Source organism: Stomoxys calcitrans, chromosome 3, assembly GCF_963082655.1.
Source record: "Stomoxys calcitrans chromosome 3, idStoCalc2.1, whole genome shotgun sequence".
In the NCBI taxonomy this organism is placed as follows: Eukaryota; Metazoa; Arthropoda; class Insecta; order Diptera; family Muscidae; genus Stomoxys; species Stomoxys calcitrans.
Window position 1 is genome coordinate 125,234,874 of NC_081554.1, and position 71,592 is coordinate 125,306,465.

Consider the following 71,592-nt stretch of genomic DNA (forward strand, 5'->3'; position numbering starts at 1 on the left):
TTTTGGAACAGAACACGAAACCTGCGTGAGCTGTTTAAACCAGTGTCGCCACAGAGATAATAGCTGAAAATTCACCCTTTACATTTGTGACTCCGTATAACACAAGTGATATAAGGACCATGATTTGTGAATCTGCACCTGGAATATCCGGGCTTTGAATCGAGAAGATGAAGTATACTTATTGGTGGGTGTACAGGAAAAGTACAGGTCTGATATTACCGCGAAGGGAAAGGTGTCACAACGAGGGAAAGGACGAACAGGCCAAAGATATTTTCGACTTGAGAGAGAAAATAACCGCTGCCAACTACATGATATGAAAATCGTTGTGTGATATACTAATACGAAAATAGGGAAGCAAAATATCTGTGGCCCAAAAGACGGAAAATTAAGCCCACACGAGGAAACTTCGTGGTACGACCAGTGTCAAAAAGCTCCTGAAGCTAAGAATGCGGCATATAAGATAACCATATAGTGACTTACAACAACGCTTGGCTAAGGAGAGGTATCAGGGGAAAAGGAGAGATGACAAAGGTCTATTCCGCAAGAAAAATAAAAAAATGGAATGACGTGAGTATGGACGAATCGAGATGTTCAGGAGCCAGAATGAATTTCGGTACAGGCACATCATTCTGCAGAGAAAAGGAAATAAATCTGTTGACAGATATCGATAGTGGGCTAAGAAAATTGAAAGAACACATTTCCCAGCTGATGGTTTACGATAATGGCGGCGATGAGGATGGCACAGAGCCAATCACTGATGATGGTATATTCATTGTACCAGCTTGTCATAGCCACCTAGCACCGGCAAAACTATATAATACCGAAGGCGCGACTTGTTGTTAGGCCGTTTGCATCAGCTCGTCTTCCCGATCTAGCTAGAATAACGTTTACCCGATGATTGTAACCTCAGCATACCATGTCATGTACACGAAGAGGACAAGATAGTGAGTGCCAACTACAGAGGAATTAGTCTCCTTCACATCACATAAAAGATACTTTCGAGCGTAACTCGTGAAACTTTAGAATTTAAAGTCAATGAAATAATTAGGCCTTATCAATGCGACTTCAGACCTGGAAAATCCAACATAGACTTGATATTTACACTGCGCAAAATCCTGGAAACGACTCGAGAAAGACAGATCAACACCATCCATCTATCCGTCGACTACAAGGCCGCCTTTGACAGCCGAATACGTGCAAAGGTATTCCATACAATGTCTGGTATTGGTATCCCTGCAGAATTGATATGACTTTGCAGGATGACGTTTGCTGATACACGATCCTAAATTAAAATAGGAATGAACCTTTCCGAACCCTTCAATACCAAGTGGAGTTTCAGGCAGGGAGGCAGTTTATCATGTGATCTCTTTAATATTCTGCTGGAGAAGATTATACGAGATGCAGGTGTATATAATCATGGCTCACTATTCACATGCTGTTAACCTACGCTGACGTCTTGATATCGTGGGTCGATAACCGGAAGTAGTAACTGCAGTTTTTGAAAGTATAGAAGGGGAATCAGTGAAAGTTTTTCTGGCAGTAAATGGAGATGAGACAAAATGGATGGTATCAACTTTCACAACGACTTGCATACAGATAAAAAAAATGGAGGAAGTTGATAACCACAACTTTGAAAAAATTAACAACTTTATCTACATTGGCACCGCTGTAAATGAATCAAATGAACATTTAATTAAGTTCAATGATAAGGAGCTCCCTTTTAATAGCTGAGTCCGAACGGCGAGCCGCAATGCGACTCCTCTTTGGGGTGAAGTTTTTTCATGGTAGTATGTAGTACCTTACAATGTCGCAAGCATTAGGAGGGCGTAACCACCTCTACACATTTTTTCTGATGTTCTCTGTTTCGAATACAGATGTTCAGCGTCATTGGCGGACATGCTGTGCGCTACAGGTTCAAATAATACGAAGAAAATATTGAATTGATGAAGGCAACCGTGGGGGTTATTACCAAGTGTTGTCGCTTACGGCACGCTGTTCGGACACGGCATGAAAAAAGAGGCCCCTTATCATTGAGCTTAAACTTACATCGGACTGCATGCATTGATATAAGAGAAGTATTACCTGTTCCTTAGTGGAATGTTCATGGGAAATTCATTAGTAGTTTGAATTGATATAGAATATCGGCATCGCTTGAGCTACGAACTGGATGAGCTGCATTACGACGTAAGCAAGGTAAGCGTATCAAAATGCAACGGTTATGTTGGCTAGGTCATGTTGTCAAAATGAAAGATAACAGCCCCATCGAAGAAGCCTATTGAAGGCAAGCATTGTCGTATATGTAAACAAGTACGACCAAAACTCCAATGGAAAGATCACTAGTGAAGACAAACTATGTGTCAGAGATTGGAGAAGAAGCGCAGCTGATAGAGGCATCGTACATTTTGTTTTACTGGGTATACTGTAAAGGGTCGAATGTTTGTTTTATAGTAAGTAGTCATTGATATAAGATGAAATACTTTATGTAATGTTTTTTTATATATATTTTTGTTATATTTATCGGTATATAAATATAAATGCTATATTCTGTATTAATTACTAGCCTAGGATACCATTTAGAGGATATAGTATTATATAGTATATGTAAAGTACTTATATGTAACCAAAACATCCTATGAAATATGCGTGTGTCAATAAAAACAATTTGGAATGTTTGGAAAAAACAACATAGTAATAAGTTAATATGTATCTTAACATAATTAATCGATGATATTGAGTGCAGGTAAATATAATACAAAATACGTAGTATGTGGGTTGAAGTGTGATTGTGTTGTTAGCGTACAAATTGTCTCAAAAAAAAAAATATTACAATAAATAGAAAATGAACAACCGATGCTGCTCAAATATAATATCCATATTGTTATTGAAAAGACAGGTTTTAAATTTCCACCAAACAATAGAGAGACCTTGATTTTGTCATGTTATTTTTATTTTTATTAGATCTTTTCTGTCATTCGGTAAGAAATGTCTATCGAAATAGCGATAGCAACTTTTTATCGAGATCGATTTGTTAAACGAGAATATGCACGATGTAATAACAAAACTTAAACAAGAAGCGAAGGGTAGGGAATAAATAAGTAGATAGTTAGTAACATTTACAAGAGCATTGTGTTTGCCTCGTCAATCACGTGATAAGTACAATTTCCAATTCAATCACAATTTACAAGGAAAATAACAAAAATAAAACTACCATGATAAATTAATAATAACAATTAAAAATATAACATTGACAAAAATAATGATGCATCGATTCAATGCAGTGCCAATTTGCATTTGCATTTCTAGTCAATTGAAGGGAAGAGCCTTTTCAAAACTATCTTGTGTTGTTTGTTGTTTTCTGTGGGGGGGTTGATGGTATGACCGATTTTTGTGTGGTATTGAAACAAAACTATGACAAATTTTATTATTTTGAGGTAGTTATTATTGTTGAAAATTTACGAAAAAAAGTCACGAAAACTAATTGAATAAAAAAATGTCAAATTTACTTTAACTCTTTGTTTGTTATAGTTTGAGTTTTGATTTGTTTCTGATGTTCCTATTTGCGGTCTTTAAGCATATATCGTAAAAAATTGTTTTTATAATAGCTGTGTATCTATCAAAATTCTTAATTGTTTCTACACATAAAAATATATATGCGTTTAGCACTGTATTTCTCTTTTTAGCCTATGAGAACATTCCATAAGGCTCAGAGCTCCTTTAGGCAGTTGTTGACGTTCCATTTGCATCGGCATTGCAGAATTTGTCAGCCATTAGAGCTAAAACCTTCTCGAGTTTCGAATGACGATCATCGGCCGAGGCGGTAGCTCCTTTACTACCCCATAAAAATTTAATATGAAATTCAGTCCTGTAAAAAAAATATTTATAAGTTAATTACAATACAAAAGATGAAACAATACAAGTTTTGGGTTTGAATTCTCTGATTTTTTTCAATATAATTCTGATTTGGCTGAAATCTTGCGCAATGGATTCCACTTTGGTCTCCAACAGCCAAAACATGTATTGCCCCAATCGGTGAAGCTATATAAGGTTATGAATCGATTTGAACCATACTTATCAGTGTTGTTGGAAATCATAACAAAACACCTCATGCAAAATTTCAGCCGTATTGGAGATGAATTGCGCCCTCTAAACGGTTTAAATGGCTGCTAATTCCGGTTCAGGTCAGGTTAGTTTTAAGAAGTCATAACCAAACACGTAATGCGAAATTTCAGCCAAATCGGATAAGAATTGCGCCCTCTAGTGGCTCAAGAAGTCAAGATTCAAGATCAGTTTATATGGCAGCTATATTAGTTTATGAGCTGATTTAAATCATACTTAGCACAGTTGTTGGAAACATTTCAGCCAAATCGAATAGGAATTTAGACGCTCAAGAAGTAAAGAACCCAAATAGGATTATATGACAGCTATATCTGGTTATGGACCGATTTGAACCATACTTAGCCCAATTGTTGGAAGTCGCCATAACCACCACCACATGGACCGATATAGCTTATTTACAATATCAACCGACCTTCACTAATAAGAAGTATTTGTGCAAAATTTCAAGCGGCTAACTTTACTCCCTCGAATATTAGCGTGCTTTCGACAGACAGACGGACTTACATGGCTAGATTAACTTCAAATCTCATAACGATATAAAATATATATATACTTTATGGGATTTTAGACTAATATTTCGAGGAGTTCCAAACAAAATGACGAAATTAGTATACCCCATCCTATGGTGGAGGGTATAATAATATCTATGCTATTGGAGCTATATCAAGTTATGGTCCGATTCAGACCATAATTGAATTGAATGTTGGAGACCATGGTGGTAGTCGTTGTGTAAAATTTCACCTAAATCCATTAAGAATTGCGCCATTTAGGGGCTCAAGAAATAAAAATTGGAGATTGGTTTATAGGGAAGCTGTATCAGTATATATATCGATTTAGACTATATTTGACACGTTCGTTGAAGGTCATGGGAGAAGCCGTTGTACAAAATTTCAGTCAAATCGGATAATAATTGCGTCCTCTAGATGCTCTAGACGCTTAAGAACTTAAGATCCCAGATCGGTTTATATGGATGCTATATAGCTCAAGAAATCATGATCTAAGATTAGTTTATATGGCAACTATATCAAAACATGGACTGATATGGTCCATTTACAATCCTAACCGACCTACACTAATAAGAAGTATTTGTGCAAAATTTTAAGCGGCTTGCTTTACTCCTTCGAAAGTTTGCATGCTTTCGGCAGATAGACGGACGGAAATGGCTAGATCGACTTAAAATTTCATGACGATCAAGAATATATAAACTTTATAAGCTCTTAGACGAATATTTCGAGGCGTTACAAACAGAACGACCAAATTAGTATAGCCCATCCTATGGAGGAGGGTATAAAAATAACGTACTATTGTATTACAATATAATGTAGATATTAAAGAGTGCATAAGAGAAATTTAACATTAAGCGTGTAAAAATAGGGAGCGCCGCAGGTGAAAAATTTTTGTTCAATTTGTTCAATTTGTTCAATTTCAATTTTGTTCAAGTCGCAGGTGCGCATTTACTTGCCTGCGTCGCTCCCTAATTCTACACGCTTTATTCTATGTACTCTTTAATTTCCATATACAAAATATAATTAAAATATAATAAGCGTCAGGAACAATCTCCACCAAAGTTGCAGTCGGACTCATTAGCTCACCGTGCCACCAAATTCATTGCTCGTTTTGTCAAGTAGTTAATGATACATTGCAAGTATATTTAAAATTTTTTTTCTGATTATAATTAGAAAATTTGATGTTTTAATGCAGTTTCTTTCGATATCTGACACGGTCAAATACCTAATACACGGTCAAATACCTAATACACGGTCAAATACCGAGCGTCAGGAGCGTACGGAGAAGGCTTTCAGATGTTGGGCACTATGTAGACGGGGCGTAGACCCGAAATGAGGCCTGAATCCGAGGATAGTCCACTGGCTCTACAGAAGCGGAATTAGACCAATACTTTCTTACGCTTCAGTAGTTTGGTGGACTGCTATGGAAAAAAAGTGCATCGTAAGAATCATACAACAGGTTCAGAGGACATGTTGTCTTGGCATAGGCGAAGCAATGGGGACCACGCCTGCTAGGACACTGGAGATTATTCTAGATAACCCACCCATTGACATACAGATTAAGTGTGAGGCAAACACTGCGGATATGAGACTTAAGGCTCCATTCGATTGAGGATGGCAGCAGCTCATACCATCGCGGTATAATCGAGGCGACGATGGGGAACCTGGATGGAATAAAAGTGGTTGCCTATCGAATACCTGAGACGACACTCGAGATTGAGTGCTAGGCACTGCTGCCAGCGTCACAGTCATGGATTGACGGAACCCTAGTATTGCCATCTACAATCCTATGACTGAGATCTATTTTAGACTGCCTGCCCACGAACAGTCTTGCAGTGTAAGAAGAAGATTAACGCCTTCTCTGAGGATGGCACAATCCACATCGTTTGGGTGCCTGGTCATAACGGAGTAAGGGGGATTGGAAAGACAGACGACTTGGCGGTGAAGGCCAGAGGACTGCCGTCAATAAACTTTGTTAACCCGAAGCCTTTCGGGTCGACCCAGTCTGAGTCAGGGGGGCGTGGGCGAAGAATGCGCATGCAATCCTGTGGAACAGCGAACGGTTGGTAGGACGGCGAAAATCCTATGGGGGATCCAGATCGTGAGAACACGAGGCTATTACTGAAAGGAAGCAAGGAGGAGGTCAGTATAGCTATTGGGATCAAAACGGGACACATAGGACTACAAGCTCACTTATGTAAAATCGGTGCGGCAAGTGATAGCAAGTGTAGGGAATGCGGGGAAGATGATGAGACGTTGGGGCATTTCCTTTGTGATAACAGATACCGGCACTTAGATGGGGACACAATACCAGACATGAACCAACTTAGGAGCGTGGCTCGGAATTCCTAAATTAGATTTTCTTTTTCGAGGTAACTTTTTTTTAGTACTTAGATCGCAAAACAAGCCGATTACTGGCTTTGGTGTATGTCCATAGTGGCATGGGGCGGATTAACACCCACACCCTCTTTTCAACCTAACCTAAAGAAAACTCTGTTTTTAATTTACTTGAGTGACCTCATCGCAACTCCCTCTTCACAAAACTCACCTAAAAGCATCACTCAACAGTTCATCCAATCTTGATACTGATTCTTCTAAAATAATTTTTGCATTTTTACGATACAATTTCAGACTGTTGAGGAAATGACGGGATGAGTCCAAATGCGCATAGTTAATATACATTCCAAAGTCATCAGCCTTGCTCTCCCATGAAGTTATGCACATATTGTACAGAGACGACTTCTCACTGGAGTTATTAAAATTCAGGATATCAATTACCGAACGATCCTTAAGCAAAGCATAGAGGAGTACATAAGGAACTGTTGTATTCGGCGCCTGGGGATTTGAGCATTCATTCATACTGATCAAGGTAGGACGAAGTTTTGCCTCGAACATGAATGCATCATCCGTATACTTCTGGCGCAATAAATGCCAAGCTGAATCGAGTTTTTGGATCTAAAATGAAATGGTCTTTATTATGTGTCAATATTGATAAACCGTCTGTACTAACCTGAGGCATACATAAACCCAACATTATGGACGAAAAGCCAAACAGATTTCCCAAAGCCGTCTTTGTTTCAACAGCCACCTGTATCCATTTGCTTAGTAATTCCGCACGGTCCATATCCGTTTGGCAAGTGAGTATTGTAACGGCCACCATGAGCTTCATGCATTGGGTGCGCTCAATCAAATCCTGGCGAAATATTTTACCCTGAGGTAATGTCAGTAGCTCCAGACCACAACAATCCAAGAGACTGCAATCGTTCTCATTCTTCTCTTCCTCTTCCGCTTCACCAAGAGACGTAGGTGGAGCCTCAATCAATAGGCCTATGTCGATGCGCGTTATGTGTTCTGCCAACATTTTGGGCCCAGTTTCCAGCAACATCATTTTGAAAGTATTCAAAGCATCGCCATCCAAAGGTCTGTTTTCCACAGAAGGCAGTAAAAGTGTGCTGAAGTTGTCCACATCAAATTTGGAAAGCTGTAGAGAAAAAACCACATAAATATTTAAATTTAACAGAGAAGTTATCTCTGTCATGCTTACCAGTTTGACTTCGGGCAATGGCAATGTGAACAATTGCTCCTCGGCTGCTTGCACATCAAACTCGCACAAACTTTTGAGAGTTACCGAAGATGCGGACGTGCTCATAAATCGGGGATTTTTTATGACTACGCCACGATGTACTATAAATTCATTCATATCTCCAGGCATAGAGTCACCAGATCCATTGCCCGAGTCGGAACCACTCAGTTGGTAGATTCCAGCCATGCCGCCTTGACGCTGCAAAGGGTATTGATGCTCCAAGCCGCCCATCTCCTTGGGAGGGCGAGCCAAGCTGCTGACATTGCTGCGATTTGGTTTGGGTGGGGGACTGGGAGGCTTTTCAGGTAATTCTGGAATCTTACTAATTTCCAAACTCGAAAACATATTCGAAGAAGCATCCACATTGAAATCTCTTGCCAAACTTGAAGTCCTATTTAAGTTGCCTCGGAAACTATTCGTGGCTGGCCGTGGCAACGAGTGAGTTGTAAATTTGGCATGGTCGACCACATCGCCCACGGTGCAACGAGCAATAGTCTGGAACCCATTGGTGGGCAATTTTCCATGTATATTCAAATTATCCAAGTGGTTATGTAGCTGTGCATCGCTGGGAGCGCCACAAACACTGTTGCTTTTCTCCAATTGATTGAAACGTCTGGCCGAGTCAGGTCGGAAAGTATGACCATTGGAATGATTGAGATGGGTCAAGGAACCACTACCACCACCGTTCGAAACCGCTGTATCCGAAACTCCTGCGATGCCATTTCCTTGCAGTATACCATCAGCACTATTGGCACTCTCGGCGTTTTTGATGTTTGACACTACAATGGCTTGAGCCGGTGTTAGACTTTGAGATCGTTGCTTTTTTGAAGGCAATCTCGGTGCCGGATATATTTTATTACGTGGCGGCGAAGACATAGGACTTTGTTGCTGTTGTCCGCCTGCTTGACCAATGCTAGTTGGCAGTGATTGCTGATGTTGCAGCATCCCATGAGACTGCTGCTGATTCATGGGGGTACCGCCAAAGCGAAAACCGGCATTGGCTGCCAGCGGCGAATTCAATGGGCTGACACCTCTTAAACCGGCTAACATTTGGGAATGCAATTGATTGCCAACAATTTTATGACCGTAAAAAGAGAGGGGATAGTTTCGATTACAGGGAAATTGGATGCGTGCTCCCGATGCCAAAGAAATTGATTTTCCTGTATTGTAGTAAAATGAAAAAAATTTTAAATAGGATAATCCGACAAATTGTAATTAAAGAAACTCACCAGAACCAACGTAAAATGTTATTAAGTCGGGGATAGCATCAAAGGCATCCTCTTCGAATTGATATTGTACCCGTTCATACACAGTATCGGGTTGCACCAAAATCTTTAATAATAGAGAAAATGGAATAGTTAATCAAACTAGGAATTGTAAAACAGGGTTTTTCGGAATATTGCAAAAGTCAAATAGTTTCAAATGATTATCTCTGCCTATCTGATAAGGAACAAGTAAAAATGTGCTATGTTCGGCGAGCAGAATCTTGTTTACCCACCATCATGGATTGTACTAAAAACTTATAGTACAAAAAATTTATAGTTCGCACTTCTTGGGACCAAATCGGTATGTATAAGAACTATATCAGGTTATAAAACGATATGGACCCAACTTAACACGAATGTTAGAAGTCAAAACAGAACACTACTTTCAGTCTAGTTGGACAACAATTGCGACTTCCAGGGGCTTAAGATCTAAAATCGGTGGGAGCTATATCCAAATCTGAACCGATATGGCCCATTTGCAAATCCCCAACGATCTATATCAATAAGAAGTATACGTACAAAATTTCAAACGGATATATTCATTCGTCCGACAGCAATCGTGATTTCGACAGACGGACGGACGGACAAGCGCTATTTGTGTTGTTTACAGTAACATAAATGATTCATCTTGCCCAAAAAATGGAATTAAATCGTGAACATTTTCGTGCGATTATTTTTTACAACTTTCGGCGTGGATTAACTCAACAATAGTGCATCGATGAATTTATCGTTGGTATGGTGAATTCAACCGAGGTCGTAGTTCACTCCCAGACGAATAACGTGAAGGTCAACCAAAATCAGTTGATGTTCCAAAAACCATTGGTGCTGTGCGCCAACTGATATTGCAAGATCGTTAAGTGACCTATCGTGAGATTGAGACATCCTTAGGCATTAGTGGGCCCGGCATACATTCAATGTTCATTGCATTAACATTTGAGCGTAAAAAAAAATTTATTAGCGTTGGATCCCACACGATTTGTCAATCGCTCAAAATAGGCTTGTGTAGATTAGTCTAAAGAAATGCTCCAAAAATACGATCGCGGTGCTTCGAAACACGTCTATGACATCGTGACTGGTGATGAATCGTGGATTTTCTCGTATGAGCCCGAAAGTAAACAGTAGTCGACTGTATGGGTATTCCAAGATGAAACGCAAGCAAAAGTGTATAGATCTTAATGGGGAATATTTTGAAAACCCGTTGGAAGCAAACGAGTGCTCCTTTTATAGCCGAGTCCGAACGGCATGCAGCAGTGCGGTACCTTTTTGGAGAGAAGTTAGATTCTGACAGATGTCGCCAGCAATAGGGTGTGAACAGAGTGCGCGCTGATGCCAGGCGAAGCCGAGCCGAGTTTATTGGCTCCTATTTTCATAAGAGAAAAAATTTGTCTAACACACAGTAAATGCCAGAATCAGTGCAATTAATAACACAAAATAATTTGGAAAAAATCGAATTACACTAAAAAGGAATGAATTTGGTGAATTATATAATGATTTAAGAAAATATCCAGCTACATTTCAAGAATATACAACAACGAAAATTTAAACCATTGATTACATCCTGAACAAGAAACTAAACAAAAACTGGTCAAGTTTTATTAAGACTGATAGTGACTCCGAGTTAAAATAATTCTTTAATACTTTGTTTGATTCTTTTTGTCCCGCAAAGCAGGCCGAGAAAAAATTTCACTTATTATTTGATCGATATACATTTTTATACCCTGTGCCATAGGATGGGGGTATACTAATTTCGCCATTCTGTTTGTAACACCTCGAAATATTCGTCTAAGACCCCATAAAGTGTATATTTTCTTGATAGTCATGACATTTTAAGTCGATCTAGCCATGTTCGTCAGTCTGTCCTACCGTCCGTCTGTCTGTCGACAGCACGCAAACTTTCGAAGGAGTAAAGCGAGCCGCTTGAAATTCCTTATTAGTGTAGGTCGGTTGGGTTTGTAAATGGGCCATATCGGTCCATGTTTTGATATAGGTGCCATATAAACCGATCTTGGATCTTGATTTCTTGAGCCTCTATAGGGTGCAATTCCTATCGGATTTGTTTCAAATCGGTTCGTAAGCTGATATAGATGCCAAATAAACCGATCTGGAATCTTGACTTCTTGAGCATCTAGAGGGCGCAATTTTATCCGATTTAACTGAAATTTTGTACAACGGCTTCTCGCATGACCTTCAAATTTTGGTATAAACCAATCTCCCTTTTTTACTTCTTGAGCCCCAAAAGGGCGCAATTCTTATTCGATTTGGCGGAAATTTTACACAACGACTTCTATTATGGTTTTGAACATTCAATCGGACCATAACTTGATATAGCTGCAATAGCATAAATATTAATTTTTGTTTAACCTTTGGTTGCCCTGCAAGTGATGCCAGAAAAGAAACTCGACAGATGCGATCCATGGTGGAGGGTATATAAGATTCCGCCCGGGCGAACTTAGCACGTTATCATTTATTTGTCTTAAAAGAGATACCACGAAAAGAATTCAACAAATGCGATCTATGGTGGAGGGTATATAAGATTCGGTCCGGACGAATTTAGCACGCTTTTACTTGTTTATATCCACCACCATACGATGGTGGTATACTAATCTAGTCATTTCGTTTGTAACACCTTAAAATATTCGTCTAAGACTCCATAATGTATATATATTCTTGATCGTCTCGACGTTCTGAGTCGATCTAGCCATGCCCGTCGGTCAATCAGTCGAAATCACGATAGCCTATTTCGTATTTAATTACATTGGCAATTAATTGAAGCAACATTTTTATTGGCGCAGCGACATGTCGCTAATTTTGGTCATTGAACTTAGTATCATTTCTACGGAATGTGTTCGCATTTTCTTCATCACCATTTTTTTACAATGTGATTTGACAGTTTTTCGGCCGAAAAGTGGAAGTCAGTATTAGACTTAAGGCCCAATTATCTCGTTGACTAAAAAATTTAATCTCTTACACAGTAAGCCTGAAAGTATTTGACATTTGAGGGAAATAAGATTTATTTATTTGATGATTGCATTTACCGAACTTATCATCCTGAAGTTTCAATCATGCTCAGATTAGCTGATGTATATGCCTCATAAGCGTATCGTCTCTGGTCTTAAATAGGGAAGATGGCATACCATCGGATCTTTCTACCTTGTTGTTCTTCACCCCCCAGTACTGCCACGCTGTTCTCATTTGGACTAGGCGGTATATATACTTGAAACCGTCATCATGGATCGTTCTGTGGTATTCTCATTGTGGACACAATCGGATGACAATAGTTGAGAAAAATGTTCTTTCTACATCCTTAGCAAACTAGCTGTTATCATATTTCCATTTGAACCAAAGCCATCTTTGGTAGAGATTTCAGACTTCATGGATACCCCAGTCCATCTCGATTTGCCCACTTCTTGCTCTCTCTTTTTCCTGCTGAATAGATTTATCTTTTAATGCATTTTCCATGGAGTGGTGGATTGTATGCCATTCAGGCCCTACATCGTCGAGGCATCATATCGTTCTTGAAATGGGACCTTGTGAGTTTCACAATGTTGAAATCTAGTGCTGAGTTTTGGCCAAGGGGAAATTTATTAGCCCCAATTCATTATCGGGCATTCCATCGTGGAAGCTAAATTTATTGTATGGGTTCTTTGGGGAATACTTTCAGTAACCAAGAACGAATTTCGCTATGTCCTGGGTATAGGTTTGCCGTTTCATCCCTATATTATCGGGACTACAAGAAAAACTTTTTTATTAAATGGGTCCAGTCGAGAGGAATATGCCGTAGCCATCTGATGCGTTTGTAATTTTTCGACGCACAGCTTACATGCAGTGTCAAAACGTATATTTCCCTCGGCTACAACAAGAAATGATCCGACTCAAAGTTCGCTGCCCAAGTCGATCGTATGTCTAGCATCTCGAATAAATGAGTGGGTGATCTATAAGGTTTCTCACTTTTTGATCGGGGGGAATCTACGTGGATTTATGAAAATTACGATATTGCCACCTAGAGCCACTAGCTACCATAGTTAAGCTGTGGTTTTTAGTTTCAATTTATTACCAGACTCTCCATCGCAGAGGCTAAATTTTACGATCGTTGGTCGAAAGATATTCTTCGTTCCTATCTTAGTATTAAAATCCCCTAGCACGATCTATATATCATATGCGGGCCATCGTTTATATATTCTCTCTAGGATCGTAAAATATATCATTGGTCTATTCGACCTTGCCTACTGTCGGGGCATGGGCACTCGGGTGATGACTTTTATAATTGTTTTGTGTAAAATTATTTCCAATTGTATGATAAATTGCCTTTCAGGGTTTTTTTATTATAGCCACTACGTTTACATTCAAATTAAGGAGAACAAGGCATACGTTGTTTTTATTGATGTGTGTTTTTCCGTTGGCTACCTGCTGACGATGATTTTGTTACTGAAACCACATCAATGATAGATCATTGATTTGGAAGTTTTGAACGTACAAGTGTGACCTCAGGTATATAGCCACCGTATTAAGGTGCGTCCATTCATAAATACTTTTTAGTAAAATATTGCAAAAAAACTTAGTAGAAATAGGTGTTCGTTGATCGATTTGTGTCATTCATAAAGTTCAGTCAAACCTGAATAAGGGATTTTCTATTTAAGTTATCGAATACAATACAACATGTAATTCAAGAAGAGCTCTTTTAATACGGAGAAAAACAAGGAAACCTGTACAATGAACCTAGCCCAGTTTGAAGCAACATCAGAAAGATGCAACTTGGCAATTGTTGATGGACCAGTAAGTGAACGGAGTCGCATGTCCCTAAAAAACCATGTCATGGGAAGCTTCAAATTTCTTAAGTCCACTACCAAAAAATGGAGAGAGAGAACCGATTTAAATGCTATAGCGCTAAAGTCCCTATGAAGCAAAACATTAAACTTCCCGCATATATCTGATCAAGTCATTTCTGTAGCGCTCGCTGTCTTTTAGAAGTTTTGTTATTCTGAAAGCGCTTGTTGCTTTTTACAGAAAAAAAGAAAAATATAAGTCTGATTTATTACAGAAATTGTTCGAAATAACCAAGGTAAAAGGCGAATTAATGTGCAAAAAGATGAGAAATTCTACTAACTACAAGTTGAGAGCAAATACCGCATTGGCTGTTGCAGTGAGAAACCTGCTGGTGCCAATACCATACACCCATCCAAGCGATAGAGAGCCATGGATGCGAATGTCTCCACATTTTCCAACTCAGCGATACTTGATTGTTCTGAAAGTAGCATGGACCAATGCGGCAATAGTGCAGATAGCCCTTGGAAGGATTACAATGCAAAATCAAAGAGAAAAAGAACAGGCATTGCAAAACGCCTTGTAGCAATGGTCTGCCCCCAGCCTCAGTCAGTCAGTCAGGAACCCACAAGACTATATACAAGGAATCTGGTCGGGTGAAGCAGTATTTGGTAAGCACGTTTTATCTGGAGAAGTAAAGCATGCACATTGAGGGCAAACACCTTGAGAGCGTTGAATATCAAGCCCTGGTCTTCATAAATGAATCCAAAGAAATTAAGTTGAATGCGCTCAATTAAAAGATGGGAAAGCTCAAACAACCGAAGAATGACTCCAGATTATGTTAAATGAATTCAAGATCAATTGTGATGATTGTTGCCGATACAACAAGCGTAATGCCGGTATTTACGCTTGTTGTATCGGCGACATGCGTTTTAGTTCGACTGCAGCAAATTTTTGAAGAGAAAGGTGATCTCACACCCACGATGGACGATGAGCTTTGAAGAGAAAGGTGACCTCACACCCACGATGGACGATGAGCTTTGTGGATCGACTAGATCACCAAACATCGAGTACGTCTTTGTGTAGGATTTAATGAGTAATTATGATGAAGTGAAAGCAGCCTTCAGAAATGGTAAAACTCAGATTTAGGGAACAGACGACTGAAGAGACGACATGAAGTTTCTCTTCCAGCTCACTCGTGTCTTCCTTCACTTCTCTGGGAGCAGTGAATTTCCTTTCGAAAAGTTTAAGCAGATACCAAGAGCTATTCTACCTCTTCTTGCGTTTATTCTGATACCTGAAACCCGGAACAGGTTGCGTAAAATTTATTAATTTATTTCATTGTCGTGGGCTAATCATTGGTGTGGTAGTCAATTGTTTCGCGCTGAAGATTTTGAAGAACTATCTGTAGTTCTGAATTACTAATCAAAAGCTTTCAAATGCTTGAAGACATACTGGAAAAGATATGAATTTCTTTTTTTCATATTACCCGGAGCAACCAGTGCTGTGAGCGTGTGATAAAAGTTATGCAAGACTTATATAACTCCGGCTGCAATAAGGACAATCTCCCGTTTAAATTCACCCTCTCCAATGAAAACGAGGATATTTAACTTCCTTGAGTAAGTATGGCCTGGAACGAGCTCTTGATTTAATTTCTTGAGCCCCTGGAAGCCACATTTTTTGTCCGATTTGGCTAACATTTTGCATGTGGTGTTCTGTTATGACTTCCAATAACGGTTCAAATCGGTCTATAATCTGATATAGCTCCTATATAAACCCATCTCCCGATTTGACTTCACAAGCCTCAATTTTTGTTCGATTTGGCTGAAATCTTGCATGCGGTGTTCAGCTACGACTTCCAACAACTGTGCGAAGTACGGTCCAAATCAGTGATATAATTTCCATGTAAACCGGTTGACAGAAGTTTGGTATGTAGAATAAGAGTATGCCATTCAACAAAATTTATTTTGTATACATTTTTAGCTGAATCCATGGTGGTGGATTCAGCCTGGTCGAATTTAGCACGCTTTTATGTGTTTTTGCTTTAAATTCGGCCTATCTTAGTGTTTGCCTTTTAATTGGAATATACTACCCAATACCTCCTCTCACTCGTTTCCCCTTTAATTGGACACTAAAAAGAAACAAAAAGAAGAATAAGACAACAAAAACCACTCACCTTGTTGATAACGAAGTGAAGCACAGATGTTTTAGTGCGACACGTAAGGACATAGTTATCCGGCTGGGATGTGCAATCTCTAATCAGAAAATCTCCTTCACGCTGAACAATCTCTTCGGCACGTTGGCGTGGCAATGGCCCATGATACCAGGCGTGTGAGCGCAAATCACGTGAATCCAAGCCTAATTCCCATTCTAGGGCCTTCTTAAGGGCCAAAACTTCTTGTTGTTCATTCGTTTGAGTTGTTATGGAACCCATCATTGATGGTTGGCTAAATGATCCACCACAATTGGAGGATTCGTTGTCCATATCAGCTGCTGTTGAATCCTTCGCTTTTGAGCTATTGCTGTCCGTCTCGAGTTCACCTTTTTCGTTGATGTTTTCAGCACGGGTTTTCAGTTCTTCATAGCTGCGTCGAAGAAAACCAAATCAAGGGATACCATCAAGGTATTTCAACCCCATTCATAGCAGGGACAGCAGTTTTGTGGAAACACAACCACAATTTACCACAACAAATAGAAACAAATTTGTAAAATTGAACATTTTTTATTGTTATTTGTCACAAACTTAAGAAAATATATTATAGGTATTTTTGATTTTTCTTATACTTTTCAGCAAAAGTTGGCTTAGTTACAAAGTTCACTGTCCCTCATAAGTTTTCACATTTTTAATCAATTTTTTTCTTACATTCATATCCAGAGAATTCGAAGTACTTTTATTGATTTGCAGTGTCAAAACGTATATTTCCCTCGGCTACAACAAGAAATGATCCGACTCAAAGTTCGCTGCCCAAGTCGATCGTATGTCTAGCATCTCGAATAAATGAGTGGGTGATCTATAAGGTTTCTCACTTTTTGATCGGGGGGAATCTACGTGGATTTATGAAAATTACGATATTGCCACCTAGAGCCACTAGCTACCATAGTTAAGCTGTGGTTTTTAGTTTCAATTTATTACCAGACTCTCCATCGCAGAGGCTAAATTTTACGATCGTTGGTCGAAAGATATTCTTCGTTCCTATCTTAGTATTAAAATCCCCTAGCACGATCTATATATCATATGCGGGCCATCGTTTATATATTCTCTCTAGGATCGTAAAATATATCATTGGTCTATTCGACCTTGCCTACTGTCGGGGCATGGGCACTCGGGTGATGACTTTTATAATTGTTTTGTGTAAAATTATTTCCAATTGTATGATAAATTGCCTTTCAGGGTTTTTTTATTATAGCCACTACGTTTACATTCAAATTAAGGAGAACAAGGCATACGTTGTTTTTATTGATGTGTGTTTTTCCGTTGGCTACCTGCTGACGATGATTTTGTTACTGAAACCACATCAATGATAGATCATTGATTTGGAAGTTTTGAACGTACAAGTGTGACCTCAGGTATATAGCCACCGTATTAAGGTGCGTCCATTCATAAATACTTTTTAGTAAAATATTGCAAAAAAACTTAGTAGAAATAGGTGTTCGTTGATCGATTTGTGTCATTCATAAAGTTCAGTCAAACCTGAATAAGGGATTTTCTATTTAAGTTATCGAATACAATACAACATGTAATTCAAGAAGAGCTCTTTTAATACGGAGAAAAACAAGGAAACCTGTACAATGAACCTAGCCCAGTTTGAAGCAACATCAGAAAGATGCAACTTGGCAATTGTTGATGGACCAGTAAGTGAACGGAGTCGCATGTCCCTAAAAAACCATGTCATGGGAAGCTTCAAATTTCTTAAGTCCACTACCAAAAAATGGAGAGAGAGAACCGATTTAAATGCTATAGCGCTAAAGTCCCTATGAAGCAAAACATTAAACTTCCCGCATATATCTGATCAAGTCATTTCTGTAGCGCTCGCTGTCTTTTAGAAGTTTTGTTATTCTGAAAGCGCTTGTTGCTTTTTACAGAAAAAAAGAAAAATATAAGTCTGATTTATTACAGAAATTGTTCGAAATAACCAAGGTAAAAGGCGAATTAATGTGCAAAAAGATGAGAAATTCTACTAACTACAAGTTGAGAGCAAATACCGCATTGGCTGTTGCAGTGAGAAACCTGCTGGTGCCAATACCATACACCCATCCAAGCGATAGAGAGCCATGGATGCGAATGTCTCCACATTTTCCAACTCAGCGATACTTGATTGTTCTGAAAGTAGCATGGACCAATGCGGCAATAGTGCAGATAGCCCTTGGAAGGATTACAATGCAAAATCAAAGAGAAAAAGAACAGGCATTGCAAAACGCCTTGTAGCAATGGTCTGCCCCCAGCCTCAGTCAGTCAGTCAGGAACCCACAAGACTATATACAAGGAATCTGGTCGGGTGAAGCAGTATTTGGTAAGCACGTTTTATCTGGAGAAGTAAAGCATGCACATTGAGGGCAAACACCTTGAGAGCGTTGAATATCAAGCCCTGGTCTTCATAAATGAATCCAAAGAAATTAAGTTGAATGCGCTCAATTAAAAGATGGGAAAGCTCAAACAACCGAAGAATGACTCCAGATTATGTTAAATGAATTCAAGATCAATTGTGATGATTGTTGCCGATACAACAAGCGTAATGCCGGTATTTACGCTTGTTGTATCGGCGACATGCGTTTTAGTTCGACTGCAGCAAATTTTTGAAGAGAAAGGTGATCTCACACCCACGATGGACGATGAGCTTTGAAGAGAAAGGTGACCTCACACCCACGATGGACGATGAGCTTTGTGGATCGACTAGATCACCAAACATCGAGTACGTCTTTGTGTAGGATTTAATGAGTAATTATGATGAAGTGAAAGCAGCCTTCAGAAATGGTAAAACTCAGATTTAGGGAACAGACGACTGAAGAGACGACATGAAGTTTCTCTTCCAGCTCACTCGTGTCTTCCTTCACTTCTCTGGGAGCAGTGAATTTCCTTTCGAAAAGTTTAAGCAGATACCAAGAGCTATTCTACCTCTTCTTGCGTTTATTCTGATACCTGAAACCCGGAACAGGTTGCGTAAAATTTATTAATTTATTTCATTGTCGTGGGCTAATCATTGGTGTGGTAGTCAATTGTTTCGCGCTGAAGATTTTGAAGAACTATCTGTAGTTCTGAATTACTAATCAAAAGCTTTCAAATGCTTGAAGACATACTGGAAAAGATATGAATTTCTTTTTTTCATATTACCCGGAGCAACCAGTGCTGTGAGCGTGTGATAAAAGTTATGCAAGACTTATATAACTCCGGCTGCAATAAGGACAATCTCCCGTTTAAATTCACCCTCTCCAATGAAAACGAGGATATTTAACTTCCTTGAGTAAGTATGGCCTGGAACGAGCTCTTGATTTAATTTCTTGAGCCCCTGGAAGCCACATTTTTTGTCCGATTTGGCTAACATTTTGCATGTGGTGTTCTGTTATGACTTCCAATAACGGTTCAAATCGGTCTATAATCTGATATAGCTCCTATATAAACCCATCTCCCGATTTGACTTCACAAGCCTCAATTTTTGTTCGATTTGGCTGAAATCTTGCATGCGGTGTTCAGCTACGACTTCCAACAACTGTGCGAAGTACGGTCCAAATCAGTGATATAATTTCCATGTAAACCGGTTGACAGAAGTTTGGTATGTAGAATAAGAGTATGCCATTCAACAAAATTTATTTTGTATACATTTTTAGCTGAATCCATGGTGGTGGATTCAGCCTGGTCGAATTTAGCACGCTTTTATGTGTTTTTGCTTTAAATTCGGCCTATCTTAGTGTTTGCCTTTTAATTGGAATATACTACCCAATACCTCCTCTCACTCGTTTCCCCTTTAATTGGACACTAAAAAGAAACAAAAAGAAGAATAAGACAACAAAAACCACTCACCTTGTTGATAACGAAGTGAAGCACAGATGTTTTAGTGCGACACGTAAGGACATAGTTATCCGGCTGGGATGTGCAATCTCTAATCAGAAAATCTCCTTCACGCTGAACAATCTCTTCGGCACGTTGGCGTGGCAATGGCCCATGATACCAGGCGTGTGAGCGCAAATCACGTGAATCCAAGCCTAATTCCCATTCTAGGGCCTTCTTAAGGGCCAAAACTTCTTGTTGTTCATTCGTTTGAGTTGTTATGGAACCCATCATTGATGGTTGGCTAAATGATCCACCACAATTGGAGGATTCGTTGTCCATATCAGCTGCTGTTGAATCCTTCGCTTTTGAGCTATTGCTGTCCGTCTCGAGTTCACCTTTTTCGTTGATGTTTTCAGCACGGGTTTTCAGTTCTTCATAGCTGCGTCGAAGAAAACCAAATCAAGGGATACCATCAAGGTATTTCAACCCCATTCATAGCAGGGACAGCAGTTTTGTGGAAACACAACCACAATTTACCACAACAAATAGAAACAAATTTGTAAAATTGAACATTTTTTATTGTTATTTGTCACAAACTTAAGAAAATATATTATAGGTATTTTTGATTTTTCTTATACTTTTCAGCAAAAGTTGGCTTAGTTACAAAGTTCACTGTCCCTCATAAGTTTTCACATTTTTAATCAATTTTTTTCTTACATTCATATCCAGAGAATTCGAAGTACTTTTATTGATTTGAACCTTTTAATATTTCATGGGGTTTCTTTTTCTATCCAAAATATACTTATTATTAATCCCATTACATTTCCTTTAGCATTTGCAAAACATATTTGATTTTTTATAACTTTTCACGCCCGGCCCAGCCCAAGAAAATTTCAGTTTCCTTTCCTTCTCTGGTTCTCTTCCACTTCAAATGTCCTTTCATCTACGGTTACTCTTTTATCCTTTTCGTTTCGGTAGTACTAAGGACTTTTTTGCACAACCACACGCACATACACCGACGATACACGCTCAGGACTTGTATACTCCTGGACGTGCATTTTCAATCTGATGTTTTGCCTGTGTCAAAGTAGCACAAAGGCTCATAGTAGCAATTTTATTTTGGTACTTCAAATGTTCTTTCATAGCGACAGGACGCACTCCCCTAATATGAGGAAGCAAAACAATGAAAATTATACGAGGGTTGGTATGAAGAAGTTGTTGTAGTTATTTAAAAATGTTCTCCAATTGGAAATTATTGTTTATGAAAGAAAGTTAAACCCATCGAAAGAAAATTGAAAGGGAAAAAATTGGGTTTTGGTGGCTATGAGCCGAAGATTTAATATTTGGCTTAACCGGGATATAACATATAAGTAATGGCCATCTCTTTTATTAAGGAGTGCAAAAATGTAACGATAAGGAATAGAAACGCACTTCTCATATCATGATTCCGTTTTGAAAAACTCAAAATATTGCCCTAATTAACCATAGAGCATTAATATTTTTTTTTCAAAATATTCCCCATTAAGATCTTTACACTTTTGCTTGCGTTTAAACCAATTGTCGAAGCACTTTTGCCACTCTGATTGAGGTATATCCAAAACATCCATTCTAAACGCATCAACCGCTTCTTCAGGTGTCGAAAATCGTTGATCTCTCATTTTATATTTTACGTACAGGAATAAAAAGAAGTCATTCGGTGCCACGTCAGGACCATACGGTGGATGTCTCATCAAATCGATGTTTTGAGTGCTCAAAAAATGCAGTTGTTTGAGCCGATGTGTGAGAGCTCGCATTGTCATGGTGAAGAGTGATCCGTCTTCGGCGGTTGGTCTTCTTCATTTCATGGAAGAAAACTGGCAAACAAATAGTTGTGCACCACCCAGAATTGTCTGTTCTGAGTTGTTCTAGTGGTACGATTGGGACAAATCCAGTTTTTTAGAAAAAATGCGATCAATTGCTTGGAAGTGCTTCGTGCGCCAGCAACTTTTGTTGATATTTGGCTCATCTTGAAACACCCATACAGTCGACTGCTGTTTACTTTCGGGCTCATACGAGTAAATTCACGATTCATCGCCAGTCACGATGTCATAGACGTGTTTCGAAGCACCGCGATCGTATTTTTGGAGCATTTCTTTCGACCAATCCACACGAGCCTTTTTTTTGAGCAATTGACAAATTGTGTGGGTTTCAACGTTAAAAAATTTTTTTGGCGGTCAAATATTCAATGCTGGTCGCACTAGTGCCGAAGGTTGTCTCAATCTCACGATAGGTCGACGATCTTGGAATATCAGTTGGCGCACAGCATCAATGGTGTTTGGAACAACAACTGATTTTGGACGACCTTCATGAAATTCGTCTTGGAGTGAACTACGAACTCGGTTGAATTGTATGGTGAATTCATTCATCGATAAACACTCTACCTTGATGGAGCTTCATCGCCGAAAAATTAATAAAGTTCATCGTTGCACAGTTGTTGGATTAATCCACGTCGAAAATTGTAAATAATTATCGCACGAAATTGTTAGAGAATTAATTCCATTTTTTGGGGGAGATGAATCTTTTAAGCTGCTGTAAGCAACACAAATAGCGCTCGCATGTCAAAACATACAAAAATGTCAAGTTTTAGGATAGAGCTGTCAGTTGGCAGATTGCAGCACTATGGTTGTCCAATCCCGAAATATAAAAGGCGACCCTCGTATATACTAAGAGAATTTTGTTTTCCCTTATCAGCCAAAAATATCCGATAAAATTAAATTAAATTTTTTTAATTTTATGGAAACCCAATTAATTTGTTTTCAATTGCAATAGAGCTGTAAGGCATATGACATTATTTTTACTATGAGTATATTGGGCTTTTAAGAATAATTTTACTTGAATAATTGATATTTTATCTGCTGCAACTTCAAACCAAACCGCAAATCGGGCCACCTGGAAGCTTTTCAGCGAACAGCGCTAATGACGTCGCCAAGATATAAATGTTTCTCTCAAAACCCCGTTTCCAAACTGAAACGTTAATAGTAAGAGCAGAGACAGCGGAGGACATGTTGAAGCTTTTGATAAAAACGCATTTTCTACAGGATACGACCGGACTCACGGGGATACCGGATCTTTGGAATAATGAGGTTGGTCGAAGGTTTATCATTACGGAATTTATGGTAAATGGCTTCAATCCATTTAAGTCACCCGGAACCGATGGAATATTTCCGGCGTAACTACAGAAGGAGGCCGACTATCTGGCGCCCCATCTGGCCACTATTTGCCCAGCTTGCCTAAGACTTGCATATACTCCGAAAGCCTGGCAGAAGGCAAGGGTGATATTTATACCCACGCCCGGCAAGGCAAGCTATGTTACACCAAATGCTTACAGACCTATAATCCTTATGTTCTTTCTACCCAAAGCCATGGAACGCATTGTGAAAACCATGATAATGAGTAGGATATCCAGCGAACAACTCAAATACAAACAGCATGCCTGTGTCAAGGAAAGGTCAGTGGAAACTGCCCTGCACAAGGTTGTGCATAAAATAGAAGAATCCTTCGATGCCAAAATGTGCACATTGGCGGTATGTGTTGGCATCGAGGGGGCTTATAACAATGTGTGGACCGACACACTGATCTAATTCTTAGATCCGTACCTGTGCACGGGAAAAACAAAGGTGGGCCATTTTGGTACACCACGTTTCCTCAGCAAAATAATTTTGATATCTGATAAGGTCCAATACTTAGGAGTGATCTTGGGCAGCAAACTGAATAGGATGTGTCACTTTCAGGAGCGTACCGAGTAGGCTTACAGATGTTATGCACTATGTAGACGGGCCTTAGGCTTGGAGTACATACGCCTCGGTAGTTTGGTGGACTGCAATAGAGAAAAAGTGTAACGTAAGGATAATATAACAGGTTCGGATTACAAGTTGTCTTGGTTTAAGCGGAGCGACAACGACCACGCCCACTAGGGCAATGGAGACCATTCTTGATAATCGACCCATAGACATACAGATTAAATGTAGGGCAGCCACTGCGGTTATGAGACTTAAGGCGGTGGAAGAATGGATAGAGGGTAGGAACAGGTCACACGATCGCTGCATAATCGAGGCGACGACAGGAAACCTGGAAGGCATGGAAGACGTTTCCGATCGGATATCTAAGACGACTCTTGACGTCTAGTGCTAGGCATTGCTGCCAGCGGCATAGTCTTCGATTGACGGAACTCTGGTATTGCCATCTGAAAGATCATGGTACACAGATGTATCAAAGCTAGAGGACAAGGTGGACCTGGGGGTCTACATTGAGAACCCAGGAACTGAAATCGGTTTTCAACAGCCTGACCATAATACGATCCTGCAGGCGGAGATCAGGGCGATCACGAAATGCGTGAGGTTGTGTGGTGTTCATGCGAGGACATCAAGTGTAAACATATTTACGAACAACCAGGACGAGAAGGCCACGAACAGTCTTGAAGTGTAAGAAGGATCGTGCAAATTCTCAGGGAAGGCGTTAATCCTTCCCTGAGAATGGCACGATCCGCATTGTTTAGGTGCCGAGCCATAGCGGAGTAAAGGGGAATAAAAGAGCGGACGATTTGGCAGTGAAGATCGGGATCGTGAAAAGTTGAGGATATTGCTGAAAGCAAGTAAGGAAGAGGTCAGTATTGATTTCGGTATTATAGCGGACACATAGGATTACGAGTTAACCTATCCAAAATAGGAGCGTTAAGATTATGAGACATTGTAGCTTTTCCTATGTCAATGGCAGCTTTCGTGGCTAACAGACACTTAGGTGGGGACACAATACCAGATAAGAAGCAACTTAGGGGCGTGGTATGGAAAACAATTAGGAATTTTGTTAGAAGCACGGAACTCCTACCTTGGATTTTTTTCGACGTTACTTTTTAGCATTCATGTCGCTCAACAAGCCGATTTCTGGCTTAGAATGGCCTCAACTGGGGAAAGTTTTAACATGGCATAGTACCTCACAAATATCGCCAGCATTAGGACGGGAAACCCAATGTTGTAAATTTTTTTTCTGATGTTCTCGTCAGGATTTGATCCCAGACTAAGGAAGGACCGCAGAAAATTCTTCAACAGGGCCAAAGCCACAAGAGTGCCACACGTTTGAAAGAAAATATAAGGGCGAGCTCAGAAAGGCTAAAAACAAATCCAGCACGCAACAAAATAATAATAAGTTTGTGAAATTTTTACTACAAACAAAATACTTTTATCATGTAGTTTTGCTTTTATTGTAACCGCGTAACGTTTCCTAGCAACATATCAAACGTTAGCCACAAACGTAGTATTATTAAACGTCACTAACTTTGTTTATTGTTAACCCTTTAGCAGCTTCGTCTACGGTAAAAGGACCTTCCTTTTGTTCTAAAACCCAGTACGCTTTACTTGCAAAAGTGCTTCGTTATCCGCAAACGATTATTCTTGTACTGGACCAATAATTATTCTCTTGTATCTCTCCTACTAGACAGAAAGTATGAGTATTTGAGCGTATAGACCAATGGTTGGCAAAAACTCTCACTCTATTGCACATTACTTTGTACATGCACAAGAAAATAATCCCAAGCAGACCCATAGGCTAGCAATAGTTGCAATTGTGTGCTCGTCACTGGTATATACACATTCTCACACTTAACATTTTTTGGTTTTGACTGAGCAAAGAGCAGTCAGAATATTAAGCAGCTCGGACGAGTGCGGATGGTAAACTCGGAATGTGACGATTTTTAAAGTAAAGGAAAACTAGTTGAAACCGCGAATAACATATTATATATATCAAGAATGAGTTTAATCATGGTAAAATATGTCCCTGATGATGTATCACCGGTTGAATTACAAGCTGTGTCTGATAAACTGGTTCATTAGCTCAAGGATATATACTCTGCTTGTATCTGCATGTCATATATACCTGTAGGATGGAGGGACACGAAAGTTTTTTATTCCGAAAGCAAGAAAACCTTACCACAGGAAGGCGAAAGATTTTCGCCCTATTAGTCTGTCATCCTTTATGCTGAAGACTTTAGAAAGGTTGATAGAAACATATCATAGGGCAAAGATCCCCAGGACAGAGATCGCCTGTCACGGCAGCAGCACGCATATAGTAAAGGCAAGTCCACTGAAACAGCCCTTCACGACCTCGTCGGCCACATAGAGAGTTCCCTCACTGTCAAGGAATATACAATAGTAGCATCCTTTGACATTGCATTGCAGCATTTCATCAAAAAAGTAAAACCGACGTCAATCATGAGAGAGTTGGAGTTTCACGGCATCAACTCTACGGCAGGCTTGGGATCTGTGGATCTAATAAGAGGAACACCACTTCCTCCACTTTGGAATTTAGCCATTAGCAATATATTATTGTTTCTGAAAAAAAGGTGTAAAAGTGGTCGCGTATGCTGTCATGGCTATTGCAGTAAGGTGAAAGTATCCCAGCACTTTTAGAGATATACTTCAGGAAGCTCTACTTGCACAGCGAAGTAGCCTACCGAAAGTGGTCTTGGCGTAAATCCGCGAAAGGCAGAACTGCAATAGTTATTTTGGTTCTCTGGATATATATTACAGTTGTCAGACATATAATGCTATATGGTGTTGTGGTCTGGTGGACGGCGCTTAAAAAGTCCACCTACTGTTCACCTACCGGATCCAAAGGATGGCTTGTTTGTGCAGCACAGAGGACTACACCAAATGATGCACTGAATTAAATGCTATATATAATGCCCCTGGACTGGACAAATTGCTGCGACCACTGCCGTGAGGCTAAGGAAGCTTTCTCTTTGGCCATGTGGTGGCTATGGACGCTGTGTTGTCCTTGATACAATGTCCGATGTTCCAGGCAGTGTGGATTCCATCCTACCTGAGCCGCTTTTTGATAAAAAGTACTGTATCACTATTCCTGATAGAACCGATTGGAACACCGATATCCCTGTTAATAGAAGTTACATAGACTTCTATACGGATGTTTCCAAACTAGGCGATCAGATGGGCTTTGAGGTATACTCTAAAGATCTAGAACTGGTCATGTCGAAAAGATTACCCGACCACTGCAGTGTGTATCAAGCGAAGATCCTTGCGTTATGATATATAATTTCATAACGACGATTGGCATAATATCTCCTCAGAAAGAAAGACAGCCATTAAATCCCTGGAGAACGTATTTCTGAACACAAAAACCGTCGCAGATATCTCAACGCGATGGCTGAATAGTTCAAAATTCACCTGTGGGTGCAGGGCCACCAATGGGTGCCGCGCCACTGAGATATCCCAGGGAATTGTAAAGTGGCCTAATCTAGAGTTGAAGAGGTCTCCCGCTTTGCTGTCACTGGCTAGAACAGACGTCTCAGTTATTATGTCCGTAATGACAGATCACTGTCTAATCGGAAAACATGCTGACATTCTGCAGGTTCCCAGTAACGACTTTTGCAGAAGCTGTGAGAAGATCAAAGAAGAAGAGATTATATAACACTTCCGTGTGTGTGTCCCGCACTAGCCGTCAGAAGGAGTTCCACTTTAGGTTCTCATTTCATTGAGAACCTGTCTGATTTAGCGGATGTGAAAATTCGCAAGTTATTGGGCTTTTTAAAGAGATCTGGACGGTTCAACGGTAGGAACTACAATAGAAGGCATCTTCCTTTTCAATTCCTGTGGTATCACAATGAACGAAAACGTCTGAGTGAGTATGATGGCAGACTGCCACCTAAACCTAGCCTAACAAAATGTTTTGCATGATCTTCTTACTAATTTATCTGCATGTATATCAGATATATATTAGGTTGCCCAAAAAGTAGTTGCGGATTTTTCATATAGTTGGCGTTGACAAATTTTTTCACAGCTTGTGACTCTGTAATTGCTCTCTTTCTTCTGTCAGTTATCAGCTATTACTTTTAGCTTGCTTTAGAAAAAAAGTGTAAAAAAAGTATATTTGATTAAAGTTCATTCTAAGTTTTATTAAAAATGCATTTACTTTCTTTTAAAAAATCCGCAATTACTTTTTGGGCAACCCAATATATATGTATGTATTGTCATTGAGGATAAACTTAAATCGGATAGTACTCATTAATATGTGAGAAGTTTGGCCACTGTTACTTAAAGGAATGTTTGTGGAAAAATTTGTAAAATTTGTATATCAGAAAAAGAAAGTCCATGAAAGAGAAAAAAGGAATTCCCAATGATGACGGCAGCCATAACGAATATTTAGGATATGGAAAGAATATTTTTCCCAACCATTAGTCCGGTAGTGGCGGTGGCGAGGATCCCACAAAACCAATCTACGATCAGAATGAAAGCTACATAGCAGTAGTCCGGCGTAAGAACAATAGAGCAGCAGGAGCCGATGGGTTGCTAGGTGAACTATTTAGCACCGGAGGCGACATGCTGCTGAAGCGTAAGCATCAGTTGCGAGGTTCGAGGTCCCGCACATAAGAAAGGAGAAAAAAAGTGGAAAAGGGGTAAGGCAACATAAGCTAACTATAGAGGAATCAATCACAAGATATTATCGACAGTTATGGACCTTGTGAGAGATAAAAATATGTTGTCCACAATATGATTAGTTTTATCAATGTGACTTTAAAAGTGGTAAGTCCATCACAGTCCAGATATTCACACTGTGCCAGATCCAAGAAAACCAGATCGACATTTACCATGTTTTTGTTCAATACAAAGCCGCCTTTGACTGCCCTATTCGTTTATTTGAAGTCATGTCTGAGTTTGAAATCCCCACAAAATTTATATGACTTTGCAGAGTGACGAGTGCAAGTCGAATAGGATATAACATCTCCGCAGAGATTAATACGAAACAAGATTTCAGACAGGGAGACAGCTTATCCCATTTTAATATCCTGTTGGTAGAGATTAAATAGACATGCACACTATGTACAATAAACACATGCCGCTTGTCTATGCCAACGACATCGATTTGGGATGGCGATCGGAAGCAGCGAAGTTCGAGATGGGACTTTTACTTTGGGAGAGTTAGCAATTTTATCTCAGTACCGCTATGAACGCATCGAACGACACCTAATTTAAAATAAAACGACGATTATATTGGCTTAAAGATGCAACTTTGGATTAAGCCAAAGAATGTTATCCGTTGTGTCGACATGACTGAAGCTCAAAGAAGTATTTTCAAAATTAAGTTCATGGTAAATGTGGAATGTCCGATGGCAAGTGAAGATGGATGTAAAGAAACTACATGCCAAATATTGGAAAAGGAAGATCAGAAGTGCGACGCACTTGGAAATCTGTTCAAAGTTCGTCTAATGGAACAAACGTTCAATGAGTATTAACAAGCCGTTGTCACAAGAATTAACATGCCTTCAACTTCACCACTTTGTCATTAGGGAGTCATTGTAAATGGCGTATCGCTGAGTAAGAAATAAGAATTAAATATTCTGTTGAAATGGCAAAGTCGTTTTGTGTAAAAATATAATTATTAATACATGTATAGAAAATTATATTCAACTATAGTCCTCGAACATCCCTCGTATGAAACCGTTATGTTGCATATGAGTGAATGCTGTATGCTCTGGGTGTAGATTTCAACCCTCCTCAGGGCATTTTCAAATTGCACTTTGCCGGATGAAAACAAAATGTAGAGTATCAGAAGAGAATCGCACAGAGAGCCGTGGTCCGTGGGAGCGAAAGTGGTTGGGCTCTGAGAGTGCAATAATATTTTCCCAGGCATGCGCAAATCTATTGTTATGACTTTTCATTAACGAAGCCATCAACAAATCATACAGGGGGTGTGTTTACTGTTCACATCATCACGGCTTTGTACGGGTGCCGGCGTTTGTTCTTTCGGCGGCATAGCTGTTACAACTGAATGATTTGTCAAGTATGTGAATGACCGTTGCTTTCTGAATACAGTGTTCATTTTTTTTTGTCAGGGTCAGATGATGGATGCATTGTAACAAATATTGGACATATTGCACTGTAATCGAAAAAACATTTCGGCAAGACCAAATCTAAAATATTCAGACGAACATGGCAAAATCGAATAAACAAGTGAGTGATCAAATCTAAGCACTATATTACCATGGTAGGGATTTATGAATTATTTCCTCAGATAAGACTTCTACTTAACAAAACGAAAAGGAAGTTGAAATTAGACAAGTTATACCGGATTGAACCATGTCAACTACCTATTATTCTATGATCACATGGGAATTCAACCGAGGACTTGCAGTACGAGTATTTGTCTAAAAATTCCCCTGACATAGGGGTCTCAATATTAATCGGGAGAAGACTGACAGCTGCCTGCCCACGGAAAAGACGAAAGTGGTCCATTTTGACTCACCACGTTTCCTCAACAAAACAATTTCGATATCTGGCAAGGTCCAATACTTAGGAGTGATTTTGGACAGGAAAATAAATTGGAAGAGCCTATGTGCACTATGCAGACGGTCCTTAGGTTCGAAATGGGGCCTGAATCCGAGGATAATCCACTGGGTCTACAGGAGCGAGACCAATACTTACATACGCCTGGGTACTTTGGTGGACTACAATGGAGAGCAAGCGCAACGTAAGTATAATATAACTGGTTCGGATAACAAGTTGTCTTGGCATAAGCGGAGCGATAAGGACCACGCCCTCAAGGACACTGGTTGCCATTCCGACCCAAAGACATACTGATTGAGAGTGAGGCAGCCACTGGGGCTATGAGACTTAAGGCGATGGGAGAATGGATAGAGGAAAGGAGCAGGTCATACCATCGCGTTGTAATCGACGCGACGATAGTAAACCTGGAATGAGTGAAGAGGTTTCCCGTCGAATACCTGAGATGACACTTGAGATCAAGGGCGAGGCACTACTACACGAGGTCAGTGGCATGGTCTTGGATTGACGGAACTCTTGTATTGCCATCCGGAAGATCATGATGAGGTGAGAAGACTAGGCCATGTCTGAATGAAAGTAGGAAGGACGTCAGTATAGCTATCGATATCGTAGCAGGACAAAAGACTGCGAGTTCACTAGTGCAAAATAGGTGCGGCAAATGATAGCATGTGTAGGGCATGTGGGGAACATTATGAGACGTTGAAAATTGGGAGAAAATCGAAAAAACTAGTAAAAAATATGCCGTGTGAAAATGGGTAGAGATATCTCTCTGAGCTGAGGTGCTAGCGAGATCGTGTGCAAAATTTCATGTCCCTTGGCTGTCCTGACTTTTAGCAGGGCGTATTTAATGTCTGCCTGGCTGTCTAAGGAGATATTTATGTCAATCGTCCTTATGACATTTTATCTTAGTCATTCCACCGCTTCCTCTTAATACACACTACAGTGGTCGGGTAATCTTTTCGATATGACCAGTTCTAGATATTTAGAGTACACCTTAAAGCCCACCTGGTCGTTTACTTTGCAACCATTCACATAGAAGTTTATGTAACTTATATTACCAGAGATATCGTAGTTCCAATCGGTTCTATCAGGATTAGTGGTACAGTACTCTTTGTCAAAAAGCAGCTAAGGCTGGGTGTAATTCACACTACCTGCAACATCGGACATTGTATCAAGGATAACACAGTGTCCGTAGCTGCCAATGACCAAAGAGAAAGCTCCTTTAGCCTCGAGGCGGTGGTCACAGCAATTTGTCTTGGCACAAAGTCCAGGGGCATTATATGTAGCATTAAATTCAGTGCTTCAGATGGTGCCGTCCTTAGTGCGGCTATGATGCACAAACAAGCAATCCTTTGGATCCGTTTGAGTATTGAACAGTAGGTGGACTTTTGAAGCGCCGTCCACCAGATAACATCACAATATAGCATAATAGGTCTGACAACTGCAGTATATACCCAGTGCGTGACTCGCGGCCTAAACCTCAAATTTTCCCAATGGCTATCTTGCAGGTGTAAAGGGCAATAGTCGCCTTGCCGTTTTCAAAATGTTGTATTTGAAGTTCAATTTCCATTCCAGCAAAACCCCGTATGTAAATGGCACATTCTTTCCTCCAAAAGAGGCAGGTGCAACTGTAGGTAACTTTTGTCTCCTGCTGAAAAAAACTACTTCTGTCTTGCACGGATTTATACCTAGACCACTTTCGGTAGCCCACTTAGCTGTTGCAAGTAGAGCTTCCTGAGACATGTCTCTTAAAGTGCTGGGAAACTTTCCCCTAATCGCAATTACCACGTCATCAGCATACGCGACCACTTTTACAGCTATTTCTTCCAGAGACAATAATATATTGTTAAGGGTTATATTCCAAAGTAGAGAAGACAGTACACCTCCTTGAGATGTTCCTCTGCTGACCCATCTTTTAAGATCTACAGATCCCAAGCCTACCGTTATGCATCTTTTAGTAAGTAGGTTAGTAATAAACTTTCTTATGGTAGAGTTGATGCCTAGAAACTTCAACTACTTCATGATTGTCGTCGGTTTTACATTATTGAAAGCACCTGCAATGTCAAGAAATGCTACCATTGTATATTCCTTGACAGCGAGAGAACCCACTGTGTTGCCGATTAGCATGTCATATATATCATCCTACAGGTATATATGACACGCTGATACAAGCAGAGTATATCTCCCTAAGCCAAGGAACCAATCTATCAGACACAGCTTGAAATTCCACCGGTGATACATTATCATGGCCTGGCGACTTAAAGGAGTTGAAACTTCTTATCGCCCAAAGGATTTTAGGTTCAGACACAATTTCCCTAATAAGCTCCGATGAAAGCATGAAAGCGACAACCTCTTCTGACGTCACGTTGCGGGGAGGAGAATTTCCCAGGAAATGGGTGTCAACGAGTAGTTCTAGTGTTTCCTCACTAGACATTGTCCATACATTCTCTGGCTTTTTCTGTCTTCGAGACCTATTGCGGTGGAGTATACCGAAATAGGTCTCGATTGCGGTGGGGTATACCGCAATAGGTCTCGAAGACAGAATCTTCCTTAGCTTTGAGGTAGAGATGTATCCTCCACGGAGCTGAAGAATTCTACCCAGGATTTGTTCTGAGCTTTTCTCAGCTAGCCCTTATATTTCCTTAGCCCAGCCTTATAAATGTCTCAATCGGGTGGTGCAGTGGCTTTCGCCCTGTTGAAGAGTTTTCTGCAGTCCTTCCTTAGACCAACCAGCTCTGGTGTCCACCATGGCGGTCGCTGTATGCCCCTTTGCATGGCACTGGGACATGCTGACGCAAGCGAGCCATTCAGGGCCTTCGTGATCCGTTTCACCATTATGTGAATGTCCTCCGCAGTTTCCACATCCTTTTCTGGTCTAGAAGGGATAGGCTTGCGGGGATTTTTGAATACTATCCAGCAAAAACAATTTTCGAAATCGGACCACAAACAAAGATTTGGCAGCTCCAACAAATTTTCGAAATACCGAGGTGACCAAAATAAGGGGCCTGCCAAAAAGCGCCCGAACAACCTATATCCTTGACATTTTGCACATGATCTCGCTAGCACCTCAGATCTAACCACTCCAAATGTCAAAGAGGTATCTCTCCCCTCTCTCTCAAAGTGTTATCTCTCCCCTTTATCATACGGCATAGTTTTTAATGTTTTTTTTTTATTTTCTCCCACTGTGTGTTGGAGCATTTTCTATGTCATTGTCCGGCTTCCGTGGCTAGTAGACTTCGGCACTTAGATGATAACACAATACCAGACTTGAACGAACTTGGAGACGTTGAATTGTGAGCACTTGACTTAGGTTTTTTCGAGTTTACTTTTAGAATTTAGAGAGAACAAGCCAACCACTGACTTATGTGTGTGTCCATAGTGGCATGGGCGGTTTAATATCTCTCTATGCAAGGATAACACACATTAAATTATATATGGGTCCTGCTCCGTTTCCTGTCTAGTGTTGATTAAACTTACATGATATCGGCTTCTCCAAAAGTAAATCGTTTCTTTTCCACTGGGCTATTCATCTTTGGACGACTACAGTATGAGGAGTTTCTTAGCATCGAGATTTCATGTAGATCCAAATTTGTTGTATTACAAACGGTGGTGCTACCACCGCGTGACATACGAATTGCTGGACATGAGTTTTTTCGTTTTAGCTGTAGCGTGGAATTGTTATTGCATGAGGCTGAAATGGAAATATTGCAGCGATTAGGTTTATCATTAATTAGATAAACGACACATATTATTTTATAAAAGGGGAACGTACTAAAAAAAAATCTAATTAGCCCCAAGTAAAGATAAATCCAGAAATACTTCACATAGTCATTTGATATGATCATTGTAAAGAAAATATTTCAATAAAATATTCTGGATGTGGTAGAATAGATCCATTTTAATAAACATTATTTTTGTGGCCATATGAGGGACTGATGAGACTCTAACTGTTCATGAAGTTAAATCGGAGAATCGGTTTTTGTAGGCTTAAATTTACTTATGTTGAAGGTTTTAAGTGTATGTCACACACGAAATTTTATCCCAATCGGCTTGGTTTATATGGGATCTATATACAATTATGAACTATTTGCAATCTCCACCATACTGGAGGTAATTTACATGCCTTTATTATTTATGCTCTAAAATCTTTCGTTGAGGTAGTGTTGAGGCAGAGCAAAGTCGAAATGTGATTTGCAAAATTGAAATGTATTCGCTAAAATATTGTGTTAATACAGTACTTTAACGAAATTATTTATGTGTGAGTTTAAAATTTAAAATGTTTTATTGGTACCTCCGCCACATCCTTGTTAAACGTCTGTATTTATATTCATGATTTAAAGAGCCGGTAGCGTGGTGGGAGTCTATACATCGCTGAGGACGAAGGAACTGGACTTTGTTAACATGTCATTGAGCACTATTACGAGGACTGTTATGTATATGTCTGGCCTAGGCAACACTAAGTGTTGCCATGTGCAATCTGGCATTTCCTTTACGAATTTCGTAAAGTTCATTTAAAAACAGAAAACTTGATGCTGTGCCTAAACTTATAATGCAAGTCATGTGACACACCGTGATAGAGATGCATTCTTGGACATTTCTCCCACCAGTATGAATTCGATATTGCATGAACACCTCTCCGAAAGAAAGATTGGTTCTCGTTGGATCCCGCACAATTTGACAATCGCCCAAAAAAGGCTCGTGTCGATTGGTGCAAAGAAAGTTGACAAAAATACGATCGCTGGTGAGATGGTCACAGGTTACGAATCATGAATCTATGGATATGGGCCGGAAACAAAACAATACACGACCGTATGGGTCTTCGAAGACGAGCCAAATCCAACAAACGTAAGAAGTTCGTGGAAGAAGCACTTTGAATGTGTGCAAATGGACGCCTGTTTCTTCGGATAAACTGTTCATGTGGCAATTGTTCCACTTCAGCAACGTAGGAAGGTCATTTCTGAGTGCTACACAACAATTTCTACGAAAAATGAGAACAAGAGAAGATGAATCATTGTTCACCATGACAATGGTGAACCATCAACACATCGGCTCAAACCAGCAAAATTTTAACCGGCAAAAAAAAATTGTGGTTAACGATTTTCGGCGCCATAAGTTGCTGTTGAAGCGTTCAATAACAATGTTTTATGCTTGGGGTGCACATGTGAAAGTGTGTAAATCATGCTTGAGAGTATTTTCAAAAACAACAAAACTATTTTTGATGATAAATATTTGCATTTGCATTATTAGGCTAGAAATATGTATAGCAGCCCTCGTATGATACCATAATTTAGAATTTTCAATACATCGACTCGCTCTACACTTTATCACAAAATAATCAGTACCTTGAGGATTTTTATTGCCAAGGGAAAACATATATAATTGATTTTAGCCTCCATTATCACACCTACCTTCAAGATTCATTGATTGTCTACGCTTCGCTTGGACTCGCACCAAGCTCGAAAGCATTTTGCTACGATGTTCCATATTTCGTACTCCCATCTCTTTGAGAGCGGCATCATCTAGATCCAACAAATCTTCTACACAAGGATACATCTGAAAAATCACTGGAACATCAATTCAGTATGCATGGGAATCCTCATAAACGTCTTTAAACCCACTCTCATATTCTGCCAAATCAAGAAGATCCAACCACTCGGATATTGGCATCTTCGAATTAAACACGGTCATAGTTTGAGCATCTTTGCTACGCCTCATGCTGGAATAGCGAAAACTCCAATAGATGCTTCCACGACGTTGATGTGGCATGCTCTTGGCATCCAATTGGCGGGCCTGCACATTTCCCATTGTCAATACACCGCCCGCTTGAAATGGATTTAATTACTTTTACTTTAATCGCAGACGCCGTCGCTCATTTGCGAGATTTTTAGAATTTTTTTGGCGTTTTGACCGCTCGCTCTGTTGTTTATTGACTGAAAATGTTGTCAATGCCATTTCGTGTTGTGAGCCCACCCGAAGACAACGTTGAGCGCTGTTGTCAACGTCTCTGCTGGCCGTGGAAGATTTGCGTATGCCGGCGACACTACTCATGAATGGGTTCTGTTACTTTAAGAATATTTTTGTAAAATATTTAATTGTATATTTCGGGTACTCTACTGCAGGTAAGGGTCCAAATATTGACATATATTTGCATAGATGTTGATGTTCAAGTGGTAAATTAAGTGGGCAATAATATAAAATAATATAATAATGTTATAATTCAAAGATATACGTTAGAATGTCCTATTCTATTAAGGTGAATATTTTATTTGTATACCCTACACAACTACTGTGGTACGGGGTATTATAACTTAGTGCATTTGTTTGTAGCACCCAGAAGGAAGAGAGATAGGCCCATTGATATTTAGCTATGTCCGTCTGTCCATGTTAATTTGTGTACAAACTACAGGTAGCAATTTTTATCCGATCATCTTCGAATTTGGTACAGGCATGTTTTTTCTTTTCGAAGCCTATTGAAATTTGAAAAAATTGGTTCAGATTTGGATATAACTCCCATATATATGTTTGTCCGATTTGCAGTAATCTTATATATAAAATTCAATTTGTGTTTGTTTGTCGGTTTGTTCCGTATAGACTCAAAAACGGTTAAACCGATTTCCTTGAAATTTTCACAGATTGTGTAGGTTGGTCTGGAAGGAAACATAGGCTATATCATTTTTTGATATCGGAAGGGGGGCGGACCCTCCCCCTTACCCCAAAAGTACTTCCCAAAAATAAAAGTGGACCAATCGGGACAATATGGGATTCAAATGAAAAGTATTCAAAAGTAGAGTACGAATTTCATAATAAAAGTTGGTTCCAAATACGTGGGGGGCAGCCCCAGCCCCAAAAACCCTTAAAATAGGTTTATATGACGATTATGACAATATGGGACTCAAATGAAAGGTATTCGGGAGTAGATTACGAATATGATCAGGAGATAGAAATAGGCTTTATAATTTATGCATAACGGAAGGGGACGGACCCTCCACCGTTACCCCAAAAACACCACCCAAAATCAAAAATGGACCGATAAGGACAAAATGGGTATCAAATGAAAAGTATGCGGGAGTAGATAACGAATCTGGTATACAATTTCATGTCGAAGTGTAGGAGGTCAGCTCACCCCCACAAAAGCGCCCAAAATGGACACATTAGCCAATCACGCATATATGGAACTCGGTTGGTTTGTTCCGTATAGACTGAAAAACGGCAGAACCGATTTTCCCAAAATTTTCGCATATTGTGTAGGTTGGTCTGGAAGGAAACATAGGCTATATAATTTTTCCGTATCGGAAAGGGGACGGACCCTCCCCCTTATGCAAAAAACACAACCCAAAATCAAAAGTAGACCGATCGGGACAATATAGGTATCAAATGAAAGGTATAGTAGAGTAGAGTAGAATACGAATGTGGTATTAAAATTTGAGTCTAAGTACCCATTGGGCCGCCCCAACCCCAAAACTCCTCCAAACAGACATATTGGACGTTCATTTCAATATGAGGCTCAAATGAAAGGAGTTCGGGAGTAGATTTCGATTTTGGCATACAAAATCAGATCGAAGTAAAGGGGGTCACGCCACCCCTCAAAAACGCCATTAGACCCATTATGACTACATGATACTTTGCTGAACCGATATTCTTAAAATTTTCATAGATTGTGTACGTTTGTCTGGAAGGAAACATAGGCTATATAATTTTTAGATATCGAGTGGAGGCGGACCCTCCCACTTACCCCAAAAACGCCACCCATATCCGAAAGTGGTCCGATGGGCACAAAAAGGGTATAAAATGAAAGGTATTGGAGACCAAAAAATGAATATGGTATTAAAAATTGGGTCCAAGTACCCAGCGGACCCCCAACCCCAAAACTCCTCTAAACAGATATATTCGAAGTTCATGTCAATATGGGACTCAAATGAAAATTATTGGGCAATAGATTAAAATATGGCATAAAACATTAGGTCCAAGTAATGGGAGGTCGCCCACCCCCAAGTACCCCCAAATTGGCCGACCATGGCTATATGAGACATGAATGAAAGGTATGAGGTATTAGATTACGAATATGACAATAAAATTTACGTTCAAGTCTTGGTGGCGCTTTTCCTCCTAAAGATACGTCAAATGGGTTATTTGACCCATTATGACAATATGGGACTCAAATGAAAGCTATTTTTGAGAAGAAAACGAATTTGATATCCAATTTTGGAGTCAAGTGTTTTTGGGGTACCCCAAAACACCCTCCAAACGGTTCATATTTACCGGCTCAAATTAAAGGAATTTGGGAGCATTGCACGAATTTGCTATCCATATTTGAGTCGAAATGTCTGAGGTGCCATCCCTCCCCTAACAGTACATTAACCTAAGGAAGAACATTACCACCAGGAACCGATAAGTGGCAAAATTCTCATACATCAACGATTCAAGTTTAAACTCAATGATAAGGGACTTTTTTTTATAGCCGAGTCCGAACAGCGTCCCGCAGAGCGACACCTCTTTGAAAATTTTTTAAATGACCATACATGGCATTGTACCTCGCAAAAGTCGCCAACATTAAGAGGGGATAAACACCGCTTTGTCCGATTTTCTCGCCAGTATTGGAACGCGTTCAGCATTATGGGCTAAAATGGAACGAATTCGATATCCGCATTCAGGGCGAAGTGTCCCAACCCTAAAAAGATATTAGAGAGTTAAAGAAGGCGCAGCGAAGCGGGCCCGGTTCGGCTAGTAATGCAATAAAATGGTCATTTGTTGACTAATTCTCATGAATTTTGATAGGAAGAATTTTCTCTTGCTTCTCAATATTACTGGTGAGTTTCATAGATATCGGCTCAGATTTAGATATAGCTCTCATGTATATACATCGCCCGATTTTTATTCCCCGATCCACTGCAAGCGTATTTATTTACCAATCTTGCCAAAATGTTGTTCAAAACTTGCCTAGACGACTTCCACAATATCCATAAAATTTAGTAGAAATCGGTTCAGATTTAGATATAGCTCATATATATATGTTCGTCCGATTTTGAGAAATATTGTGCTTGTTTGTTAACCGATTCTTTCGAAATTTAGCAAAAAGGATTTTCTTATGACTCTTAATATCACTGGTGAATTTCATAGAAATCGGTTCCGATTTAGATATATCGCCCGATTTTCACTTCTAGAACCACTGCAAGCGCATTTATTGACCAATCTTGCCAAAATTGTGTACAACGCTCTCCTGCACGACTTCCACAATTTCTAAGAAGCTCCCATATATATGTTAGCCCGATTTTTAGAAATATTGCAATAAAGTGCTCATTTGTTAACGGTTTTTATTACAAATTGAACATAGTTGCTCGAAATTGGATGCGGATTGTTCAATAACCCATCTTAAAACATCCGTCGAGGTTGATCAAATAGCTCGCACTTTGTATTTATAGGGTAGGTGTAGGTTATTATAAAGCGGCACCGCCCGACTTTTGGCTTTCCTTACTGGTTTGAAATGAAACGCATTGCCCCCATTTTCAACACTCTGTTTAAAACTTAGTCGGATCCAAAGTATGGCTTGTATCTGTATCACAGTCGCACTAAGGATGACACTAACATTGTGGCTAGACAAATAGCTGCGATCAGTGCTGTAAGCTAAGGGATATTTATCTTTTAAAATGTGGCGGCTATGGACACGTTTGTAAACTCGCAATCCTGGAATGGATGAAACAGAGGTTCGATTCTCAGCAGCACAAAAAAAAATTTTTACACAGGAAGTTATCAGAATTTAAACACCAGGGAACAGGTTAGAATGTTTCGTACACAAAGAAGTGTTGTTGTTTTATAAACGTTTGTGGCAGATCTGATAACATGTGTGTTGATACACTATTATGAACCAATGGAATACGTTAACAACACCGCGCTTGTATTTTTTTATGGGCGTCTGGTTCCAGACTAGGCGACAAGGTGGGCTTTGTGGTGCTGCCAAAAGACCTGGGACTGTTCAGATGGTTATTCGACCACTGCAGTATATGTCAAGCGAAGATCGTTGCCAGTAAAGAAGTGGTGGAATGGTTAAGATATAAAATCATAATGGCTTCTTGTACAGCCATTAAATCTCTGGGGTATCTATTTCTGAATTCAAAAACCGCCCTTGGCTGTCACATATCTCTCAACGAGATGGCAGAACATTTCAAAATTGACCTGTTCTGGGCGCAGAGATATAGAGCAGACAAGCTTGCGAGACTAGGATCCACATTACTCATGCCTGGCGAACTGGAATTTGTGGGTATGTCTTTAACATCCTGTACACCAAGTCTTCAAAATGAGGCTCTAAGGGAACAGAGGTCCCTTTAATTGTGTGCATTATAACCTGTCACTGGCTGATAGGAAAGCAGTCTGATAGATTGAAGGTTGCAAGTAACGACTTGTTCAGAATGTGTGAGACATCGAGGAAGAAGAGACTAAACACAATCGGCAGTATATGTGTCCCTCACTGGCAAGCAGGAGGAGTTCTACGTTAGGTTCTCATTTTTCTGACGAATCGTCTGTATTAGCGGATGTGAACTTCAGGAAGTTGTTGGGCTTTTTAATGCAGTCTGGAAGATTTAATGCTAGTAACTAGATGATATCTTCCTTCTTCTGTTTCTGTGGTATCACATTGGACGAACATGTCTAAGCGAGGCTGAATGCACACTGCGTCTTTAACTTACCTCCATTTGTGTACCCTCCACCATAGGATGGGGGTATACTAATTTAGTCATTCTGTTTTTAACACCTAGAAATATGCGTCTGAGACCCAATAAAGATTATATATCCTTGATAGTCATGTCATTTTAAGTCGATTCAGCCATGTCCGTCCGTCCGTCTGTCTGTCGAAAGCACGCTAACTTACGAGTAGTAAAGCTAGGAGCTTGAAATTTTGCACAAATACTTTTTATTAGTGTAGGTCGGTTGGGATTGTAAATGGGCCAAATCGGTCCACGTTTTGATATAGCTGACATATAAACCGATCTTGGGTCTTGACTTCTTAAGCCTCTAGAGGGCGCAATTCTCGTCCGATTTGACCAAAGCACGTAGTGTTTTGGTATCACTTTCAACAATTGTGTTAAGTATGATTCAAATCGGTTCATAATCTGGTATAGCTGTCATATACTTCAATCTGGGATCTTGACTTATTGAGCCAACAGAGCGCGCAATTCTTATCCTATTTGGCTGAAATTGCAATGCATGAGGTGTTTAGATATGACTTCCAATAACTGTGCTAAGTATGGCGCAAATCGGTACTTAACCTGATATAGCAGCCATATAAACCGATCTGGGATTTTGACTTCATAAGCCTCTAGAGGGTGCAATCCTCATCCAATTTGGCAGAAATTTTGTACAACGGCTTCTCTCATGGCCCTCAACATACGTGTCTTATATGGTCTGATTCGATCAATAGCTTGATACAGCTTTTATATAAGCCTATCTTCCGATTTTGCTTCTTGAGCACCTCGGGGCCCAATTCTTATCCGAATGAACTGAAATATTACACAATGACTTATACAATGTTCAACATTCGTATATGGTCCGAATCGGACTATAATTTGATGTAGCTCCAATAACATAACAGTTCTTATTCACAATTCTTTGTTTGCCACAAAAGAGATACTGCGCATAGAATTCGATAACTGCGATCCATGGTGGAGGGTATATAAGATTCGGCCCGGCCGAACTTAGCACGCTTTTACTTGTTCTTTTTGATTTAAATAAGCGTGTATGAACCCCTTGCAGGATGTGCGATGGATTATGAGAGCCGTCACAACAAAATCTAAAGATGACGAGTTATACTATAGCTGATATGAGCCCTAAATTTGACTGTGGATTTGTGGTTGTTGCTTCCGGATTGACTCCGGTAGATAATCCGCATAAATGCTAAATCATTTTACAGCAGTCTCCCATGGCAGCCGGTTGTATGTACCGGATTGACCCGATGAATTCCTTCATCGGCAAGGGCTGCCGCCACAGTGTACCACACACTGCTACTACAACAACAACAACAGCAGTCTAATTTGTGTCCAACATTTTGGAATGGGCAGGAAAGGCAAGAGAGCCATTGGCAAAAGTTGGGGGTTAAGACCGCGTGTCATGTATTGGGTATATACTGCAGTTGTCAGATAAAGTTTTATGGTGTTGTGGTCTGGTGGACGGTGTTTCGAAAGTCCACATATTGCTCAATACTTAACCGGATCCAAAGGATGGCTTGTTTGTGCATCAAAGCCGATCTGAGGACGACACCATCTGATGCACTGAATTTAATGCTACATCTTATGCCTCTGAACATTGTGGCTACTCAAATTGCAGCGACCATTGCCGTGAGGTTAAGGGATTTTTCTTATTGGTCATGTGGCGGCTGCGGACACTGTGTTATCCTTGATACAATATCCGATGTTCCAGGTAGTGTGAATTACACCCAGCCTAAGCCGCTTTTTGATAAAAAGTACTGTACCACTATTCCTGATATAACCGATTTGAACTACGATATCTCTGGTGACAGAAGTTACATAAACTTCTATACGGAAGGTTCCAAACTTAACGACCAGGTGGGCTTTGGGGTGTACTATAACGATCTAGAGCTGGTCATATCGAAAAGGTTACCCGACCACTGCAGTGTGTATCAAGCGGATATTCTTGCAATTAAGGAAGTGGTGGAATGGCTAACATATAATTTCATTACGACGATTGGCATTAATATCTTCTCAGACAGCCAGGCAGCCATTAAATCTCTGAATAATGAATTTTTGAACACAAAAACCGCCCTCAACTGTCGCAGATTTCTCAACGAGATGGCTGAGCCGTTCAAAATTCACCTGTTCTGGGTCCCGGATCATAGAGATATCCTAGGGAATTGTAAAGCGGACGAGCTTTCGAGAATAGGAATTACCCTACACATTCCAGGGATACTGGCATCTGTGGAAAGGCCTCTAGCGACATGTAAGCTAACTTTTCAGGACAAGGCCCGAAGGGCATCGAATGAAGGATGGTCACAAAAAGGGGGCTGTGAGCATTCCAAAACTATGTAGTCTAATCTAGACTTGAAGAGGTCTACTGCTTTGCTGTCATTGGCTAGAACAAACGTCTCAGTCATTGTGTCCGTCATGACAGGTCACTGCCAGCAACGACTTTTGCGACATCGAAGAAGAAGGGAATATATAACACCTTCTGTGTGTGTATCCCGCACTAGCAGTCAGAATCAGTTCCACTTTAGGTTCTCATTTGGTACTCAACTGTCTGATTTAGCTGGTGTGAACATTCGCAAGTTACTGGGCTTTTTAAAGCGACCTGGATTGTTTAACGGTAGGAACTAGAAGGCATCTTCCTTCTTCTGTTCCTGTGGTATCACAATGGACAAAAACGTCTAAGTGAGTCTGATGGCAAACTGCCATTTAAACCTTACCTAATTTGCGCCCATGCAAATGCAAATTTGCCAATGAATGTTCCATTAAGGAACGGGGACAAACTTCTTTATGTCCATGCCCTGACTGAAAACAAGGATGGACATATCATATTTTATGAGCACCTAGAAAGATCTTGTTAAAGCTCATTCGCACTAGACATTCTAATTGTGCTTTAAGACTTTGACATTAAGAAGAGAGAGAAAGGAGAATATCTTTGGTGCATAGGTTTTAAACATTGTGATATTCACAAGGCCTCAGGGTTGTCCTCCGATCAAAAATTCAGAATGTAAAGTGAAAATTGAGAATATAAAGTGAATTTGGGAAGTATTGAACATCTTAAGTCGCTAAGGAATTGTATGGTCGTTACGAGTTTAATAATTTCATAACAGCTACGAAATTGTTTTCCCATTGTATTAGTTCATTATTAGAATCCCAAAATATGATCTAACGAGCATTGAATCTGCAAGGTAAAATTATTGAAAAAGATTGCTTTTTCCGAACTTTTCGGAGCTTCGAAACTTTTCGGAGCTTCGAAACTTTTCGGAGCATCCACTTTCATAATTGCAGCTGAATCGGATAAAAATTGCGCCCTTTAGAGGCTCTTCTCGAGCAACTCTCAAATAAAGAAATGGAAAAAACTCAAAAAAGAGATTGGTGATTACTCAATTTTTTGATGCTAATTCATTTAGTTGAAAACTGAATTTTTATCGACTTACTACAAAAATTATTACTAGAATACCGTCATAGTTTGGTACAAATACTGTTATAAACCGAGGCCTATAAAAGGCATAGGAGTAATATCTTTTGTGGATTATAATCAGTTCAAAGTTAAACCTGAAGCGAAGAATAAGTAATTGTGGAATTTTAAATAGGAGGCCACCGTGGAGCAGAGGTTTGCATGTCCGCCTATGACGCTGAACGCCTGGGTTCGAATCCTGGCGAGACCATCAAAAAAATATTTTTTCATCGGTGGTTTTCCTTATGCTGGCAACATTTGTGAGGTACTATGCCATGTAATTTTCTCCAAAGAGGTGATGCACTGTGGCACGCCGTTTGGACTCGGCTATAAAAAGGAGGCTCCTTATCATTGAGCTTAAACTTGAATCGGACTGCACTCATTGATATGTGAGAAGTTTGCCCCTGTTCCTTAGTGGAATGTCCATGGGCAAAATTAGCAAAAATTTGGAATTTATTCCCAGTGAAGGACAATTATATGTCAGAAAATCTGGATATAAAGAAAAAGTTTAGTTAGAGGAGAAAACCTACAAAAAATCCAATGTTTATTACAAATTAAAAGAAAAGGTGGAATATTAAAAAAAAATATATTAATTGTTATCATGCAGATATTAAAGGGAACATAAAAAATTTAGAATAAGTGTGTAGAAAAGTATGGAGCAGCGCAGTCGAATGTGCCTCTAATGTACCCTTTAATTCCTCCACACTTTTTACAATTTTAGTACTTAAATGCTTCCCATATCCAAAATATAATACATTCATAAGCAACCGCTTATATCCATAGGCAGAAGCGATCGAAAACGTTGCATAAACTTTTTCAATTCTTTTGGGAGTCATGTCCGTTCGGCTTTATGACTGGTGCCTTAAGCTGCAGACCGATTTTTGTCATTCCGTTTGCAACACATCGAAATATCCATTTCCGACCCTGTAAAATATATATATTCTTGATCAGAGTAAAAATCTAAAACGATCCATGTCCGTCCGTCGGTCTGTTGAAATCACTCTTCAGTCTTTAAAAATAGAGATATTGAGCTGAAACTTTGCACAGATTTTTTTTGTCCATAAGCAGGTTAAGTTCGAAGATGGGCTATATCGGACTATATCTTGATATACCCCCCATATAGACCGATCCTCCGATTTAAGGTCTAAGGGTCATAAAAGCCACATTTATTATCCAAATTTTTCTGAAATTTATGACAGTGTGTTCTGTTAGGCCCTTCGACATCCTTATTAAATTTGGCCATGATTGGTCCAGATTCGGATATAGCTGCCATATAGACCGATCTCTCGATTTAAGGTCTTGGGCCCAAATTTGGGACAGTGAGTTAAATTAGGCCCCTCGACATCTTCCTGGAAAATGGCACAGATCGGTCCAGATTTAGATATAGCTGCCACATAGACCGATCTCTCGTTTTAAAATCTTGGATCCATAAAAGGCGCATTTTTTGTCCGTTTTCGCCAAAATTTGCGACAGTGAGTTGTGTTACACCCTTCGAAATCCGTTATTAATTTGGCCCAGATCGGTTCAGAATTGGATATAGCTGCCATATATACCGATCTCTCGATTTAAAGTCTTGGCCCCATAAAAGCCACATTTATAATCCGATATCGCTGAAATTTGATAGTGACTTATGTTAGGCTTTTCGACAACCGTGTCGTATATGGTTCAGATCGGTCTATATTTGGATATAGCTACCAAAACGACCAGTATTTTGTTCCACAAAATTTAACAATGATTTGTACTCCGTGTCGAATTTGGTCTAAACCGGACCATATATCGATAAAGCTGATATGGGGGCATAAATTGTGCATTTTTCACCGGATTATGACAAAAGGTGGTTTACATATATACCCGAGGTGGTAGGTATCCAAATTTCGGTCCGACCGATCTTAATGTCTTTTTACTTGTTTCTAATTAAAAATGTAACACTTTTTTGTACTTTTTGCTTGCATAATAAATGAGTTAGAGTGAATTGAAATTGGTAATGGTTTAATTTTTTTGGGCACTATTTCATATATGTTTTTGTGGGGGATAATTTCACAATTAAGTATCACTCAAAACATTGGGCTTTATTTAATTATTTATTCGAGCTTTATTCCAAAAATTTGGTTTTTATTTTGGGAAGAAGCGCAGAGCAGAGGAACAAACATTGTGATAGGCAACTAAGTAAATAAAAACCTGACCGCAATTTTGTTCAATTTAAAAACCGGGCAGGTGTACTAACTTATGACCCACGTCAGGTAAATATAGGTTAGCTCATCTAGTGGTTTATCAGCTTTTCATTGCATATTTCATAAATTATTGGGTTGCCCAAAAAGTAATTGTCGGTAATATAGTAGTAATATAGTCGGCGTTGACAAATTTTTTCAACGGCTTGTGACTCTGTAATTGCATTCTTTCTTCTGTCAGTTATCAGCTGTTACTTTTAGCTTGCTTTAGAAAAAAACGTGCGCGAAATTTTGTTTACATTTGTTTGTTTGGCGTCAATTTTAATATGGGTACCACATGTATTGAAAGAAATTCATTTCACAAACCGAATCAACGCTTATGATATGCACCTTAAACGCAATGAATTCGATCCGCTGGACCGCACACATTTTTGGTCACTCGCCAAAAACTGAGTGAGCTTGGCTGGGAACTTTAGATGCATCCACCATATAGCCCTGACCTTGCATCATCAGACTACCATTTATTTCGATCTTTGCAGAACTCTTTAAATGGTAAAACTTTCGGCAATGATGAGGCTATAAAATCGCACTTGGTTCAGTTTTTTGCAGATAAAGGCAAGAAGTTCTATGAGCGTGGAATACTAAATTTGCCAGGAAGATGGCAAAAGGTTAACGAACAAAATGGCAATTATATATTTGATTAAAGTTCATTCTAAGTTTTATTAAAAATGCATATATTTTTTTTTTAAAAATCCGCAATTACTTTTTGGGCAACCATAGTAACAAGGTTTCCATTTAGTTGATTCTCTGGAAGTGATCACTTTAACGTCTATATGGTTACAGATGTTTTGTTAAAGTTGTCCGATTATTTAGATTATTTTGAGAATATAAACTATAATTATATAGTTAATATTTTTGTATATAAATATTTATTTGTAATTGTTTTTGTTATTTCCAGTTGTAATTTATTATTTACTTCATATCAAATTTATTACTTGTCTAATTTTATTCCTATTTGTTGCTTGTTATTCTTTTCCACATCCAAATTTGTTATTGTATTTTAGGGGACTATATAAATGTAGGGTGGCGCAATAGTCGTTATACAGATCAATTTTGTTTACGCCACACAATGAGTTTGTAACTTCAGAATATCAGGCTGTTCCAGCCCCCAAGTTGTAGTGTAGTAGCCAATGTTGTCTTTATTCAATTTTTATTTTGATTATTGTTGCTGTTGATGTTATTGTTGTAGATTAGAATTGAGGAGGTTTTTCTCTGGGCTGACATGGCTCAGCCGGCGTAAAGAAGTAGTACCCGCAAATGGTTATTAAATTTCGCTGATAGCAGCGGAATTCCCTTAATTAATTACAGAGTATGTGTCTTCACGAAACACAGGGACGGACTGTACAACATATATATATTAGAGGGCCAGCTGATAATGGAATTGTGATATGTATGAATTCTGCTTGTGAGTTGTGTATCAAAATAAGTTATAATAATCTGTAACATTAGTAATAAGGTTTACAGCGCCTTCGGAGGCAGCGATCCTCGTCGAACTTCTAAAGGTCAGTAAGGTCGTACCAATCCATAACACCGTTCAGTTAACAAAGCTTGCAATTCAACTGATGACTCACTATCGGACCCAGCGCTTAGAATGTGTTTAAATTTTATTGCCCAAAGGATTCGTGGCTCAGTCCGACTTCCTCGAGAATTCTTGACCAATGCATATCAAAGACAACCTCTTCTGACGCCACGTTGTCCGTAAGTCAACTAAATATCAATACTGTGGAAAATCTACTTTCTTTGGTTTTTTTTTTTTGGTAAATTTTCAATATTTTATATATTATGCTATTATTACTAATACAACTGATGCTCGTTTATAAACTTGCGATCCAGCCATGTTGAAAGCAACGGGCATAAGCAACCAAGCGTTTAATTACAAACAATTTAAAAAAGCGATCGTTATATGAACTCTCGACGAGTAAAATTATTTTCATTATTCATCATGACAGTTTCTGTAATCGTCGACAATGGCGACGTCGTCTGTAATTTAACTGGCAGATGTAATCTAAGATTTGATAACTCTGATATATGAGTATACAAATGTGTTAAGGTATAGCGCAACTAGTATGCATTTGGTGAGTGGTCAGCAAGTGCTTTGAGACCGCTTTTTTTTCCTTTTATGTATAAAAGAAAAATTCTCGAGTAGCGGTATTGCGGCAGTCTGATATTCACTACATCTTTCAATAGTTCAGCCGAAGAGAAGATTTAAATATCGAAGAAATTATTCAATGTACCCAAGTGCATACAACGTTCTTAAGGAAGAATTTTGTTGACAATATGCATTTCAAATGAGCTTTGATACGTGCTATAATGCAATACTCGAAGTTAATTTTAATAACTGCATTTTTCGTAGGAAAATTGTTTAAAGCTTCCTACAAACTCGAACCTAATAGAGTGATTCATAATTGACCTAATGTCTATACCAATGCTAAAGTTTCTATGAACGCATGACTTTCAGATCGACTGTGTTTTTTTGTCGACAGTGACAATATTTATTTATGGGTTCAGATTACGATAACTACTTACTTTTGGCATTAATTGTTTTGTAATACAAATCTAAAATCCGTTAATGGCTTACGGTATTTAGGTAACGAAGACAAACTGTCACAAGACATCTTTTCGTGTACTAATACTAAATTTCCCATGAACATTCCATTAGGGAGCAGGGGAATTATTCTCTCATAGCAAAGAATGCAGTCCGATTAAAGTTAATGCTCCAAACGCATATATGTATGAAAGTCAAAGGGTTGCGTACTGTTTTCTTATTTTTTATACCCACCACCATAACGCATCGATATATTGATCTGAGTCCCAAATGAGACGCTACAAAAGAAGACCGATAAGGACAGCAAACGACGCCATATTTTTTGACGTTATTTTGAAATTTCTCTTCAGTAAGGTTTGCCATTTCATGATGGAAAGATAAACGAGCCAACAACGAGTCGAAATTTTACTACCGAAATTCCGAGTAGCCCAACGTTAAGAGCGCTACGATGAGGCTCATTTCTGGCTGAATGGTTTTATCAATAAGCAAATTATGCGTTATTGCCCAGACAGCAATCCACACGGTTTCGTGCGGTTTGTGGGCAGGCGTCGTCATTGGGCCGTACTTCTTCCGTGTTGATCAAGACCGGCACGTTACTGTTTATGGGAATCGTTACCGTTCAATGCTAACATAATATTTTTGGCCCCAATTGGATGATATGGACTTGGAAGACGTGTGGTTCTAATAGGTCGGCGCAACAAGCCCCACAGCGAATGTCACAATCAATTTATTGGAAACCAAATTTAGAGAACGTGTTATACCACGAATGGTCCAGACGATTGGCCGCTTCGGCCGTGCGATTTGACGTCATTAGATTATTTCCTGTGGGGCTACGTCAAGTCTACAGTCAATGCCAACAAGCCAGTGACGATGGATGAACATCGTACGAATACCGAACGCGAAATTGCTGCGGTATCGGCTGATTTATGCTTGAAACCCGTCGAAAATTGGGTTCAGCGTCTGGACTTCTGCAAGCGTGCCCGTGGTAGCCAAACAATAGAAAACGAGTTCCATACATAATGGCATCTAACGTACTTTCACAGGAATAAAGAATTTCATTGATATCCAAAACAGTTTTTGTTTTATTTAAAAACAAGTAAAAGCGTGCTTAGTTCGGCCGGGCCTAATCTTGAGAATCCTCCAATGTTTATCGAATTGCTTAATTTTAGCAGTTCCAGTTCGCTGTAGGCGACGATAAGCTATTTTGTACTGTTTCGCACTTTTTTGTACCAAAATGTACGATTATGTATAAATCATTTAGTCATCCATTATATATTTCCTTCTTGTGCCTACATGCCAAATTTCAGACTTCTAGTTCCATTCATGAAGAAGGTAACAAATGGTACCATCTTTGGTACCAAAATGTGAGAATGGTGAATAGATCATTTAGCCACCCATCATATATTTCTAAGTTGATCCTACATGCCAAATTTTCGACCTCTAGCTCCTAAGCAAAGAAAGTACCAAATGTAACAATATCTGTACCAAAATGTTCGGCCCGGCCGAATCTTTATTTGAAGGGCATAATTTTATTCTTCATACCAATCTTCTGTCAAACCAGTAAAAATTAAAGCTTCTTGTTCTGCTAAGACTTCCAACAACGGTGCCAAGTTCGATCAGAATGGGTCTATAACCTGATATAGCTCCCATACATAGCCCTAACAAGCCGCTATTTTTGTTCTATTTGGCTGTGATAAGTACGGTCCGAATCAGTCTATAACCTGAGATAGCTTCCATACAAACCGATCTCCCGATTTGACTTATTGAGCCCTTACAAGCCGCAACTTTTGTCCGATTTGGCTGAAATTGAGCATGTAGTATTTTGTAATGGCTTTCAACAACTGTGCTAAATATGGTCCAAATCAGTCTATAACCTGATAGAGTTCCCATGCAAACCGGTGTCTCGAACATCCTTTTTCGGTTCCTAGAGGCTTTAATTTTTGCTGGTTTGACAGAAGTTTGGTATGTAGTATAGAGTTATGCCCTTCAACTTAATTTGTTTTGTATAAATTTTTAGCCGTATCAATGGTGGTGAGTTCCCAAGATTCGGCCCGACCGAACTTAGCACGCTTTTACTTGTTTTAATATATTTCGAATTTACACTTTGCTAATACATATATATTTCGTATATATTTATTATTAAGATGAAAATGTTCACAATGAAAATGTTAAGCACCATATTTTCCCAGAAGTTCCGTTACGCCATATCTCCAGTATTTTATAGTCTGTTGTAAAAAAAAAATTAAAGTGTTCAATATAGATATGTACATAGTTTTATTATCATACATAGTTTTAATTAAAAGCATAAATCCTTTGCGAATTCGTTTGCGTTAAAATGTTCCATAGCTACATAAATTGTGTTTCGCATTTCAATTTTAAAAGTTCCTGCTAACAAAGCTAAATAAGGACCAGAATAATTTTTAGTTATTTTTAATTTCAGGCCATTTCCGCTTCATGTTTGGGCGATTCTGAGCACTAGCGATGAGAGCATATTTCCACTATACCATTGCGGCATATTGAATTAAATTCTTCCTGTAATTGTGTTCTGCGACGAGAAAGAAAAACGTTGTTTGAACAGAAAGAAGAGATGGATATCGTAACTCACCAAATTTACCTTGGTTATTTAATTTAATATTTTTGCATTTTTTACCCTCCACATTTCGTCATTCTGTTTGTAACACCTCGAAATATGGGTCTGAGACCCCATAAAGTATATATATTCTTGATAGTCATGTCATTTTAAGTCGATCTAATCATGTCCGTTCGTCCGCCCATCCGTACGTCCGCCCATCCGTACGTCCGTACGTCCGCCCATCCGTCCGTTCGTCCATCCGTCCGTCCGTCCGTTCGTCCATCCGTCCGTCCATCCGTCCGTCCATCCGTCCGTCCATCCGTCCGTCCATCCGTCCGTCCATCCGTCCGTCCATCCGTCCGTCCATCCGTCCGTCCATCCGTCCGTCCATCCGTCCGTCCATCCGTCCGTCCATCCGTCCGTCCATCCGTCCGTCCATCCGTCCGTCCATCCGTCCGTCCATCCGTCCGTCCATCCGTCCGTCCATCCGTCCGTCCATCCGTCCGTCCATCCGTCCGTCCATCCGTCCGTCCATCCGTCCGTCCATCCGTCCGTCCATCCGTCCGTCCATCCGTCCGTCCATCCGTCCGTCCGTCCATCCGTCCGTCCGTCCATCCGTCCGTCCGTCCATCCGTCCATCCGTCCGTCCATCCGTCCGTCCATCCGTCCGTCCATCCGTCCGTCCATCCGTCCGTCCATCCGTCCGTCCATCCGTCCGTCCATCCGTCCGTCCATCCGTCCGTCCATCCGTCCGTCCATCCGTCCGTCCATCCGTCCGTCCATCCGTCCGTCCATCCGTCCGTCCATCCGTCCGTCCATCCGTCCGTCCATCCGTCCGTCCATCCGTCCGTCCATCTGTCCGTCCGTCCATCCGTCTGTCGAAAGCACGCCAACTTTCGAAGGAGTAAAGCTAGCCGCTTGAAATTTTGCACAAATACTTTTTATGAGTGTAGGTCGGTTGGGATTGTAAATGGGCCAAATCGGTCTATGTTTTGATATAGCTGCCATATAAACCAATCTAGGGTCTTGACTTCTTGAACATCTAGAGGGCGCAATTCTCGTCCGATTTGACTGAAATTTTGCACGTGGTGTTTTAGTATCATTTACAACAACTGCGCTAAGTATGGTTCAAACCGGTTCATAACCTGATATAGCTGCCATATAAACCGATCTGGGGTCTTGACTTCTTCAGCCTCTAGAGGGCGCAAATGTCATCCCATTTGACTACAATCTAAAATTTGGGAAATTCGTATACTATTTTAAACGAATATTTATTCAATTTGAAGAATATAGGTTTGTAGCAAGCGTTAAACTCAACATAACAACATGTTTATATTATTTAACTGGTTGAGAAGAAACTTGGTTAAGTAAAAAGACTACCCAAAACCAAGTTTATAAACTATATGCGACTATTTACAGATGAGTAAATCTTACAAAAAATTTGCAATTTTTCCTTGTTTTATTATAATTATATAAAATTATTATTATAGTTTAACCAAATTAGATTAAAAAGAGTAGCTAACTTATTCGGAATAAATATTTTACATTATTTTATGCGCAAAATTTTTATGAGTGTAGGCGCTTGAAAATTTGCATAAGTACTTCCTATTAGTAGAGGTCGTGCGGGAATGCAAATGGGCCAGTCGGTTCATGTTTTGGTGCGCAATTATTATCCGATTGGCTGAAATTCAGTATGAAGTGTTTTATTTTGACTTTCAACAACTATGTCAAACCTCGGGCCATGGATTGGTCTATAATCTGGTATAGCTCCAAAAGCATGGTAATTTTTGCACCCTACACCACTACTGTGGTACCGGGTATTATAACTTAGTGAATTAGTTTGTAAAACCCAAAAGGATGAGAGATAGACCTATTGATAAGTATACCGATCGACTCAGAATCACTTATTGATTCGATTTAGCTATGCCCGTCCGTCTGTCTGTCCATGTTAATTTGTGTACAAAGTACTGGTCGCAGTTTTCATCCGATCGTCTTAAAATTTGGTACAGGCATGTTTTTCGGCCTAGAGACGAAGCCTATTGAAATTGGAAAAAATCGGTTCAGATCTGGATATAGCTCCCATATATATGTTCGTCCGATTTTCAGTAATAATGCAATAAAATGGTAATTTCTTAACTGATTCTCTCGAAATTTGGCAGGAAGGATTTTTTTATGACTCTCGACATTTCGAATTTCATGAAAATCGGTTCAGATTTAGATATAGCTCTCATATATAAAAATCAATTTGTGTTTGTTTGTTTGTATGTTTGTGTGTTCCTTATAGAAACGGCTGAACCGATTTTCTTGAAATTTTCACTTCAATAGAGTACTACATTTTTTGATATTTGAAGGGGGGCGGACCCTCCCCCTTACCCTAATTTTCAGAAACACCAGATCTCGGAGATGGATGGTGCGATTTAAGTGAAATTTTGTGTGTTCTCATATAGTACCCTAAAAATAAAAATTTGGTATCCAAATTTCGGATGGGGTACCTAAGGGGGCCGCCCCACCCTAAAACCTACCGAACATATATTTAGACCAATCACCACAATATGGGACTCAAATGAAAGGTATTTAGGATAAGAAAACGTATCTGATATCCAATTGTCGAACCAAGTGCTAGGGGGACCACCCCAACCCCCAAAACACCCCTAAATCGGACATATTTACCGACCATGGCAATATGGGACTCAAATGAAGGTAATTGCAAGTAGAATAAGAATCTGATATCCAAATGTGGGACCACATTTCTGGGGGTCCACCCCTTTCCCAACACACCCCCAAAACAGGACTTACTTTCAGACCATGGGAATATGGGGCTTAAATAAAAGGTATTTGAGTGTAGAATTAGAATCTGATATCCAAATATGAGATCAAGTGTTTGGGGGGCCGCCTCTACCCAAAAACCTCCCCCAAAGGGGACAAATTTACGACCATAGCAATATGGGCCTCAAATGAAAGGTCTTTGGGAGTAAAGCACAAATCTGATATCAATATTCGGGAAAAGTGTCTATGGGGTCACCCCACCCCACAACACCACCCAACCCCAAAAACACCCCTAAATCGGACATATTTACCGATCATGAAAGTTTGGGACTCAAATGAAAGGTATTTGCGAGTAGAATACGAATCTGATATCCAAATGTAGGACCACGTTTCAGGGGGGGTGGATCCCTGCCCCAAAACACCCCCCAAACAGGACTTATTTACTGACTAGGGGAATATGGGGCTTAAATAAAAGTTATTTGAGTGTAGAATTAGAATCTGATACCCAAATATAAGACCAAGTGTTTGGGGGGCCGCCTCTTCCCAAAAACATCCTCCAAAGGGGACAAATTTACGACCATCGCCATATGGGGCTCAAATAAAAGGTCTTTGGGAGTAAAGCACGAATCTGATATCAATATTTAGGAAAAGTGTCTATGGGGCCACCCCACCCCCACAACACCACCCAAATAGAAAGTATTTGCTGACTTTTGCAATATGAGGCTCAAATAAGAGGGTTCCCCCAAAATACCCCCCAAGCCGGTCATGTTTGCCGACTATGAAAATATGGGGCTCAAATTAAAGGTATTTGGGAGTATACCACGTATCTGATATCAACATTAGGGACCAACTGTCTAGGGGACGTCCCACCACTATAACAACCCCCAAATAGGACGTATTTGCTCACCAAGACAATTTGGGTCGTAAAGAGAGTGGAACTAAATATTTATAGTTTTTAGGACATATTTGCTGACTTTTGCAATAAGGAGTTTAAACGAGATTAGAAAACTAATTTGATATCCAATTTTGAGGCCAATGGCAATATGGGGTTCAAATAAATGATATATAGATATATGAGATATATGAGCACGTTGCTGATATATTTCCCAGGCTTAGTGTTTGGGCGACCACCCCAATACCCAAAACACCCCTAAATCGGTCATATTTACCGACCATGTCAATGTGGAGCTTAAATGAAAGGTAATGGGGGGTAGAGTAAGAATTGATACCCACTTTCGGGACCAATTTTCTGGGTGTCAACCCCTTTCCCAAAATACCCTACATGCAGCAATTTTTTAGCGACCATCGCAAAATGGGGTTTAAATAAAGGTATTTGGGCGTAGAATACGAATTTGATATCCAAATTTGGGACCATTTATTTTGGGCATCACCCCTTTCCCAAAACACTCCGCATAAGGTAAAAATTTTTCGACCATGCCAATATGCGGTATTTAAGATTAGTAAACGAATTTGATAACTTATTTTGGGCCATGTGTTTTGTGGGACGCCTCATCGTATAACTCCCCTAAACCAATGGCAATATGGGGTTTAAATAAATGGTTTTTGAAAGAAGAGTACGATGCTGATATTTTTTCAGGGCCATGTGCCTGGGGGACCACCTCACCGCCGAAAACACCCCTAAATCAGATATCATGGGAGTAGCGGGCTGAAATAAAGTATTTTCAGAATGGAGTACACCTTACATCCAAACTTAAATTCGTATAAGACCAATAAAGATCATATGGGATTCGGACAAAGGCACTTATATTGTTAAACAATTAGTCAAGCGATATACTATATTCGTAGCATGGTATTTCACTAAAAGCTCTTTAATTGTCAAAAATAAATATTCCAAGGAAACTTTTGTTCCATATAAAGTAAAAGAAGGCGCAGCGGAGCGGGCCCGGGTCAGCTATATATATATATATATCGCCCGATTTTCACTCCTAAAGCCACTGCAAGCACATTTATTGACCAATCTTGCCTAAATATTGCACAACGCTTTCCTCGACGACTACCACAATATACATAGAGTATGGTCAAAATCGGTTCAGATTTAGATATAGCTTCCATATATATGTTCGTCCGATTTTCAGTAATAATGGAATAAAATGGTCATTTGTAACCCGATTTTCTCGAAAGGAGGGATTTCCTCTTGACTCTCAATATTACTGTTGAATTTCATGGAAATCGGTCCAGATTTAGATATAGCTCTCATATATATATATATATATATCGCCCGATTTTATCTTCTAGAGTCACAGCAAGCGCATTTATTGACCATCTTGCCAAAATTTTGCACAATGCTTTCCTCGACGTCTACTACATTATCTGAGAAGTTTTTCTCGAAACCGGTTCAGAAGTGGATATAGCTCCCATATATATGTTCGTCAGATTTTGGGTAATTTTCCATAATGTTGTCATTTGTCAACCGTAGTTTTTACAGTTTGAACATATTTACTCGCCGAGGCCTATCAAAATTGGTTCAGAATTGGATATAGGTCCCACATTGTATTTATAGGGTAGGTGTAGGGTCGTCGGCACCGCCCGACTTTTGCCCTTCCTTACTGGTTATCCACTATTCTTTTGTTTGCTTATAAAGAGATCCATGGTGGAGGGTATATAAGATTTGGTCCAGGGGATCTTATGAGGCTTTTTCATGTTATATATTCAATACACTCAAAAAAGTGACCCCATAGTTAAGTTAAAATTAACTAATTTTCAATAAAATTTAACTTTCTATAGCCCTAAAGGCATTTTTTTTTTTTTTAGTTTAAGTTGTAAGTAAAAATTGTGAAATCATATGAAATTCCGGACCCTGGAATCCTATTACGCAGACGAGCGTAATAGGATTCGTTGCACGACCCCACAAGTCCCAGAATCAGCGAGCTTAATCTGAAATCAAGTAAAAGCGTGCTAAGTTCGGCCGGGCCGATTCTTATATACCCTCCACCATAGATCGCATTTGTCGAGTTCTTTTCCCGATATCTCTTTTTAGACAAACAAAGGATAAAAGAAAAGAATTACTTTAATATTGAAGCAATATCAAGTTATTGTCCTATTCGGACCTTAAATGAACTGAATGTTGGTGACCTTAGTAGAAATCATCGTTGTACAAAATTTCAGCCAGATAGGATAATAATTACACCCTCTGGAAGCTTATGAAGTCAAGATCCCAGATCGGTTTATATGGCAGCTATATCAGGTTATGGACCGATTTGAACCATATTTTACGCAGTTATTAGAAGTCATAACAAAACACCTCATGCCAAATCAAATAAGAATTGCGCCCTCTAGAAGCTCAAGAAGTCAATATCGGTTTATATGGCAGCTATATCAGGTTATGGACCGATTTAGACCATATTTAGCACATATGTTGGAAGTCATAACGAAATACTTCATGCAAAATGTCAGCTAAATCGGATAGGAATTGCGCCCTCTAGACAAGAAGTCAAGGTCCTAGATAGGTTTATATGAGAGCTATGTCAGGTTATGGACTGATTTAAACTATATTTAGTACAGTTGTTGGAAGTCATAATAAAACACCTCATACAAAATTTCAGCCAAATCGCATAAAAATTGTGTCCCCTAGTGGCTCAAGAAGTCAAGATCCAAGATCGGTTTATATGGCAGCTATATCAAAACATGGACCGATATAGCCCATTTATAATCCAAACTGACCTACACTAATAAGAAGTGTTTGTGCAAAATTTCAAGCGGCTAGCTTTACTTCTTCGAAAGTTAGCGTGCTTTCGACAGACAGACGGACGGACATGGCTAGATCGACTTAAAATGTCATGCCGATCAAGAATATATATACTTTATGTGGTCTTAGAAGAATATTTCGAGGAGTTACAAACAGAATGACGAAATTAGTATACACCCATCCTATGGTGGAGGGTATAATAACAGGGCAGTCAACGAACATTTAGCAGAATATGTTGCTGAAACACTTGGAGCAATGTAACGAAGGTACCGGTTGAGGCAAGCTGTGGTCTACTGTTAAGTCATTCTCGAACCCCGGAAGAACGGATAACAGGACCTCAGTTACTTTTGGCGATTTAATTGTGACTCACCCGAAGAGATGTGTCTGGTTGTTCCACCGTCAATTTATTGAATATTCTGAGAGTGACAAGGCTAAGAGGAGAGCCACTTGTCGTATCCGTGGTTTCCGAGCCGATGGACAGCTACCACAATTTACCTCGGGCGAAGTTACCAATGTTATCCGCAGCGCCAAGTCATCCAAAGCTTTGGGCCCCAACGGAATCTCTGCCTGATGCTGAAGAATCTGGATTTACCTGGAGTCGAGTATTTTACAACAGTCCTTAACCTGTCTTTGATCGCTCTTATAGTACCCGATGCCTGAAGATGGGCAGAGTGATCCCGCTATTGAAGAGTGGAAAAGCGGAGTCGTACCGTCTCCCACTAGTATCCAAGACGCTTGGGGGACCACTCTTCCCGAGCCTCCTTGGAGAATTTCCATTCGCCGAGCATCAGCATGGATTTCGAAGACTACATAAAATTACAACTGCTTCTCATGATATCACCGCACACAATTACCGCGGCTTCAAATAGCCCAGGCCATGTGATAGAATGGTTCTCGTTATACTGAACCTTTCGAAGACATTCGACACGGTCAGCCATGCCAAACTATATGTCCCTCCAGCCAGGCCTGAAACGCTGGGTCACGAATTATCTGTGTTGTCGCCAGTCATTTTTGGAATTTTGGTAATAAGAAGTCGAAGCACCGTAGAGTGAAAGAGGGGGTTCCCCAAGGCGGGGGAACTGTGGCACTGTTTAACCTCTATCTACCCTCTATTCAACCCCCAAGATCCTCAAGTCACTTGCCGGCAGCACTTGGGGTGCTGATAAAGGAACCTTGTTGACCACATAAAAAGCAATTGGTCGGTCTGTAGTAAGTTATGCAGCGCCAGTATGGTCTCGTCAGCTATGTGACACGCAGTGGCATATTATTCAGATCTGTCAGAATGCCGCCCTTCGAACTGCGACGGGATGTCTCCTCAGTTCTCATGCGGACCACCTTCATCAGGAGACAAAGATCCTACCCGTGCGAAGACAAAACTACATGCTGTCTAAGCAATACCTTTTGAGCTGTTATCGCAGATACGATCCAAATCATGATCTTGTGGATAGGTATCCACCGCACAGAAGCCTTAAGGCAGATTAACATGATCCAGAGCGTGAGGTTCAGCGCTACAAGAGAGAACCTCTAGATCAAGCGGCATATCAAGCAGGTCTAAACAACATTCATAGCAGAAGCGGTAAATAGCTACTGGATGAATGTACTCCTTGGAGAACAACTGTCTCCCATTGCACTTGAAGAAATTGACCTCCCCCGACAAACCAGAGTAGTTCTGGCTCAATTACGATCCGGCAGATGCAACCGCCTTAAGAAAGTTTTAAATAATATGTGTTTTGGTGATAAACAGTTTTATGTTGACTACATTGTTATCATATGACCAAAGATAAATTGCATATAGATAAAGAATTTGAGCTTCGCACAGTGACTGGTTGGTGGCGCTTGTGAATATAGATAAATGAGTATTATCTAAGAACATGCCGCAAGCAGAATTCTGCTCTCAATGGCATGCAGTTTGCGACGTTTGCATTTTCTTAATATGCATTATTTCCTCCCGTGAAGTATACTATGGCGTTATGCACGTATATAGGGTTTTGGCAGTTTTAGCTTCCATTATGTGTATCTTTCTTTCTTTCATTTCTTTTTTTTTTGCTGCATATTTGATTTTTAATTATTTCGGTAGGGCTTCGTGCTTTGTAGAAAAATAAAGTAACTACCGACACCTATAAGCTTGACATTTGCTGTAAAATTTTGAGAGCACAAAAATTTCCCTTTTATTTCCATCCTCTTTGTACAGTCATACATACCAAAGCAAATACAAATATTTCTGGAAATTGGCATATTTTTATACCCTCCACCATAGGATGGGGGTATACTAACTTCGTCAGGGTATACTAGCTTCGTGGTCGGTTGATATTGTAAATGGGCCATATCGGTTCATGTTATGATAGAGCTGCCAAATAAACTGATCTCCCGATTAGACTCCAACAAATGTGCCAAGTATGGTCTAACCTGATATAGCTGCTTTATAAACCGATCTTGGGTTTTGACTTCTTGAACTTCTAGAGGGCGCAATTCTCATCCGATTTGGCTGAAATTTTACACATATCGTTTTGGTATGACTTCCAACAACTGTGTCAAGTGTGGTCTAAATCGTTTCATAACCTGACATAGCTGCCGCATTATTATTCGATTTGACTGAAATTTTGGAGGTGATATTTTTTTATGACTTGTACGGCATGACAAGTACGGTCCATATAGAGCAACTCCATCCCCGAGTCACTTTTCGGTAAAACGACATCCACACCGTCAACAACAAAGTATTTGCAGGGCTATGGCCAATGGGTTTGGTATAAATGCCAGAGACGCAGAGATGGTGTTGTTCACCAGAACGAGGACGTATGGCGAATCCAGCGGGTCAGTCCTGTTGCTCTCTCGGGAGGCTAAATACGTGGGTGTAATTTTTGACCGCATATTGAACTGAAAAGTCGAGGAGAAAGTTAAACGGTGGCTGAATACACTCTACTAATGACGCATAATCGACAGGCACGAGTTGGGAACTTAGACTGATCTTTATGTGCTTCGTGTATCACCGTTATCCAATTTATAAGAAACTATACAATAAGCAACTTGAACAGGTCAAGCCCTGAAACGAGATAACTTCTTGCACTTAACATTGCACCAGTCCACCAGAGAGTGCAGATCGCTCTGCAAGCACAGTGAACGATCTGGAGAATCCAAATTACAAAACAGCTCCATATCATCTGCGAAAATTAAAATCTTTGAAGACTGAATAACTGACGGAAGATCATTTAAGTAAAGAACGAATTGCAAAATTTTGCATATTCCCGTTTACTTACATTACCCTCCACAATAGGATATACAAATTTCATCTGTTTGTAACACCTCGAAATATAAGTCTAAAACCGATTTGGCTTTAATTTTGCACTTGGTGTTTTGGTATCACTTCCAACAACTGTGCTTAGTATAGTTCAAATCGGCACATAACCTGATATAGCTGTCATATAAACCGATCTGGGATCTCATCCGATTTGGCAGAAATTTTGTACAACGACTTCTCCCATGACCTTCTACATACGTGTCCAATATGGTCTGAATCGATCTATAGCATGATACAGCTCCTATATAAACCGATCTCCCGATTTTGCTTGTTGAGCCCCTACAAGGCGCAATTCTTATCCCAATGGACTTAAATATTACACAATGACTTTTACAATGTTCAGCATTCAATTCATTTATTGTCCGCATCGGACTTTAACTGGATATAGCTCCAATAGCATAACAGTTCTTATTCCTTAATCTTTGTTTGCCTTAAAAGAGATACGGAGCAAAGAACTCGACAAATGCGATCCATGATGAAGGGTATATAAGATTCGGCCCGGCAGAACTTAGCACACTCTTAAAGTTTGAAGTTTTATTCTCTATCACTTCCACATTAAATCCCATAAAAAAAACACAAAATTATCTCTATTCTATCCGATTTTATGTGTCCAGCATTATCAAAGACAATTTTTGAAAAAAGTCGAATTTTCCAAACAGACCACAAAAATACCTATTTGTGAAATGTACCGTTTAATGGAAGCTACCACAAAATATTGTTCTATTCGTCCATGGATACCGAGAAAATGTCGATTTACAACACATTAGAACATAAATGTGGGTTTCAGAGCAAAAATGCCGAAAATTGGGGGTACGTCGATATGGGACCTACACCTAAGGGTGGACACATGTGGGTCATATTCAGATTTCAAATTTGGATTGCAGTCTTTACGGGGACAATGAAAATATATTGTCCTATACTGCCCATCCTCAATCATAAACGCATAATCCCTAAAATTTAGATTGGATATGGCATGAATTGTTATTACCATCTGAATACCGCTGCCGAATATAAACAAATCGATTCAACCATGTAATGATATTATCAAGTCTTGACTTTCGTTTAAATAACTATTTAATTTGAAAAATATATACAATATATTGTATATATATGATAAATAGAATATACCAAAGAGCAGTGAATCCTCGCACTTGAGAACAAAGTACCCAAATGCATCTCAGAAAAATTGGAACCAATTCTAACGTAGCTTCCTAGCAGCAACATAAGCTAAGCAAAACTTTTTTCACAGTGCAGCTTTCTTTTCGACTATTCGACATCAGCCTTTCAGCGTCATAGACGTGCATGCTAACGCCTGCGTTACGGTGGTCTCCATCACATAACATTATGTGAATTATTGTCCAAATGTCTTAAAAGTGAATATAAAGTTCTACAGATAATTAAATTTATAAATATGGTGATATTATTTTATATAAACTGGTCTCCATTTGCTAAAAGCTGACGTATGTTAAACCACGACACAAAATAAATATAACGTTAATTTTACTAATTTAGTAGTTATTATTAATAAAAGGCAGCGGAGAAGAATTGCCGAAGGATCTTTTAAAAATATGGCATATTCTTCGAGGTGATGCACCAGTGTGCTGTATTCTGTATAAATGAATATGTCGACAGTGCAAAATGTTTACAAGATCTCTCAACTTGGATTTCACAAATTGTAACGGAATTTGGATAAGATGTAGTATAACCAAATTTCGGCGCGGTTACTTTCAATAATAGGCCATGGGGATGCCACCGTGGCATAGAAATTAGCATGTCTGGCTGTGACGCCGAACACCTGGGTTCAAATCCCGCCGTGAACATAAGAAACATTTTCAGCAGTGGTTATCCACTTACTAGTGCTGGCAACATTTGTGGGGTATCTAACCATATTGAAACTCCTGTACCAAGTGGTGTCGATATGAGGCACGCCTTTCGGACTCATTATAAACAAGTAAGAAGGCCGGGCCGAACTTTGGATACCCACCACCTCGAGTATATATGTAAACCACCGTTCATCAAAATCCGGTGAAAATTGCATACCTTATGCCCCATAGCAGTTATATCGAAATATATTCCGATTTGGACCAAATACTAATAAGTACAAGTCATTGTTCAATTACGTATAACAAAATATTGGTCTGTTTAGTAGTTATGTCTTAAAATAAACCGATCTGAACCATATACGACACGGATGTCGAAAAGCCTAATATAAGTCACTGTGTCAAATTTCAGTGAAATCAGATTATACATGTGCCTTTTATGGGGCTAAGACTTTAAATCGAGATATCGGTCTACATGGCAGCAAATCTGGACCCATTTGGGCCAAGATGCAGGAAAATGTCGAAGAGCCTAACACAACGCACTGTCCCAAATTTCGGCGAAATCGAACAATAAATGCGCGTTTTTATGGCCCCAATACCTAAAACCAAGATATCGGTCTATATGGCAGCTATATCCAAACCTGAACCGATCTGGGCCAGATTGACGAAGGATGTTGAAGGGCCTAACTCAACTCACTGTCCCAAATTTCAGCAAAATCGAATAATAAATGTGGCTTTGATGGGCCTAAGACCCCAAATCAGAGTATCGGTCTTTATGCCAGCTATATCTAAATCTGACCCGTTCTGGGCCGTTTATGGGCCTAAGACCCTAAATCGGAGGATCGGTCTATATGGCAGCTATATCCAAATCTGGAACGATCTGGGCCAAATTGGCGAAGGATGTTTAAGGGCCTAACACAACTCACTGTTCCAAATTTCAGCAAAATCGGATAACAATGTGGCTTTGACGGGCCTTAGACCCTAAATCAGAGGATCGGTCTTTATGCCAGCTATATCCAAATCTGAACCGTTCTGGGCCAAATTGATGAATAATGTCGAAGGGCCTAACACAACTCACTGTTTCAAATTTCAGCAAAATCGGTTAATAAATGTGGCTTTTATGGGCCTAAGACCCTAAATCGGCCGATCGGTCTATATGGGGGCTATATCAAGATATAGTCCGATATAGCCCATCTTCGAACTTAACCTGCTTATGGACAAAAAAAGAATCTGTGCAAAGTTTTAGCTCAATATCTCTATTTTTAAAGACTGTAGCGTGATTTCAACAGACAGACAGACGAAGATGTCTAGATCGTCTTAGATTTTTACGCTGATCAAGAATATATATATATATATATATATATATATATATAGGGTCGGAAATGGATATTTCGATGTGTTGCAGACGGAATGACAAAATGAATATACCCCCATCTTTCGGTGGGGGTGGAGGAGGCGCCTTATCATTGAGCTTAAAGATTAATCGGACTGCATTCATAGATATGAGAGATGTATACCTTGTTCCAAAATGGAATGGTCATGGGAAATTTAGTAGCAGTGTTAAATAGTCCTCACTGAGCACAGGCTGAGGTAGAAACGTGGTGGTGGTTGCATTTTAAAAGACTGCATGTAGAAAATGCGTCCTTTGAGGACTATTTAATACTGCAACTGAATTTCTCATGACCATTCCATTTAGGAACAATCCCATAAAAGCTTTATCTATTCCTCAATTTCGCTGAAATTTGAAAAAGTGAGTTGTTTTAAGGCTCCCGACATCTTACCCAAATATGGTTTAGGTCGGACTGTATTTAGATGTAGCTGCCATATAGACCGATCTGATAAAGGGTCTAAAGCCCATAAAAGCTTCAGTTATTACCCGGTTGTGCTGAAATTTGAAATAATGAGTTATTTGAAGTCTGCCAATACCCAGGCCAAATATGGTTTAGATAGATGATATATATATATATATATATATATATATATATATATATACATATACATATATATATATATATATATATATATATATATATATATATATATATATATATATATATATATATATATATATATATATATATATATATATATATATATATATATATATATATATATATATATATATATATATATATATATATATATATATATATATATATATATATATATATATATATATATATATATATATATATATATATATATATATATATATATATATATATATATATATATATATATATATATATATATATATATATATATATATATATATATATATATATATATATATATATATATATATATATATATATATATATATATATATATATATATATATATATTTATATATATATATCTATATATATATATATATTTTTTTTTTTTTTTTTATCGAAACTTTACAAATTGACACTTTCAGAGTTTACCATCCGCACTCGAGCTGCTTTATATACTGAATGCTCTTTGCTCAGTCAAAACAAACAAGTAAAAGCGTTTTAAGTTTGACCGTGACGAAATTTGGAACCTACTATCATGGGTATATTATTCATCCTATGTTATTATAATTCCATTACCATATCCATACTTATATCTACATAGGTAATACTTTCAGCGAAATCAAGCAAGAACTTAACGCTTTTTCATTACTTGTTTTTTTTTTACATACTGTGTCAACTGCTTTGATTTGTGAATACTTCTATTCTGTTTTTTACGTCCTTTAGCAATTTTCTTTGCCAAATGTACGTTTTTTTGTCAATAAAGAGACTTACGTTAGATAATGGCATATATATGTTCAGTATTGAACATTGGAGGACAGAATTACACAATTTATATATTTACAATTTTAAAATTTTATGAATAGAAAGTTCGAAAAAACAAAAACATATCGTTGATTTTATAACAAAAGTATTTCCTTATTTCCCCATACTTTATATTTATTTACCACAAATATACAACATCCTCAATTACACAAGATTACAGCGACATCTATTAAACAAAAACTACAACAAAAGCCTCGTCATACACCCTTGCGTCAGTTGACTTCTATCTGACGCAAGGGTCGCTAGTAAATTCATATAGTCATATACTTTAGTTGCAGACAGTCATTAAAAGATGCCGTCTGTCAAAATAGCACCAATTTTCATACCCACCACCGAAGTAAGAGGGATATTAAATTTTTCATTCCGTTTGCAACACATCGAAATACTCACTACTATAAAGTATATATATTCTTGATCGTCGTAAAAATCAAAGACGATCTAGCCATGTCAGTCCAACTGCATGTTGAAATCACGCTGCAGACTTTAAAAATTCAGATATTGAGCTGAAACTTCGGATCGATTCTTTTCTTGACCATAGGAGGGTTGAGTTCAAAGATGGTGCTATATCGGACTTTATCTTGATATAGCACCCATATGGGCGGATCTACCGATTTAAGATGTAGGACCCATTAAAGCCAAATATCATATCCGCTGAAATTTGGGGCAGTGAATTGTGTTAAGCCTCTCGACATTCTTGTTCAATACGGCCCAAATCGGTCCAAATCTAGCAGACCTATAGACCGATGCCTCGCATTTACAGTCCGATTTCGCTGAAATTTGGGACAGTGAGTTGTGTAAGGTCCCTCGAAATCCTTGTTTAATTTGGCCCAGATCGCCCCAGATTTGGATATAGCTGCCAATACCTTAAGTCAAGTGATCGGTCTAGAGATCACTTGATTTAAGGTATTGGACCCATAATAGGCGCATTTATTGTCCGTTTTCGATTAAATTTGGGATAGCGAGTTGTGTTAGGCTCCTCGACATTCCTGTTCGATACGGCCCAGATCAATCCAGATTTGCACGCAAAAAAATCAAACGTTTGGGAAATTTTTACGAAAAACAAAACACTTTTATACTGAAGTTTTGCTTTTATTGTAACCGTAATTGTAATTCGCTTCAACATATCAAACGATAGCCATAAATGTTTCGTTTTTGAACTTATCTAACTTTGTTTGTTGTAAACGCTTTAGCAGCTTCATCTACAGTGAAAGGACCTTCCTTTTGTTGTAAAACCAAAAACTCTTTAATTGCAAAAATGCGAGTAACGGGCCAATAATTGTTCTCTTGTATCTCTCCTGCTAGAGAAAAATAGTGAGTATCTAAGCGTATAGACCAATGGTTGGCAAAAATACTCACTCTTGTACATTACTTTTTACGTACACAAGTAAATAATTTCCATGGGCTTGCAAATAATAGAAACTGTGTGCTCAACACTGGTATAGACACATTCTCACACAAGACCTTTTTTTCTTTTTATATCCACCAGCATAGAATAGGGGGTATATTCATTTAGTCATTCCGTTTGCAACACATCGAAATATCCATTTGCGACCCTACAAAGTGTATATATTTCGGATCGTCGTAAAATTCTAAGACGATTTAACGATGTCCGTATGTCTGTCTGTCCGTCTGTTGTAATCACTTAAGGCCTCCCGTTATCCGACCAAAATATGGTTCAGATCGGACTATATTTAGATGTAGCTGCCATATAGAACGATCTGCTGAGAGAGTCTAAAGCCCATAAAAGCTTTATTTACTACCCGATTTTGCAGTGAGTTGTTTTAAGCGTCCCGACATCCGACCCAAATATGGTTTAGATCGGACTATATTTAGATATATCTGCCATATAGACCGAACTGCCGACAGAGGGTCTAAAGCCCATAAGAGATTTATTTTTTACCCGATTTCGCTAAAATTTTAAATTGCATTGTTTTAAGCCTCCCGACATTCGACCTAAATATGGTTCTGATCGGACCATATTTGGATATGGCTGCTATATGGACCGATCTGCCGATAAAAGGTCTGAAACCCATTAAAGCTTTATGTAATATCCGATTTCGCTGAAATTTTAAACAATGAATTGTTTTAAGCCTCCCGACATTCGACCTAGATATGGATCAGATTGGACCATATTTGGATATAGCTGCCATATGCACCAATCTGCCAATAAATGGCATAAATGCCATAAAAGCTTTAATTATTACCCGATTTCGCTGAAATTTGAAACAGTGAGTTGTAGGTTCCAAAGTTCGTCACGGTCGAACTTAAAATGCTTTTACTTGTTTGTTTTGACTGAGCAAAGAGCATTCAGTATATAAAGCAGCTCGAATGCGGATGGTAAACTCTGAAAGTGTCAATTTGTAAAGTTTGATACAAATATATGTATTATTATTTGCAAGCCCATGGAAATTATTTTCTTGTGTACGTAAAAAGTAATGTACAAGAGTGAGTATTTTTGCCAACCATTGGTCTATACGCTTAGATACTCACTATTTTTTTCTAGCAGGAGAGATACAAGAGAATAATTATTGGCCCGTTACTCGCATTTTTGCAATTAAAGAGAATAGAGAAGAGAATAGAAGTATTCACTAATCAAAGCAGTTGACACAGTATGTAAAAAAAAAACAAGTAATGAAAAGGCGTTAAGTTCGGCCGGGCCGAACTTTGGATACCCACCACCTCGGGTATATATATAAACCACCTTTCGTCGAAATCCGGTGAAAAATGCACACTTTATGCCCCATAGCAGCTATATCAAAATCTGTTCCTATTTGGACGAAATACTAATAAGTACAAGTCATGTTTTGAATTCCATCCAATTGACCGAAATATTTTTCTTGAAGACATCTAATAATTGCTGTTTTATTTTAGTACTTCAAGCAAAAAAAATTATTCGTTTGACATAGAGGAAATTTTCACCAAGTAAACTTCTTTTGTGAAAAACGTTGGTCTTTGTTCACGATAAAAATAGATTTGATGGCGATAATTTATTTCAAAAATTTGTGACATATGCAACGCTCCGTTGCGACTTCTTTAACTCTCTAATATCTTCGCCCTGAATGCGGACACTTCGCCCTGAATGCGGATATCGAATTCGTGCTATTATAGCCTATGACGATGAACGCGTTAAAATCCTGGCGAGAACATCGGACAAAGCGGTGTTTATCCCCGCTTAATGTTGTTAACATTTGCGAGGTACAATGCCATGCATGGTCATTTAAAAAATTATCCCCAAAGAGGTCACGGACTGTGGGACGACGTGCGGACTCGGCTATAAAAAAGGTTCCTTGTCGTTGATTTTAAACTTGAATCGGAAAGCACTCATTGATCTGTGAGAATTTGCCTCTTCTCGGTTCCTGGTGGCAATGTTCTTCCTCAGGGTAATGTTCTCATTAGGGGAGGGATGGTACCTCAGACATTTCGACTCAAATATGGATATCACATTCGTTCTTTATTCCCAATGGAAATGAAGTTCAGTTTAGGGGGTGCTTTAGAACGTACCCCTCTCTGGGTACTTGGACCCACATTTCAATACCATATTCGTTTTCTGGTCTCCAATACCTTTCATTTGATGCCCTTATTGTGTCCATCGGACCACTTTAGGATATGGGTGGGGTTTTTCGGGTATGGGGGAGGGTCCGCTTCCAACTGATATCAAACAAGTAAAAGCGTGTTAAGTTCGGCCGGGCCGAATCTTATATACCCTCCACCATGAATCGCATTTGTCGAGTTCTTTTCCCGGCATCTCTTCTTAGGCAAAAAAGGGTTTAAAAAAAGATTTGCTCTGCTATTAGAGCGATATCAAGATATGGTCCGGTTTGGACCACAATTAAATTATATGTTGGAGACCTGTGTAAAATGTCATCAAATTCGAATAAGAATTGCGCCCTTTGGGGGCTCAAGAAGTAAAATAGAGAGATCGATTTATGTGGGAGCTGTATCGGGCTATAGACCGATTCAGACCATAATAAACAAGTATGTTGATGGTTATGAGAGGATCCGTCGTACAAGATTTCAGGTAAATCGAATAATAATTGCTACCTCTAGAAGCACAAGAACTCAAGATCTCAGATCGGTTTAAATGGCTGGTATATCAGGTTATGAACCGATTTAACCTTATTTGACACAGTTGTTGAAAGTAAGAATAAAATATGAAAATATGTCATGCAAAATTTAAGCCACATCGGATAGGAATTGTGCCCTCTAGAAGCTCAAGAAGTCAAGTACCCAGATCTGTTTATATGACAGCTATATCAGGTTATGGACCGATTTGAACCATACTTGGCACAGTTGTTGGATATCATAACAAAATACTTCGTGTAACATTTCATTCCAATCAGATAAGTATTGTGCACTCTAGAGGCTCAAGAAGCCAAGACCCAAAATCGGTTTATATGGCAGCTATATCAAAACATGAACCGATATGGCCCATTTACAATACCAACTGACCTACACTAATAAGAAGTATGTATTTGTGCAAAATTTCAAGCGGCTTACTTACTCCTTCAGAAGTTAGCGTGCTTTCGACAGACAGACGGACGGACGGACAGACGGACGGAAATGGCTAGATCGTCATAAAATGTCGCGACGATCAAGAATATATATCCTTTATGGGGTCTCAGACGAATATTTCGAGTAGTTACAAACAGAATGACGAAATTAGTATACCCCCCATCTTATGGTGGAGGGTATAAAAATTAGTATACCCCCATCCTATGGTGGTGGGTATAACAAGTTATAGTCCGATTCGGACCATAAATGAATTAAATGCTGAACATGGTAGAATTCATTGTATAATACTTCAGTCCATTCGGATAAGAATTGCGCCTTGTAGGAGCTCAAGAACCAAAATCGGGAGATGTGTTTATATGGGAGCTGTATCATGCTATACATCGCTTCAGACCATATTGGACACATATATTGAAGGTCATGGGAGAAGCCGTTGTTCCAAATTTCTGCCAAATCGGGTGGGATTTGCTCACTCTAGCGGATCAAGAAGACAAGATCGCAGATCAGTTTATATGGCAGCTATATTAGGTTATGAACCGATTTGAACCTTATTTGGCGCAGTTATTGAAAGTCATAATAAAATACGTCATGCAAAATTTCAGCCAAATCGGATAATAATTGCGACCTCTAGAGACTCAAGAA

The 71,592-nt window shown here is 39.2% G+C and overlaps 2 protein-coding genes across 2 annotated transcripts; both read right to left on the minus strand.

Annotated features, from left to right (window-relative positions):
- Nucleotides 1-2,486: 2,486 nt before the first annotated feature.
- On the minus strand, nt 2,487-17,133 carry LOC106083672 (breast cancer anti-estrogen resistance protein 3 homolog). The gene is made up of 7 exons (XM_059364805.1): nt 17,095-17,133; nt 16,408-16,816; nt 9,435-9,537; nt 8,167-9,365; nt 7,633-8,103; nt 7,171-7,577; nt 2,487-3,862 (listed from the first exon to the last, which is right to left on the minus strand). Exons 2-7 carry the CDS (start codon nt 16,714-16,716, stop codon nt 3,715-3,717), a joined length of 2,637 nt encoding a protein of 878 aa, XP_059220788.1. The 5' UTR covers nt 16,717-16,816; nt 17,095-17,133; the 3' UTR covers nt 2,487-3,714.
- A 1,276-nt stretch (nt 17,134-18,409) lies between these two features.
- LOC131996131 (SH2 domain-containing protein 3C-like) lies at nt 18,410-36,250 on the minus strand. Its single transcript, XM_059365582.1, has 6 exons — nt 36,164-36,250; nt 35,954-36,098; nt 34,023-34,236; nt 20,248-20,656; nt 20,181-20,202; nt 18,410-18,594 (listed from the first exon to the last, which is right to left on the minus strand). The coding sequence occupies exons 1-6, from the start codon at nt 36,167-36,169 to the stop codon at nt 18,410-18,412; spliced, it is 981 nt and encodes a 326-aa protein (XP_059221565.1). The 5' UTR covers nt 36,170-36,250.
- Between the last annotated feature and the right edge of the window lie 35,342 nt (nt 36,251-71,592).

Excerpts from the sequence above, each read along its gene's own strand:
- LOC106083672 (XM_059364805.1), bottom strand. The coding sequence starts at position 16,716 with ATGGACAACGAATCCTCCAATTGTGGTGGATCATTTAGCCAACCATCA. Across the intron at positions 9,366-9,434 it reads AACATTTTACGTTGGTTCTG|GAAAATCAATTTCTTTGGCA; the intron begins GTGAGTTTCTTT and ends ACTACAATACAG. Across the intron at positions 7,578-7,632 it reads TGGGTTTATGTATGCCTCAG|ATCCAAAAACTCGATTCAGC; the intron begins GTTAGTACAGAC and ends ATTTCATTTTAG.
- LOC131996131 (XM_059365582.1), bottom strand. Across the intron at positions 34,237-35,953 it reads ACAATCAATGAATCTTGAAG|CCTCATGCAATAACAATTCC; the intron begins GTAGGTGTGATA and ends TTTCCATTTCAG. Across the intron at positions 20,657-34,022 it reads TTTGGAGAAGCCGATATCAT|CTATGAAGAACTGAAAACCC; the intron begins GTAAGTTTAATC and ends TCTTCGACGCAG.